We start from the raw sequence: 72,089 nt of genomic DNA, 5'->3' as shown, positions 1-72,089 counted from the left end.
GGTCAGGTTGCAGATTTCAGCAAGCTGTAAACAGCAGCAGACAACACAGCTAGACAACACAACAACATGTCATGCCCCTAGAAACTGTCTAGCTGCACGTACAGTCTTTTCTTAAGTATCTGAAATAAGGCCAGCACTGCAGTAGGGCAGCAATAACTGCTTCTGGTAACACTTACCTCTGCTGAGCACAGAGTCATACTGGTCGTCTTACCTGAAGGGCGAATCAGTAGTTCTCCCACTTGAATAAAACATTATTATTCAAATGGGAGAATAAACTGAATAACTGATTTTTTTTTCAGTGCATCTCCTGTTCAAAGCCTAGTTTCCTTTGTTGTTGTTGTTGTTCTTTTTTATTTCTTGCTGATTTCACACCAATTATTTCCCCTATGTAGGTAATAAAGCACACTTGAAAGTTAAAGCCCATTTCTATTGAGTGTGAATTTGTACCACCACAATAGCCTTTTCTGAATAATTTCCTGTATAGACAGGCTCACTGCTATAATAGGTTACAGGTTAAAAAATAAAAATAAAAATAAATAAAATAAAAAATAAAAATAAAAGTATTTTCTTAGTATTTCATCAGATCACAGTTAAACCAACTCATCCTATTTCCCATAGGCACACAGGAAAGTAGTCTCCAAGTGTCACAGCCTACTTTCTTGAACAAGATACAGCTTAAGAAAAGGGCTGTAGCTAGAACACTGAAGACACCTGAAATGTTGAACAGAAGCCACAGGGCTGTGATATTTGGTGCCTTCAGCACTGATGGTGGCAGCTGTTCTCCACCTCCCACCATTCTCTGATCCACTACTTTCATGAGCAAAACCTGAACCAAGCAGAAGGTATGGCTTTGTTTACCTTATATTTGATCTGCCATCTGAATGAACTTTTCTTCCCACATGCTGTCATAGTGAATTAGCAGTTCATCTGTAAGTCCTCTCTCACTTGCACTCTGATAAGTTGGAACAAAACATACTATGAAGAGCCCCAAAGGATCAAATTAGTGGAGAGTAGATTAAATGTGCAATGTTATCTATTTCTGTAAAATTCACAAGGGAAGAAATGCATCTGTGGGATATTAGGAAATGTTGCACTAATTGACATTTTAACCTGCCTGTGACATTTCCTTTTAAGCCATCCTCTAAGTCACAATGTGCTTAGTCAGTACCTGTAGCAATGTATTGTTATTGTCACTATACTTCAAATACTTCATCTGGAGCATGCTACAAGTAAAATTATTGCATCTGCTTTTTATTTTATTTTATTTTTTTCTGTATTATTTCATATTTTTTTCTAAGTCTCTAGTTTCCTTTAAAAAAAAAAAAAAAAAAAAAAAAAAAAAAAAAGTTGTGGTAATTATTCTAAGTGGAAACTTAAAAATGCTAGGGTTTAATTTTATACTTCTCAAAGCTGATTGTGGCATTTAAACCTAAAATAATTAAAGTGCTGAATGGAAGAAAAGGAAAAATTTGATGAGTAGTAGAAATGATTTCTAGATAATTGGTACATTTTTTTAAATAACTGGCATATTTCTGAATAATATGCACTCTGTATGTTCTGGTTCAAAGCCCAGAGAAGTCATTTGAAATTCTCTTTTTAATTTTCTGCTTTTCTTCTCCAAGAGTCTCTTCCAAAATATTTAGTAGTATTCATTCTCAGGGAGAAGGTATCTGGTCAATGGTCTGGTGTTTTTAAAGACCCCTGTGTTTCTGAAAGTTAAACATTTGTGTTCTGCTAAGTTTACTATACAATTTCTTCAGACAAATGGTTTTCTGAGTTTCTGAGCTCCAGCACATCTGCAATATCCAGCTGGAAAACTCCACCCAAAGTGCAGTGGCTGGTGAAACACAAGAATGGTAAGGTAGTTAAATGGAAAATAACCTAAAAATATATTTATATGCCTCTACACTGCTTCTATCATTGGACGTGTATATCTGCAATACAGGGTGTAAGTCTGTAAACCTCACCCCAGTATGAAATTACTCACTATACATGAAGTGTGGAGAAGCAGCATAAGAGGTAGCAAATATGAAGAAGATCTCAGGAGAAAGTCCATTTTATTAGAAATAATTTAATAGAGACACTAAAAATCAAGAAGAGATTAAAAAAATATAACTAGATTTTCATGCTTGGTATTTTTATAATATAAAGATGTAAGAAACTCCAGTAAAATGCTACAATTTATAATGGAGAAAGAGAAATATTTTTATTTATTTATGCATTGTTTAGTGTTAGATGTCTGTCAAAGACCCATAGCTGCTTCAGCATGTTGGGGTGGGGAAAGGATTAGCTAATGAGTCTGGTTACGAGAGCTTTCCATCATACTTGTGAAATTATGTTAATAAAGGGATATAAAACTTGTGTTTCAGGGCATAAGGCAACTGTGAATTTCTGTGAAAAGAACAGTTACCTTAATGGGAAGTTTTTTGTGTAACTCTTTATTACCCAGTGTCATGCTCCTTCCTATAAAGCACATGGCATGAGCTGGTTCCTGGGCCAGAATTCTGATGGATGGCTGCACTGGGATGTTTTATAGGGAATGATGACCCTACACCACTAAGAACCTCACACCAGGGCAAGGTAATCCTGAGGATGTATCATCTCATCAGTTCTCTAAAATAAGGAGACGGGAAACTGAAGCACAGAGACTGGGTAGCTCTTTGAAAACGACCCAAGTACCTTTCACAAAGTTGTGGAAGGCTGTCTTAAAGCTCAGGTCCCCGGGGAATGTGAATTTGGGATACAGGAAGTTTCCAGCTTCCTTAAAGTAGCCCAGGGATCTGACCCTAGGGTTCTCAAGAGCTGCACTAATATCTCAGTTGATGGAATATCTGCTTCCCATTGTTAATTAAAAAGGCAGTTTTTCACGTTGTAGAGTCTCACCAAAATTAAGATGGGGCAATGCAAAGGGTATGAATACTGAACACAGGCTGCTTTTCTCCTTTGGTTACATTTTCTTTACTCAGTAGAAATCTTTATTTCCTTTCATACCATATGTAGATGCCTAGAAGGTTTACTATTTCCTTATTCTGAACCAAAAACACAACTAAAAGCCTCACTTGGGATTGTTTTCCACCTTTGGTCATCTGTCAATCACTCTAATCCTTAGGCTTGTCCTTCAAACTCTTATAAATAAATCAGAGGTATGGAAAGGTGAAAAGAAAATTGCTTGGACTATGTTTAAAAAGTGCTTACTGATACACTTGACTAGTGGCATTTCAGCTCAGAGTTTTCTTTTCTCTCATTTCTCCATCTTGTGGTGTTTTCCTAACAGCTATCTAGGAACTATATGACTCACCAGTCAAGAACAGAAACTTTTGAAAGTTTAAGTGAAATATAAAGTGTCTAATGGCAGACACATGACTTTTAAATAATTTCCGCCAAGGTATGAAAAGAATTTAAAATACTGGGACATGCACACACACAAGTAAAAAAAAAAAAAAAAAAAAAAAAAAAAAAAAAAAAAAAAAACAACAGACAAACAACAAGATTTATGCTTTGTACCGGAAGTGGAGCAGAGAGATTTTTGTCAGATTGGACCATAGAGATTACAAATCTGAATACATGACTAAAAATATATGTACAGATGGGAGGGCATTAGAATCCATGTTGCTTTTTTCAGAACAGATGGAGACGATGTTGTATTGCAACTAATATTTGGGGAAAATACTAAGCTGTGCAACTCCCAAATTAAAGTGTAAGTACAACAAAGCAGGCGGTATTTTTTGTGACAGTAATCAGATGCTTTTAAAGACAATATGTTAATAAAAATAAATAAATATATATATAAAAAGCAGCTGAACCACATAAATAGTTCTGTTGCTTTCTCACAGGTGCTCAAGCTTTAGCAAAACTTAATCACCAGTTTCCTCCTTTGTAATTAATAAGACAGTCTAATCAACTTTTTCCTTTTCAAAAATGCTATTCTCTGACTCAGAGTTTTCCTACCAACATTATGGGGTAATTTTAGGGCATTCAGTGTGATATACTTACATTAAGACAGGGAAAAAAGGGGGGAGTAAAAGAAGATTAAAAAACGAAAAGAGCTCAAAAATAATAATTTGGCAGAATATCAAGAAAAACTTCTTGATAATGAACTCTGATGATTAGAAAATAATCACTCAGTGGAAGAAGTGGAGATGGTATCCCTTGGGACTAATTCACCGAGAGGCTGAGAAATAAACAATGTAATAGGTTAGTGATCCCTCTGACTTCTGTGACTCAGCAGTTGCAATTTCAAACTGAGCTTCAGTGCAGGGTTCTGTAGAAGTATTTGAACTCCCTAAAGATTTTATAATGAGTTTTCAAAGAAACCAAGGATAGCAGAATAGGGCACAGATTTGTTTTTCTTTAAATCAATGAAAAAGCCCCTTTGACCCAAGGCCACCAATTTAAAATGGGTGAGTCCTCCTTAAGTGTTTGCTGCTCGAGGGTAAAAGTGTCTCATCAATACACTGTGATCAGGTATCTCAAGTTGCTTTTCTAATTGTCTTCTTAAGAACGTTATCTCAGATTTACAAACTACTTAAGACAATTGAATACAATGGGGAAATCTGACAAAATTAGTCAAGCATTCCCAAGACTCCTGTCAAATCAAACTGATATAATTTCTGTTCTTTTCTTAGTGGAAAAGAACATCTCTCTCCTCAACCTGGTGATTCTGGTGATTCTGACCATCTAGTGTAATTACAGCTTTTTTTTTTTTTTTTTTTTTTCTCTCTCCCAATAACAGTGCTTAGCTGCTTAGCACTGAACCACTACAAGATAAAAGACACAGCTTAAGGAAGTAGCAGTCCATGCAATTTCTTTGCTTTCTTTTATCCTGCTCTGTAAGAGAGGTCAAGATGTATTCAATATTTCTTCAGTAATTCCAGAGTTTTGGTGTTGTGACATAGACAGTTGGTATGAGATGTGCTCTGTCAAAACTTACAGCATTTGAATTGTATTCAGGCAGCTCACTGAGTAATGCAAGATGAGAAAGAATGTAAGACAATGACAGACATAGTTCGGAACATACTTACTGAATCTGATAGCTCCCCAGCCATTTTTATCTGGGGAGTAGCAGAGTTAATGAATAACTAAGTTATATTATATTATAAACATGATTCTTCTCTCTTATAGCCTTTTGGTCTTTGTAGATACAGTACCTGCTAGTTTCACATTGAATATATTTCCAGTCTTGAAGGGTTTATACTATACAAACTTCAAAGGTTTCTACCATATTCTCCATTTAAATTTTTGCCTCTGGAAGAAAAAAAAAAAAAAAAAAAAAAAAAAAAAAAAGATGAACTGCACAAGGTGGAGGTTTGGTTGCTGTTGTAGCTAGTGGGAACCTGGTTTTCTTCCTCTGGGTAAGGCAGGGCAACCCAGCCCATGCAGGTTCTTCACCTAGCTGCCAAATCAGCCAACAGATAGTGCCATAACATCAACTCCCTTCCTGGCTGTGATTGTGAATCTGTTCCCTGCCACACAATGGGTATAAAAGTTTCATTTTAGTGTTTGCCCTTCACCAAACCATGGCTGTTATCTCAATAACTTCTCAGAACACTGAGCTCGATCAACTGTGCTCTGAATACAGATATAGGCAAAATACTTTGGAAGTGTAAACTAAATGCCTTGTTCTTCTGTATTCTGTAGTTTGTGTGGTATGGGCACCAAGATAAGATATCTTCATTACCCAACGCTAGATAAAGGCTCATTCATTAATCAAATACACTGAATTGTGAAGTTTGTGTGATCCAACAATCACTATACATCACAGAGAATTTTTCAGAATAAAATGAAGAATGATAGTGCCAAAATGGAGGAAAAAAATTCAAATAAGCAATGGTAAAAGAAGCATCTTACCAGTAACTAAACAACATACCAAATAAAAGGTAATATATATGTGTGTTAATTATGCATGGAAAAGTTTTTCTGTTTTACAAGTGCTTTTTAGCTAAATAGAATCATTAGATATTTAATATGTTGTCATAATTGACACCAGTTTAAATGTATTTGTGCTTGAAAATAATGAATATACTTGGTAGCTCTGTTCATACGTCTATTTTGGAAGTGACTGTATTGATTGGTCAGCTTAGTCATATGCTGGGAATGTCTCTAAAATACAATAATACATTATGTACAATAATCTAAAAATGTACAAAAATAAATTATATGACTCCAAAGAAAACATTTTCATTTTATTCTCATTTCCATACTGCTATTTTCAATCAGGTGGAGAACAACTCAAATAAAATCGACAAAGGACAGGTTTTCACTTATTACCTTTCAATTTCCATCCTTTATAAGTGCATTTCGCTCTGTAAATCTCTGAAGCATTTTAAAAGCAGTGTAACAGACAGTTGTTAACAGTTCAATGCAAAACATTAAACACAATTATTTGAATGTTTAAGAAAACCTCTAAGTCTTCCTCTCCACTAGCAAGAAAATACAACAAATCCAATAAAACAGAATGAAGAAATTCCATGAAGAGGGTCTTTACATATATTTTTTTTTTAATTTGACCAGTCCCATTTTATCAATCAGTCTACTCATATGCCTAAAGCCAGGTACTAAGGTAAATACCCTGCAAAATGGAGCTTTCAGAGAAGAGCCAGAAGGACAGATTTGTATATCCACACTCCAAGGTTGAGTAGCACAAGCCTACACCTCTCCAAAAGAAATGACAAGGAAAGCCCCATCAACCCATTCTCTTTTTCATGAAAAGCTTGATGACTTCCTCAAATATCACTGTATATATATTTTTAAAAACTTACTGTACAAGGAGGCCAAATAATTAATTCCCTTTTTGGGGGAAAAACATTTATGCCATATAAGAGCTGCATTTTCTACCACTTCTTGCCATCACCAGCTCTTCCAGCTGTGCTCTGCTGGGATCTTACCTAAGGGACCTACCATAGATTTTAACACTGTTTAAAGTCATTAGCGCTGTCCCTTGTAAATTAGGGTATTTCCGATGGTGCTACATCAGTGTGGCAAGCAAAATTTTTACTTTCCATCTATCGCCATGTTCCTTCTGTTCCTTCCAGGAAGAAATTGTGCCTGTGTTGAATCTGTTTTTCTCCTTTGATTGTTTTTTGTTTGGTTTGGTTGGTTGGTTGGTTCTCTACCTAAAATTTTGTGCAGTGTACTTCTCCTGTTTTGTTTCTTTGTCTGTTTGTTTCCCTGCAACACCATCTTAGTACTCAAGAAATGATTTGGACTGAAAAGGAAAAAGGAAGAGCATACCCCAACCAGTCTTCTATTAAAACGAGATCTACAAACCATTGCTCTCAGCTCTGGCGCTATATATCCTATAACACGTTAGCCAAAGCTGTGTCTCCTTTGCCTGCATTGCCACCAAACAAGCTTGAATTGTCTGCAATATTACTGAAAATTTCTTGTCCTCCCGGGTGGCTCAGACTCCTCAGAAGCAGTCTTTCTGATTTTGATGCTGCCATTTTCTCTTTCAGCCTGTCTCACTACCCTTTAATTGCCCCTTTTAAAAGCTAACTAAAACTACTGAGGCAAATTCCTTTGTATAAAACCTGCAGAATAAATGAGCCCATATAAACTGAGTTTGTCACAAAATTGAAATTTTCCCCTTCACTTTACAGTACTTTCCTAAAATGGCTCTTCTAGCTTCTCTCTTTCCCATCTTGCTCCCTTGCAACTCCTCAACATGATAGAAATAATTTCATACAACAGACCCAGCATCACTTTCCATCTGTAGCCTCAGTTCTGCTGTTTCAAAGCCAGTCTTCTCTTCCAGCCCTTCCTGCAGTCAGGGTGAGAAAAGTTAGTTCTGCAGCTGCTGAAAATGGTTATTTGCCAATTTTGGGGTACAAAGAGATACACAACAACAAAGTCTCTCTCACCAGTTTTCCCTTCCCTGTGGAGTTTCACATCTGAGACTTTTCACAAAGAAAAATTTTCCCAAGCAAGGTTCCTTTCTTCTTTAATGTCATTTTTTCCTTCTGTATTTATATCTGAAATGACTGGCTGATCAAAATTGCCTGAAGCTCTCGGTGGCCTGTTCAGCTGAGCATACTGCCAGGTATTGAAACTCCTGTGACTTTATTTAATAAAATAAAATTAAAACTGATGACAAAGGTTTCAGACTTGGCTGGCAGTGATAAACTGGGACTCTGTGGTCCATGTAACAGTAGTTCGTCTCTTCCCAGCAACCTACAAGTAGTACCAGCGATTACCATCTGTAGCAATAGTCCATGTACCCCTTATTGAAAGGAGGAAAGGGTGTGTGGCTTATTACAGTAGGTGAAAATATTCTTATCTTTCTCTTATGCTTGAGTGAGACAAAAACTAGGCACTACAGAAGTATCACCCAAGCCCTGAAATGCCTTTTTAATATTTTTCAGCTCCTATAACTGCAGGTGATGGATTGCTGGTTATGCCCAAACCCAGCTTGACTCCCTGCATGTTTTAACCTTTTTCAGACTGATCAGGGAAGCATTTGGCTGGGATGAGGTTCCAGTCCTACAGGCAATGGGATACTTGAAACACCAAGAAGTTTATAAACTTTTATTGGCCTTATGGTAGAAATTGTACATTTGTGCATATATAGGTTATCCCAGAGCAATGATCTTGGAAGAATTTTGTTTAATAAAAATTATCTAATGAACAGAATATACTTGAAGAGGTTGACAGTGAAATTAAACTAAGAAATGCAAATGGACCTTAAGGTCTGTGCAGCAGCAAGTTACTTGCACATACAAGATGAAAATCTGGTAAACTATATATGGGGTGTCCATCTACACATGGAACATACAAAAGACTGTCAGATGATCACAAGAGATTTTAACTTTCCTAAATGAGTATTCATCCCTGAAAAAGGCATATTTATAGCTGTCTTAACTAAACAGACATAGAAGAGGGTGGTTTTTGTTTTGTTTTGTTCTTTGTTTGTTTGCTTTTGTTTGTTTGTTTGTTTTTCCATGATGGGATATTCATTTTCATTTGGCTAAGTAATGATGCTACATTTTTTTTGAACCTATGCTTTGTTAATGACCAGTTAATTAGAATAAATAAATAAATAGATTTTTAATTTCAAGAAACTGGTGGAAAAAATGGGAAAATCTGTAAGACAGGAAAAAAAAAATATTGAGCATTTAATGAAAATAACCTGTTAGAACTGTATCTAATGTAGAGAAGAAAGGATTAAGATGCACTGTAACAGTTTATAAGTATGTAAAAAGTAGCTGCAAAATGGGAAGACATGCACTGGTTCTCTATATACATAATAAAACAAGTTTTACTCCCCCCTTTGGGCATTCAGATGTTAAGGTACACTTGCCACTAGCAGCAGTTTTGATGCACTGGATCTGTGCCACCCTGACAGGTTTATGAAACCATCAGAACCAGAAAGTTTTGTGGAACAGAATGAACAAATCTGTTGGGTCAAATAACTGCTCAGGTCTCATTCATCCTGTCTTGACGTGCCTTCTCCTTGAAGACCCATTGTCATACAACGCTTTCTGATGTACCACTCAGATTCTACTTTTTCAGATTCCTCGATTCTTGTATAAAAATAGGCAGGTTTGTTCTCAGGGCCTTAGAGAAAACTAGGGTAACTAGGAAAACTAGGGTAACAATAAGGCCTAAGATGGAGATCAGCAGTTGGGTTTGTACAGCAGTTCTCCTGTGGAGTCTGAAAGTTGTCCACACCTCGATTCAGCATCTGCTCTTAAAGAACCAAGAGCAAAATCTAAGAATAAAATGTTAATTAATGACCATTGAGCAGAAGGTATTGGAATTTCTTCTGCTAACAGATTACTAAAATTGAGTAGCAATAAAATAAATAAATAAATAAATAAATAAATAGAATTCGTTTTGTTTTTGTTTTGGGTTTGTTTTGACAGATCTTTACACTGAGATGATGAAATATGATATAAAATTAGTTCTTCGGTATGCCACTAGATGGCAAACTAATAGTGTGATAAACATCAGACATTATCACATAAATCTCTGCTTAGGCATATTGTAAAAAATGCAGGCTATCTGTATGCAAATAAAGAGTGGCTTAATGTGGTGCATACTAACAGCAAACAAAGAATATTTCAGCTTTTATGTTTCAAATTAATTTGTGACTTCCCAATGTTGGACAATGCAGATCTTGTTGGAATCACAGAGGTCTCTACAGCAAATGTTTCACACAGCTTTCCTTCTCCTGCCTACAGCACAGTCATGTACCCCAGGGTAGAGCAGGATGAAATGTCAGACAGCTCCATGGTGGGCTTCATCTGGAAACAAGGGAGGCAGTTCAAATAAAATTATCCCAAGGCTGTTGAAAAGGCACTGTGACATGGTACAGAGAGGTAAGGAAGTACCCAGAGGAATGCTGTCAGTCTCTTTCATATAATCATATAATCATATAATCATATAATGGCTTGGGTTGGAAAGGACCTTAAAGCCCACCCACTTTCAACTCACTGCCATGGGCAGGGACATCTTCCATCAGAACAAGTTGCCCAAAGCCCCATCCAGCCTGGCCTTCAACACCTCCAGGGATGGGGCATCCACAGCTTCTCTGGGCAGCCTGTTCCAGTGCCACCCTCACAGTAAAGAATTTCTTCCTAATATCTAATCTAAATCTTCCCTCTTTTAGTTTAAAGCCATTACTGCTTGTCCCATCACTACACTCCCTACAAATAGTCCCTCCCCCGCTTTCCCGTAAGTCCCCTTAAGGCACTGGAAGGGTGCTGCAAGGTCTCCCTGGAGAATTCTCTTCTGCAGGCTGTACAACCCCAACTCCCTCAGCCTGTCTTCACAGGGGAGGTGTTCCAGCCCTCTGGTCATTCTCATGGCCCTCCCCTCCATTCACTCCAATGGGTCCATGTCCTTTTGGCTCTGGGAGCCCCAGAACTGAATGCAGTACCCCAGGTGGGGTCTCATGAGAGCAGAGGAGAGGGGAAGAACCACCTCCCTCAACCTGCTGGCCACACTGTTTTTGATGCAGCATGTATCCCATGCATCCATTTTGTAGGGGACTCATCAATAATATAAGCATCAAGATCTTCACGGAATTTGAGCATCCAACACAGCGTTGACTCAGAATAAACATTCATCCTTTAGATAGCATCCTGCATGTACAAACATTTATTTCCAATATAACAGCCCAGGGAGCTATGAAACTGTGGGGAAGCTGCAAGGGTAAAGCTGTTATTTAACATTTCATTTCCTTTCCACCATACTCCAGCAACCACTTTCAACAAAATCCACTGGAGAGTTATTTAAGCTGGGTAAAAAGTCTTTTGCAGTAACTCCAGGAAGATATCTTCTCTGTCCCTCTGGTCAGGACCATGGCACACCAGGTCCAGAGGGGCAGCTGTCCCACATGCCTTTGGGAGCAGTGGCAGCTATGCAGACAGGCATAGCAGGTTTCTCAGGCTGCTGCTCTTAAAGCTACTGCTGCTGGTACAGCTGCATCCTGGGGAGGTCTGCAGGGGCAGAGCAATTGGGAACACTCCACTGAAGACAAGGGAAAGGCATCAAAATGGCTCCCAACAGCTCCTTGTCATTGCACCCATAGCTGAAATTTTGTCAGCTCAGGGTGTAGTTTCTAACAGCTGGTTTTCCAGCTCAGATCAGCTCTAAATTACATATTAAGCACAGGGAATGCAAAATTCTCAATAAACAAACTAGAAACTATGGAATATTGGGAACAGAAAATGTGCTCACTCAAGCCCAAATGCTGGTTGCATAGTGACTCAAGGATGAAACAGAAGTGGATGCTTGGAGAGAAGCAAGTTGCTTGACTTGCTGGTATATATGAGATTCTTTGCAGGTAGTTTATATCAGGAGGAGAAGATGACAATGGAAACATATTTCCTTGGACATAAGTGATGATTTTCAAACTATGGATAAATTTGGAAAGCTCATGCCACAGTTTCCAGCCTGTTTTTTCCATAACTGCCAGGCCCAAATATCTCCCAAATGCTCGTAGGGCCATAGTTATGAACAAACACATTTGGACCCTCTGCTTGATGCTGATACACAGAGTGGTTACTCCTCAACTCTTATTTTAATTATAAGCTCTCACAGGAACCCCAGTGCCAATATATCCCACCATCTGTCTGAACCTCTGAATAATGTTGTTTCTAGGTGCTAATTTTCATTATTTCAGCTATCACTGAACTTAACCAAGCCCTCTCTTTGCATAAGAGGTTTTCAGTGGGGCTCCTGTTTGTCTTGGACAAAAGAAATCTACCTAGCATTCAGAAAGTGCCCTCTGGATTTCTCCATAATTACAGAATCCGAAATATTCTATTGTTGTTGTTAATATTGTTATTATTAGTCTTGGAAGTGGTTATTTCTGTTTCCCTTTTATTCACATCTGGAGGATCAAGGCAGAACTAATAGACATGTACACAAGTTTTCGGGTATACACTTCCTTTTGTAATGGAAAAAAAAAAAACATTTTTACATTTTTTTGGGGCTGCTGGAGAACTGCTCAGAAGTAAGCCACATCATTTGCTTGCATTGCATTTTTTTCTGCTTAGCCTGTGTATTTGAGTATTAATTTATACTGCAAAACAAATGCCTTTGTATGAACTAGACCCTCTATTGCATTTAGAAAGTACCTAAAGAGTTGAACTAGGAGATACTGGGGATAGCAGGCTGTTGAAGGCAGCTTCCACTGCCTATTTTATCTAAGCCTAAAGTCTGGAAAGCTGAGAGGCATGGGGGTACCTTGGGTCACAGGCAGAGGTTAGGTCAACCTCCTCCTCCAGTCAGAAGATGCAGTGGCAGTCTTTCCTCTCTCCATTTTGCTCCCAGTCTCAGCCCTTGTTTTTCTCCTGCCCCTTCATTTTCAGTAACAGAAGCAATCTAGACCCTGCCAGGCTCTTGTACCCCATCCCTGAGGCAGTAAAATCATTATTTTAGATATTTTTCAGGAGTAATTCAAATTGTCACATACACACAAATACCAGACTACATTAGTGAGCTTCAGTTACATTTCTGAAAGCAATTTGATTATAACAACTTTAAAAGACAGGACAGCCTGCAGTTAGCAGAGGGGTTTTCCTAGTAATTACATTAACCTTTAGTTGAATGTTATTCAACACATCATGATGTTATTTTTATGGTCCCCTACCAATGTATCCCTCTGCAGGATTTTGAACCTGTCTTGGTCAGTGGAAAATTCCATGTCCTTGCATAAATCCTACAAGTGCCTTGCTTTGGTTGAGTGCCATCCTGCATTGTGCCTGGTGAGGATTTACAAACAATGGCCTTCCTGGCTGGAAGGAATCCAGCCCTGTTAGTAGCATTTTCAGTCATTCTGTCTCTGTGCAATGAATGAAGAATGAAAAATGCAGCTATTCACAGAAGCAGTTTTGTGAGATAGTAATGGCTCAAGTACTAATGTAACACAATTTGTCACACGCTATCCTCTGTGCATTGTTATTTTCAATGGAGTTTTCTTGTCTTCATGTTTTCCAAGCTCAAAATTATATATAGGACTCAACAGAGCTCTAGAAATGTACAGAGAAAATAGGTCCATGACTAGCACAAAACAATCAAGCTGGATAAATATGCAAACATTCCTCATAAAAATTCAATGAAGATATTAGCTGCACAAATACACAGAAGTTCATGAAAGGTGGTCTGGCACTACAGATTCTTCTTTTACTCATTTAATCTGCTTAAGTTTATTCCATATAACTGTAACTTACAATATAGTAAAAACACTAACTTTGTTCATGTAATAGGAGAAACTTCATGCAATTATGAAAACAGAGTAAGACCTTGGAACAAGCTGCATGGATAAAACATGAGAAAACTAACCTTTTTTTTTTTTTTTTTTTTTTTAATGAAAAGTCTACTTTTGCCCCATTTTCCTTCAGAGATCTTAAATTGTTGGCCCTCATGGAGGTCTGTGGGTAAGGAGAAAGAAACTATCACCTGAAATAGACATGTAAGGATGGAAGTAACCCTTGGTGGCTCAGGTCACCCTGGTATGGGGACATTCTTTGATGTATCTTTGTTTCAGTTTCCAGCCAGCTAACTGGGCATATGTCTTTCTTTCTCCCAGCCTGCTTTTTATGTTCAGATCATGATATTATTTGGGCAGTAGGTTAGCTTGCTGTAGACCTCTGGGTCTGCATTTGGCAGGACTTCCAGTCTCAAAAGTACAGCCTGTAGATGCTTACATGCCCAAGAATCACATCACTGAAGAACATCAAAATAATGAGCAAGTGGACTAGGCAGTTCTGGAATGCTCAGCTCTCCTATATTCAACTACACTACGGTTCATGAACTGTGATCAGCATGATTAGATGTGAATAATTAGATGAACTGCACCTTAGAAGTACTTAATCATGTTTTAATGACTATAAAAGGATAATTAACTCACTTATAGTTATCTTTATCATGGATATGTACACTGAATAACATGAGTCCCATGCAGGATGTCCTAACTTCCAGTAACTTCTGGAACCCAGCTACCCCTGGAATGTAGGAAGACTTGCAACCCAATACAGAAATTTCAAGTTATTCAATGTCTTTTCAAAATATTTTTGTCATTAATGAGTTACAAACTCATAGTCTTCTCTTTCAAACTTGTAATGAGCTCAATACTCAACAAATTTAAAGCTTAAATATGTCAGTTTCCACTCCTCCCATGTAGACACACTCCCTGAGATGGGAAGGACCTTATTCTGCCACACTTTTGAAGAAAAGGTCATTTTGTGCTTTAATGGTGACATGATACAGGAGTGGAAAGCTGTAGGGGTTTCCCACACTGCAGTACATCTGGAACATAGGATGACAGCTTCCATCTAGAACAATTCCTATCTCCCACCTTCCTCCAAAAGGATTATTTTCTTCACCAGATTGGATACATACAAAGTTCTCTGAGGTTAATTTCAGCTCCAAAGGAAAGTCCTTCCAGAGCAAACCCAGGGAGTTAAACTTCTACAGAGGTCAAATCAAAATGTCTAATGGCTGTTCCTTTTGAGTCTCTAAACAGGGCTTGTCCAGACCATAGATGAAGTGTAAGGAAACTGGCTTCATGAGTCTTAAGGTGGTTACTTCATGTCTGTGAAAAAGTTCTTTGAAATACGAGCAGTCTTTGTGCTATTTATCAGCATTGTGACTATCACACCAGAGCTTTGGACCTCTTAAGCACTAAACTTACCTGTTGTCAAGGATGAGTTCCATCCATAGTTGTGAACAGACCCAGTACAAGCAGTAACTGCTTGAATAAGAACCCCTAAGTATTCCATTCATAAAGAAATGTTATTCACTATGGTGAACCATAATGACTTCATCCTGAATTTCCAGAAATGCTTAACCATTTTAAAAAGGTCTTGGTGAATATTGCATATTTCTTAATTGCATGTTTCTTAATACAATACTGAATCCTTGTAAAATGTTAAAATGATCCCACATTGGCTGAAAAGTAGATAAGATAGTTAAAGTATCCCCATTTCTCAACAATGTTTTCTTAGGAGAATGGACTTTAATTCACAGCACTTAGAATAAAATCTGGAAACTTCAAAGCAAATAAAAACTAGGTAGTCCCAGGTAAAGCTAAGCTTCAATAGGACATTTGGCTCTCCAGAATTAGCTATTTAATGTTCTTACAGAATTTGGGAGAGTAGTCTATCTTTATTTTCTATCTTTGTATGAAAATGGAAAATCACCCAAAGCTATATCACAGAAAGCTTTCAAAAGGCCATAATGTTTGCGGAATTTCTATGCAACAATTTAAGATATATGCTATTATATCAATATTCATTGCAAAGCTGGAGACATGGTCTTTTGGTATCCTTTTCAATTCTACAGAAGTTTTATCATGACTGTAAGGAATATTGGACTTCTTAGTCTATACATAATACCATGCATAAATAACATCAAAGCTAGAAAGGGCACCCATAGGATAAATTTTGGCTTGACAGGATAACAGCAAAGTTCTTTTCAGATAATCCTGGCCAATAATAATAAATCTTCACATAAAGTTAATACAAGGCCTTTTCTTGTCCTTCCCTTCGTCTTTTATAGAAGCAACAAAATATCAAGTTCTAACTCTCCTAACACTTCCTGGGCTAAAAGGAGGTCTAACATAAATGCTTCACTCTTCTTCATACTCTATTATTATTTGCATTTGTATTTTTATATTTCAAAATAGTTTAGAAGTTGGTTGAACATATTCAACCAAAGCTGTATACATAAAAAAATAAATAAATAAAATAAATTAGTCAGTTCATTACTCAGAAAATTTTTATCAGGATCATAAAAATACATGCCATTATCCCACTAAACACCTATCATTTTTTGATGCTTAAGTCATAACGGAGAACACTAAAATCCTACAACCTTGTTTAAAATACAACTTCACTACTTTCTCTATTTAATCTTCAAAGATTCAAATCTGTTATTCAAAATCCAATCACCATCTGAATGACTACCAAAGACAAAGATTCTTTAAAATTTTCCAAACCTTCTAACAGATCAACATTAGGTGGCAAATTCTTTTTTTTTTTTTTTTCCCTGAAAAAGTGAACTACAGTACTAAAACAGGTGCCTTGAAATAAATTATGGGAACTCTTAATGCTCATGGAAAGAAATGCTTATTTGATTGTCAGTAGATTTTTAAACACTCACTGACTTCCTGTTGAATACATCATGCAACCTTCATATATTTGTGATGGGTCTCCACTTCTTTTGTTTGGTGTAACATTGTTCGCGTGCAAGCACATCTGACTGCAAGATTAGAGACTTAAATTCAGTCTTGCAACTCCTTGCAGTTTCAGTTCCAAATCTGCCTGGCTGCCTTGGAGCATAGGAAAGCCAAAACTACTACTGGTTCTGTCTGGTCACACCAATGTATCTGTAGCCTCATCTATGTGGAAAACACATTAAAAATAATAATAATAATCTGTAAAAAGCAAAACTTGAGTGATTTTTTTTTTCCCCTCAGGATAGATATTACTCAGTATTATCATCTCCAGTCTCTACTAAAAATAAAGATTAAATTTTGTTGTGCTTAGCTAGATACTTGATATTAGTATATTTCTCAGATTAAACCAGAAGTCTTTGTAAGTACAAGGGCAACCTGGGTGCAACATACCTTCTTAGATTTTCAACAAAACCAAAACTTACAATTGGAAACTGAACATTTTCAAAGAATGCTAAAATTTGTGAAGATTTTGATTATTTTTTACAGTTTTAGGAGAGAAAAAAATATTTTCCAGCCAAAATTAATAATAATAGTAATAATAATAATAATAATAATAATAATTGTAGAATTCATAAAGGAACAAAGAAAATCCAGAAAGAAAAGAAGAAGAAAAAAAAAAAAGCAGGGATCAAATTTGAAGAGGTCCTTAATTACCACTAAGTAATTAGTTAAAACAGTCATTTTGCTGTTTCATGCTGAGTCTTACTTATAGCCCAGTCCTTGATAAGAAATACCAAAGTTCTCCCACTTTTGTCCACTTCTGCTAGCAATCACATGTTTATGTGTGTTGTCACTGTTGATAGTGACCAAGGCAGGCATTGCACATATCCTGATGTGATAGAAAAGAAGGAAGGTATCATGAAGACCCCAGAGGACCCCAGGGACAGCACAGCAAGAAATATGGCCATGGGGAGAAGGGCTGAAGAGTTTCTATGTAGATTCCCAGTGGTGGAAACATAACCAGTGCAGCTGCCAAGTTACAGCAGCCCACACAAGCACATACTAAATGGATCCCACTCTTTCCATTCTACTGCAAACAATTATTTGTTTTCTCTTTATCTGTATTTTTATCTCCACCCTAGCACTCATTCATTTCTTTATAGAAAGACAATACTTGGATAGGATTCAGATTGAAGCTTTCCTTTTTTTTTCATTTTTTTTTTTTTTTTCCTAGACAAAGCCTTTTTATAATTGTGCAGGCATTACACAAGATCACTTTTTTCTACATTTTTACTCAAGTCAAATCTCTTTTTCTTGTATAATTAGGCATTATAAATAATTCATCTTGTATAATATCTGAACTTCAGACAAAGTCTGAGAGTACAACTCTCCAGCACCCAAAAGAAGGAGCAGGCTGCTACCATCACTAGTGGAAAATCAGACCACAATTAGATTCTAAATGCTTATGCCAGATTAATTAAAATTTGTGGAATTTACTTATCCCCATCAGTGACATATTTTTTTACCTTTTTTATTTTTAAAATCCCATAAGGCTAAATTTTTCTCCATAGTAATTAGTCTCTGAAAATCCAAATCAGTTATAGAAACCCCCATTACACTACACACTGTGGTCACACCAAAAAGAAAGAGCCAAACTTGCCCCAGCAAGCTCAGTTAACCAAAAGAAACAATAGCATACAAAACAGTAGATGAGGCTAGAAGTACCAAAAAGCCAAGTAATTGTCCTACAGCCCTGCTTTTCTCTGTATTACCATTAAGATCAACTGAACTGCTCCTGAAAAGGCACACACACATAACACATTCACCAAACTGCACTGTGACAGTGACCACCATTTGATAATCTTTGGTAGTGGTGAAAGATGAGGGTGGTTTACTCTGCATTGATACAGCATATGTACCATCACCTTTACTTGCTTTTGCTCCGGGCCATACAGGTTGAGGTAAACAAAATTCTCTCCTGTTCAGATTCTGTCCTTTCATCTGGGAAGTTTTGCATTGAGGAGTAACTGGTAAACAATTCTTTCAGCTTGGAAATTTTGTGGAAATTAGATACTTGGTGGAAGTTTTGTACTGTACACACCCACTCATCTTCTGTTTTCTCTACAGCTGAGTGGCTTTAGATAAATAATCAATACTGTTCTGAAGCTACTGAGTTAGATGGTCACTCTTCTATTTTCTCTGCAGCTAAGAGGCTTTAGATAAATAATCAACACTTGTCTGAAGCTACTGAGTAAGATGGTCAGTCAGATAGAAGCAGGTAAACAGAGATTAACCATTTTTTAATTTGGATGATTTGAAGTTTGCAGATTTTCACTGCTGCGGTGGTTTTACCCTGCTGGGCAACTAAACCATACCACTCTCTCAATCCCTCTCCTCAAAGGAAAAGGGAAGAAAATACAATGGAAAAGGCTTAAGTGACTTAACAGGTATCATCACAGGCAAAACAGACTCAGCAGAGGGAGATTAATGTAATTTATTGCCTATCACTAGAAGACTAGAGCAGTGAGAAATTAAAAGCAAACTAAAAACACCTTCCTCCTATCCACCCTCCTCTACCTCCTCCCCCCAAGCAGTGCAGAGGAATAGGTAATGGGGGCTGCAGTCAGTCCCTAAGGCTTCATCTGTGCCGCTCCTTCACAGACACTCTCTGCCCCTGCTCCAGGTGGGGTCCCTCCCATGGGATGCTGTCCTTCCTGAACTGAGCCTGCGGGGACTGCCCACAGGCAGCAGCTCTTCAAGAACTGCTCCCACATGGCTCCATACCACAGGGTCCATCCCCCGAGCAAACTGCTCCAGCACGGGTCTCCCACAGGTGGGGGGCAGCTCCCCCCAGACCCCCAGCTCCTGCATGGGCTCCTCTCCACGGGCTGCAGCTCCGGCCCGGGGCCTGCTCCTGTGGGGGCTCTCCATGGGCCACAGCCTCCTCCAGGCCACATCCACCTGCTCCACCAGGGGCTCCTCCATGGGCTGCAGTGTGGAGATCTGCTCCATGTGGGACCCATGGGCTGCAGGGGGACAGCCTGCTCCACCAGGGGCCTCTCCACAGACTGCAGGGGAACTGCTGCTGCGTGCCTGAAGCACCTCTTGCCTTCCTTCTGCACTGACCTTGGAGGCGGCAAGGCTGCTTCTCTTGCATTTTCTCACTCCCAGCTGCTGTTGTGCAGCAGATTTGTTTGGTTTTCTTTCTTTGATCCACTCTCCCAGAGGTCCAACCAGCATCACTCATCTCCAGACAGCAGGAGGTCCCTTTCGGATCTGGCTGGAGCTAGCTGTGATCTGACATGGGGCAACCTCTGGGCTCTGATCACGGAGGCCACCCTTGCAGCCCAGCCTGCTACCAAAACCTTACTACATAAACCCAATACAACTGCCCACCTCTGAATAGTTTGAAACTGAGTTTACTCCATCATACATGTACATGATTACATTCCTGGTTTGGGTGTTCAGTATGGAAAGATATAGTAAACATCCACGTTGAGTTTACGTGATCTTGCTGCCTCTATCTGATGGTAGCAAAGGAGACAAAATTGTCTAAAATATGTCATTATGACAAAGATGCATCCCAGCAATAAGTCCTTTTTTTTTTTTTTTTCTGGTCATATAGCAAAAAACAAAAACCACCTCTGTGCCTCTGTGTGACCCCCTACTCTGAGGCTGCTGTTCAGTTGCTTGGAATGCAACACTAGCTTAACAGCCAAAGTTTCAGTGAAGGGTAGCACTCAGCAACTACATTTTTTGAAACAACACTGTTGTTTTTTGTTTGTTTGTTTGTTTGTGTTGTGTTTTTTGTTTGTTTTCAGGCAGGAAACCAAATGTTTTTCTATAACATGAAATACAGCGGTCTTTTTATTTTTTCTTTTTTTTATTACCATTTTCTTCTAATGGCTTTGCTCAGCCATATTTTTAGAATATCCCTGGTCTTTTTTAAAGTTATCTGTTTATTAAATGGAATGGGAATGTCTCAGAAGTATTGAAGTTCAAAAGACAGATTAGAAGAAGCACCAGGTTCTCAAACTGAGTTTTCAGTTCATTATAAACTCCATAGCCTTAAGATACTTTCAACAATTTCACTTAAAAGACATTTTGAGGAAATAAGAATTATTTTATTGTTAAAAACACCTAATTCCGTTTCTCCAACTAGGTGATAGCATGTCTCTTCATGTAGTTATTAAATTAATGCCACAAGGAACTGTTGGATATGCAGAAAATAACAACTTACTTTTGAAAAAAGCCATTTTTCCTGGAAAACCATCTAGTCCTGAAGGTATCAAAAGATGAAGAATCCACCATTTCCTATGGCAGATTGATCCCAATGGTCATCAAAAATATATATCTGACAATGAAGATTCTTACAGAGTACAGATAGAAACTTTTTCCCCACAAGGACGTCATTGGAACAGGTTACCCAGGGTGCTTGTGCTCTCTGTTCTTAGAGATTTTCAAGACCTGACAAGATAAAAACCTCAGCAAGCTGGTCAGAGCTCAGAGGTGACCCTGCTTTGAGAAGAAATTTGAATTAGTGACCTCCTGAGGTCCCTTCTAGCCTGAATTATCATGCAATCTTCCAACACTATAATCCTAACATTAATTTGCCTGTCTCCAGATTCCAGGCACTAGTCTTAATTAGGCTCTTCTGAGCTGACAGGCTTAGCTCTGCTGAATTATCTCTGCTGGAACTCTCACTCGCTTTCCCCCAAGGAACTAGAAAACAAGGTGCAACAGAGCTTTTAGTTTCCCTTCTCTGAGGCTTGAGGATCTGGCAAATCCATACCCAAGGAGTTTTCTACTCCTGGCTCTGCAGCTGAGATCTCCAGGCTCCTAAAATTCCTGTTGCTGAGCCTTCAGAAAAGCTCTAACTTGCATCAGTGAACAGCCCAGAGTCTAAGATGTTGTCCATTCTTTGTTCCCCACCAGGCACACTACCAGAAATCCTTTTGACTTTAAAAAAAAAAAAAAAAAAAAAAAAAAAAAAAAAAAAAGAAAAAAGACAATTTCCAGCTATCCCTATGCTCAACTGCAAGGAACTAATTTCAAAAATATTTGATTGTATTGTTTTGTTATTAAAGAAGATATCAAAGCTAAATAAGTCACAGAATTAAAAATAAAAGACTCTTCAGGACATGATAGGAAATCATGCCAACCCATGAAGTGCTTTCTTCTTATAGTAGAAATGGTAAGTTTTGTAATCAAAATGGCATAATTATTTCCATGGAATTATAATTATTCACGGGGAGTATAATTATATAAATTTCAGGTCCTTTTGTTAAGGATTACAACAGAATTCAAAACAAGAGTGTTTTTTTTTGTTTGTTTGTTTTTTTATTAGGAAGCTAGAAAATGATAATAGGAAAAGGGGAGAATATGAAGAAATGTTAGTATATTCTCTTTTTTATGGAGCAGAGATTCTTTACTGTTTTGGGGCAATTAGTCTAAGTAAGTTTAAATAAACGTTTAACAATATTTTTAAGAAGACAAGACGGCTGAAAAAGAAGGCTAGACAAAAAGTCTGTTCATTGTCATTATTCATGCTACCTGTGAAGTATATGACTTGTAGTGATCAAGCTCTTTAATCATTTGAACATGATTCACTTGAATGAAAATACTCAGTCATTTGAACTTCGGGGTGTATAATAATTACTTTCATATTGGAGGGTTTGAGATTAATTTGAAGAGAGAAATTGTTTCCATTCACATTTTTTATGTAGTTTGCCTTTAGTCTTGAAATAAGATATCCAAGATATCTCCCAACATAGTCAGAAAGCTTCACTCAAGAACTGTGAGAAAAAATGTGATTTTACTGAAAATGCATACTATAGTTAATACTTTGAACTACTTCATTTATTGCTCAGTTAATTTCTGCAGTTTCTGCTGACAATTCAATAAAGCATTCCATGCAGTAATTGCAAGGCAGATTTTCAGTATTAAGTTTTACATTCCAGTCATGGAGAAACAAGTAGAAACTGTTCTACATTATCCAGGATGAGATCAAAAGTGCCATAGAAACAGGACACACATAGATTTGCCAGAAAGCATGTTTTTTACTGGATCAAAAAGTGATCAGGAAAACCCCTAAGTTATGTAAGCATGAATCAGAATTAGTTCACTTCCTAATTCCCACACCATTTCAGTGGTTTGACCCAAAAAAAAAAAAAAAGCTTGTCACCCATCGAAGACATTTTAACCCCAAGATCATAGTTCTGATGTCACCCCTGTGCTTACCTGACCATAAATATCTTCTTTCAATAAGCAGTGAGTTTCTCCTAGGTCAGAATGACATTTCTTCTTCCTGTTCTTCACTTGTAGGTTTACAACATGCAAAAGACAAGAAAAAGATCTGAGGGGAAAGAGTTGGAATATGACTATTATCTAGGGGCAAGATTCTGACCTTAGTCTTTCACCGTCTGTTCAAATGCTTTCCAGGATACAGCAGACAAACCCGATTTCATATAGGAAATGCTAATCATTGTCAAACCAGACAGAAAATATAACAATTTTTGCTTTTGGTCAGTGAGTTACCATGGATATCCCTGGAAAACTTTGTGCTTCGTAGCGCAATAATACTACACCATTGACACCACAATTCAATTAGGAAATGATATCAGAAGAAAGAGTAAGTACCTTGGGCATGCCATCTGACCACTATACCCTACACCATCTCCTCCCCACCAAATAAAATAAAATAAAATAAATATTAATAGCTTGCCCTTAATTGCTTAAAGATTAATATGGTAAAAAGATCAATATTGTAAACAAGAAAATAATCTTCACTGTGTAGAGAATCAGAACACTGTTTGGCCACGTTAATTTGTAAAGGGTTGGACTTTAGATAAGTTATAAAACAAACAAAAAAGACAGTGGTTAAACCAGGAACAAGAATGATGTGTTTCATTTCTCCTTCCGTTATATATTCCTAAATGTCAACTTTAGCATTTCCTCTTGTTCTAGAACTGAAAGCTACAGAATCTTGAATTCTTTTTGCTCCCTTTCTCCTGATGAGAGAAGTACCTTGCTTATCAAAATTTCAGAGTTTCTACAAAATCCTACTTTTTCAGTCTATTCCATCAGTATTGTTAAGACATGAGAGATGGTTTTGGCAGCAATATTAAAAAAAAAAAAAAAAAAAAAAAAAAAAAAAAAACACATAGCTTTATACATGGGGAAATCAAAGCTGTGCAGTGCAAAAGTGTAAAAGATTTTGAACTTGGAACTCAGCATAGAGTTTATATATATATATATATATTTATATATTTATATATAAATAAATTTTTATATATATATAAATAAATAAATAAATAAAAGTAAAAAGATAGTCCAAAACAGGTTTAAGAACTGATATTCAAGGAAATGTGGTCCAAAAAGGAGAGACAGGTTAGCACAAGTAATGAGAAGTTAAATCTATGAGGGAATTAAGATGGTGGAGGTCATTATTTCCGAAGTTCAGACAAACGATTCGGTGAGTTAGCACCCCTGGTGAACAAATTTCTTTGGTAGGTGGTTCTGCTCTTCCCTGTGTCTCTGGTATTGTGATGATCAGTGCAAAGGCCGCATGGCTACTCAGCTATTGAGACGTGCTCAGTCTTCCCCTCCTCCAAACTGGGAGCAAGGCAGAGGACAAGGCAGGGCCAAGATGGTCTATTTTCATAGACTCAGGATTGCCAGAGGAAAAACAGCAGAGTAATGTCTGTCAGTGATCTTACGCAGCCCTTTCTTCACAAAAAATATTGTGTAATTATGACAGCAAAAATGAAGGCTACAGCAAGTCAAACCATTCTACATGATCACATACTTCTCATCTTGTTACAACCAGTACAGAAACACCTTTTTTGCTTGACTGCAAGAATTAAGTTCTATCTCCTTGAATTTACACCATATGAACTCCCTGAAACCAATGTGGTTTCTGAGTCATCTTACGTTCTAATTGCTCTCAATCAAGAGGTAGTAGACAAGCAGAGCTAGACTGATTCATTACTCAAATTTGAGGAATGTCTGAATTAGAGCAACCAATAAAATGCTTAACTCTAATGACTGTTATTTACTCTCCTCACTCTCACCAATCATGGGAGCAGGAATAAAATCTGAATACTAGTTCTCAGCTTATATGAATCATGCATTCTTACAATGTTCAGACTTTTTTTTTTCTCTACCTGTCTCTTTGGCATGCTAGTGTAAAAACAGCTGTTTGGAAAGGAAGGGGAGGAAAGGGAGTAGAAAAGCCTTACTTTTCAAACCCGAAGATTTCATTTTCCCTACCCACAAGTTGGACTCTGAAACCTTTATTCACCCTGAATGGTCTTAAGTAGTCATAGCTATTTCAGTGAGTCTTCAAGAAGAAATCCCTGTGTCTGCTTAGGTTTCTGAAACTGGCCCAGCATGGAAAATTCTTGTGTGGAAACTAAGTCAGTAGGCTGGATCTCATCATGTATCAATAAGCCTGGCAATTCATTTATGATTTTACAGATGTTTCCCAGTTGTGTCATACATACCATTTAAACATTGATTTACAGCTTCAACTCAAAATTAAGTCTATGGATACAAATCAAGATCTTCACCTAAATGGTTTTTATTTTCAGTATGGATTTTGAAGATGCCAAACTGTTTGTCCAGAAAGCACAGATTTAGGAAAAACACATTATTTAAATACTACCATTATTTAAAATGGTGTGGTCTAAATTTAATATATATATATATATATATATTTCAGATCCTTAATCATAACAAAGGGTCATATGCATTACCTAGGAATCACCCTTAGAACTATCAGACAGAAAAACTTTAGGTATCTTTAACAAGTTTATTTTAAGCCCATTCTTGGATTGCAAGAGCTGGAGATATTAAGTATAGATGATGGAGTTTTACATATGTTTCAATAACAATTTCATTTTAGTCATTTAAACTATATCTATACTTGCAGTTAAGGTTGATCTTATGGCCACAAGCCTCCTATGTTTTAAACTTGTGCCCAAACACACATTTATTTCAACATTAGAATTTTCACTGAGTTCCAAAGAATTCAATACATTACTGCCACTTACCCCTTATTCAGCATTTTCGCAGGATATCTTGAGTCTACTCATTAAGTATGTGGCCTTAGCAGAAAATTTCATCCAGAGGCAAACATACAGTTCTCCATTTTTGTCTTTCAGATTGGTCACTTTCATTTTTCCACCCAATTATTGGAAAGAAAATACATCACTCTCATTTTTCTTAATAAAGGATTTGTCAATATTTGGCTAAATTTGTATAAAGTCTCACTCCTTTTACTAAAGTATTTTTGGAATAATTTTCCATTTTCAGTTGTAAAACAATTTTATTCCTACTAGACGTAATCAGTTTCCCAAGACGATTACAACGTTTGTTCAGACAGGGAAATTTGGAGTGTACTGTTTGCATCTATACTTCCAAAAGTATAGTGTATATTGCACGTACACTACATTTTTAGTTCTTCATTTACTTCTTTCTCTGAACTTATCATGAGAAAATCAAAATTTTCTCATGATCTCACAGGTCTGTGAGATAGATTGTAAGAAATAAAAGCTATTTAATCTTAGAATTTTGCACTTTTACCCTTTCCACGAGATTTATTTCTTATATGATAATAAAGTAACCCAACCTTCCAACCAAAAATAAAACCCAAAGACATAAGAGATCGAGATCGTTAGTTTTATAGGGGAAGTGCTTAGAGTCATTGTGGATAACTGCCAGATGCATGTAGAAGTCTGCAAAAAGGCAAGAAAAAAATGTAGGAGGCAGACACTATAATGTAAATAGGGAAAGAGCAGTGAGATGTGAGGCAGAAAACTGCACTGCTTTGTGATCCCCATCTCCCATTTCAGAAAAATACTGACATTGTTCAACAAGGTTTTCTACCTACAGACAAGGACATAAGCTTTTGTCAGTGTCAGATAGGTTTGCAATTTCTTCCTATTCAATAAAATAAAGTACATAATACAATGGCAATGTTAGGTAATAACCCAGATCGGTGAGGAATTCTGGTGTCTCACATCACAAAAACAAAGTGTTAGAGTTTGAATATCACAACATCAAATATCACAGAATATCTACTGCTATTCTGAAGCAAAATTTGCAGTGGGGGAAAAAAAAAAAAAAAAAAAAAAAAAAAAGTGACTCAAGGTAAATAATTCTTTGGCAAAATATTCTGGCTAAATTTGCTTGGAGCACATCTATGTCAGCCAAGAGAAAGAAAACACTTCAACCACCAGGTCAAATGTTACCTTAGAACAAATACAGACACGCTTAGGGAAAATAAATAAATAAATAAATATTGAGAGAGAGAGAGAAAATAGTCTTTTGCGCAACAGGTAACTTCTTAAGATTTTACTGGGTGTGTAGGACCAAAAGAAGGTCAGCCAATTGACCAAACATGGTGCAACAGCAAAAAAAATTCCCACTATCATGCTAAAAGAAACCTAGTACTTATTGTTTTAATCAGTGAGGAAATTAAAATTATTGGATTATCAGAATTAAAAATAGAAAACCTTTTAAAGAAAAATTTACACATATTATAGGTATATTTCTAGATCCAAAAATGATAAAGTTTAATAACACCCCCAAACGGAAAGGGGCCAGATTGTTTTTTCATTGTTTGGAATTTTAAAACTGGAAAACAATCTTGCTGTGATAAGCCATGTCCATCAAGGAGGGGAAAAAAAATCCAGAGCACCTCCATGATGGGAAAAGAAGAAAGAAATCATAGATTGTATCAGAAAAACACAGGAGAAGTTACCTTCACTTTGTGTTGTGTAACTTCTGTTCTGCTTCTCTCTTCCTATCAACAATACCGTTTTCTGCTTTATATTCTTCATATATCACCTTTATTAATAAATTCTTTTTAAAGTAATCATTAATTACTGATTAGTCATGTTTGCATAAGATCTCTTCAATGAATCTCTTGCTTGCTAATTTCTCTTTCTTCGTAATTGCCATGATTTATAAAAATTTTGATTACCTGCTTCTTGTACATTTGTTTCCTCATAATTAGAAATTTACCTTAATGCAAAACTTGTCTCAACCATAATGTGACAATATGCCCCATCCTACCTCAAGTAACCATGAGAGACAACAAATATGATTTCTTCAGTTGAAATGATTTATGGATGTGGATATCTTTCATCTGGAAGTTGTCATAACACTGCACATTAGGCTGGCAGTTCTGAGATATCAGTGTAACAATCTTTCAACTACGTCAAAACCAAACTGTAAACTGAACCTTAATTAAGAACTAGCTAAAAATTTCCATTTACTTTTGGAATTTTTGAAATTAAAAATTCAGCACTTGTTCAAATATTTACATTCTATTTAAAGCATATTTGTAAAAAGTATAAAATTTAAAAGAAAAATCTTCGTTATGAGTTTACAGACAGTTTTGTTTCTGAAATTCAGCATGTTCATTTTAGAAGTATACTTTAATATTCCAGGGTTCTTCTAAACCATTCTAAAAAAACTAATTAAAAGTTTTAAAACTAAGTTTTATAAGTGCATAGGTTTAAAGGGCAAAGGAAAAGAAAATTCAGATTAATTTTTCTGCTATCAGAACATTTAATGATATTCAGATACTCTTTAACTCTGGAAGAAAAAATGTCTCTCCAAATGTTTTAAAGTGCTAGTGAGAGCAGAAACCCAAATGCAAAAACATTCTGAAGTCCTAAATAACACTCACAGAGAACAAAATAACTAACTTCTTGCTTATATTAGCTTGTTGGAATGCAAAGTCAGTAAGTCTTCTTCCAGGAGAAAATTGTCATTTATGGAGCAAAATTTGATGATTAAACCTATATATTAGACACCAGCCTAAGCTATCATTTCATTACAGTTCCCCTAAAAAAAATTAAAAAAAAATAAAATTAAAAAAAAAAAAAAAACAGGTTTGTCAGCATTCCAGTACAAGAGCTCCACAGAGAAAACAATCAAGGCACTGACTCATGTGGCACCTCCACACATGACAGTATTTAAACAGACAAGAAACAGACAAGTTCATGAACTTATGAGACCACAGGAAGAAAAAACAAACAAACAAACAAACAATGTACTCATCAAAAAAGACCTATTGAGAAGTGAACATAAATCAACCTACTGATTCTGTGTCTGACCACTCTTGTCTGACTTCATCTGTACTTCTATCTTCTTTACATCTGTCTGATTAGGTGTTCCACAAGGGCAATAGAAAAGGAAACACGTGAAGCTTAACTACATTAAAATATCATGTCATATTGAATTTAACACTGGAGCAGTGCAAGATATATTTAATATTACTTTATAACAGTTTTAAAATTGGACTGTTTCAAAGGATGAGTTAATGCAAAGTTATTATCTATCTTCAAGAGGAAGAAAGTGCACTTACTTTTCAAAAATTATTTCCTCAAGATAGATCTCTGAAGTGATTTAGGTGCATGCAGTCCTTTAGTAAGATTCTCTTCCAAATCTGCTAAGGACTTTGAAAATCTTCCCCTAACATTTAGCAAACAGAATTTGAACAACCTTTCTTACTGCATTCTTCTTTAGGTCAGATTTTTTAACCTCTGCAGTCACCTCCTTGCCTTACAAGGGCTTCAGAGTTAAGAGCAGCCAGACTCCACTCTCTGGCCACATGTGTAGTCAGTCAAGAAAATCTTCAGGTCTAAGAGTCCAAGAAACAAGTCCCTTCTCCGTATTGTCCTCCCACATAAAAAAATAAATAAATAAATAAATAAATAAATGAAAAATTTGTTGTCTGCTGTCTGTAGAGACCAAGTCACAATTACAAACTCTAGGTTGTTCTTCCTCAACCTTTCCCTGCCTCTTTGCTACTCTTGTCTTCTGAGAAAGTCTGTAGGAAGAACAAGATGTAAATGACATTTTAATTGCTGTCTCTCACTATAAAATTTCACAGGGGAAGCAGCAGAAATGATAGTGACTATGACAAACTAATAAGGGTGAGGATACAAGCTGCTGGCATTTCAGCTAGGGAATCTGTGAAAAATCTGTTTTATTCTGATACCATCAGCAATAAGAGATTACTTTTCCTTTAGCTCTGCTTAGAAATAGCCTAAGACTTCCTGCTGCCAAATCTTTAAGCTACAGCTTGAAAAAAATCACATAGCTAGTGAGCCAACTTCTCTCCTAAGGCAAACGGCACACATTAACCTCAATGAGGTTTTGCATGTGAGAATTAAAGTTGTGTTTTTACAGTGGAAAATTCCACTAACCTTGCATATTCAAAAGTGATTGTGCAGGCATAGTAATGGCATAACAGTGGGGGGAATGTTAAACAGATAAGGGGATGGAGAAGGTCCCACTGTTCCAAAATAAGGAGGATGGCTAAGGAAAACAAGACAAGCAGTTGCAGAATCAGCAAAATCAAAACATCACAGGCCCCTCCAGTCATGAGACAAGAAGAAAAAAAAAGGGGGGGGGGGGGGGCGGGGAAAGGAGAAATTTAAGGTTGGTCAAATAAATGTGTACATATATGGTATGGTAGTAACAAGCATCGAGTAGGTTGTTAACCTGTAGTACTCAGCCAGTGAGGAAACAAGGGAGGAATCACACGTCGGGTAATAGGAGATATAAGGTTATGATACACTTCTGGTGCACATTCCTGCTTGCAGGACTCCTGCCATTGCAATCACAGATAAAAATGCTGCTTCACTGAGATCCCCTCCTGAGCCTGTGTTATTGGCTGCAGATTGTTTCTCACGTGCACAGCTAGGCTAACGGAGAGGGAAATGCAGGTTCTCTTACCAAATTCTTAATAACTCTGTGGCACGGCTGATGCACACACTCTTGAAAGGCCTGTGGCCTCCAAGGGTTTTATAACTTTATCCTACAAGGTTCAAATCACCCCCATCCCCAAATCTGGTAAACATTCATTAAAATAAGAGTGAAGAGTGACAGCATGTCCTCCAGGATTTACTGGTCTTCTTGCTTCCAGCAACAGGTTTACCCTCCTTAAGGAAGGGTATGGCTTTTTGGCTTTTCACCCCCTTTAGAGGAGATGAAGAAAAGATTCTATTCATTTTGCTTTATTGTATCACATCTTTGATCATTTTATATTTTGTAATTAAACAAATGGATTGCAACAGACATAACATTTGATATCTTCTCAGGAGTTTGAAATGTTTTCCATGTATTGATTTTTATTAACAACTGTCCTCTAACCATCATCAGGAGATGGTTAGAGGACAGTTGTTAATAAAAATCCAGTCTTAACTACTCAGATAATAAGAAAGGCTCAGCAAGGCAATTTCTTGGAAATATTTAGGATCTACTTCACTTTATAACAATCTGTGAGAAGCAGTTCTGTGTGACAAATCTGTAAAAATTTCTTGCGATTGAATTTTCTTTTTCCCTACTTATATTTTTATTTATTATAATCACTATTGAAAATCTTTGTTAAAAAATACAAATCATTGCTTACAATTTTTACACTAAGTATTTATACACCCCTTGATTCATACTGGAGTTATTCTCAATAACTTTCTGATTAACTGTAAGAAAAGCTTTATAGTGGCGGTTCACAACACAACTGACCAGACACAACTGTTTCGAGTGATGAAGACACGACAGAACAAAAATCTTTGGAAACAAGCAAACAGTCAAACAACAACAAGAACAACAACAGAGCAAAGCAAACCATAATTAAATAAATAAATAATGACCCTCCTTTCAAGGGGAAAGCTCTAGGAGGTAATGAAACTCCCCAAACAACACAAGTCTGCAATGGCTCTATCATATTCTACATTTTTTTGTCTGTGATTGATTTCTTGAAGTATAGCACAGTGAAAGTGTTGGTTGTGTCCAAAATCACTGGTGGTAATTCATTCTGACCCAGCCATAAATAACATCTGCATGCAGAAGAGTGAAGAAAACAGAGAAAAGTGGGGGGAGGCCCTGCTGCAGCTGTAGCTACAATGGTGCCAGCAAAGGGAGAAGGACTGGGTAGGGATGGTGAGGAGGTGCCCCACATTTGAGACTGCAGGGAGCCATGCAGTGCCAGCAGAGGTCTAGAAGGAAGCAGGGCTGGCTTCAGAACCCACCTCCCTGTGGACCTAGCACGGCCCCTGGCCCAGGTCCACCCGCTGGACACATCACCCTGCACCTCCCCAGCAAAAACCTCCTGGTGGCCATCCAGCCAACACACCCCGCAAGCTCTCTTGCCTCTGATAGGCAAGTAGGCACCTCAGAGGGACCAGTGGTCATGGCTGTGCATTTCAGATGTGACCCTGCTGTGTTATGGGTAAATGTGCTGGCAGAAGGCAGTGAAAGAAGCTGTGTCTCCCACAAGAGGACAAGGTTTGTAAAGGTCAGACAAAAAGAAATTGAAACCATGTTGGGGAATGCTGTGAGATGAAAAAAAAAAAAAAAAAAAAAAAAAAGCAAAACTTTGCCTTTTGGCAGGGGACTAAGTCCCAGCATAAAAATCCTCATACTCTCAAAAACTACCATCTGAACCTGTAAAAAATCTCTTATTTGCCATAAAAGAGAGCATAAAAATAGGCCCAAGGCAAAAAATAAAAACATTTAAAAATATAAAAAAATCTAAAAATCACAGTCCACAAGAACAGATGTTCCACAATAAACTCTGCAAGTCTTGACAAAGAAATGTTGGAAGATGATGCAAGAATTGGAATGAATTATCAGCTTTGCAAGAGACTGCAGATGCCATTTCAACATGCAGAGAAAAGACAATAAGACTGATGAAGTCTCCCTAAGGTCAGAGATTAATGGACAAGAGATGAAATTGGAAATAACAGAGGAATATGCCAATGTGTTGAAAGTACATGAAGCATGTATTCATTTAACATGTCCAAGCCAGCATAGCACAAGGACCAGTCATTTCAACACCAAAAGATCAGTGAAAAAAATCAGGTCTTAAGAAGTGTGACTCATTAACATGCCACAGAAAAAGGAAGCGCCCTGTAATTGTCTTAGTCTGGATGACAAGGTCTTATTTCCATCAAAGACAAGAGCCAGAGAAGCGTAGTGGACCAGCCAGACTAGGAAAGAGCTTGAAGATGTCTTGTAGAAGGCTGCAAAGGTCTCACAGGAATAGATCTGGAAAGGTCCTGTCTATGCCCCTGAGAAAGTATCCCGCAGCCTAAAGCCACAAGGAAAGCTGCAAAGATTCCTGCTTTCATAAGCAGGAACACAGCATGGAGGGAGACATACTCTTTTAAGTGAATTGCTATCACATTTTTTACATTATCACGTATCCTTCATTGACAAAATAAAAATAAAATAAAATTAAAATAAGATACAATAAATACAATAAAAACATAAGGTTGGGCCCCTAAGTACTCTGATTTATACCTGCTAGTTACTTCAGGCAGCCCAAAAAGTTACATGCTTATAGTATCTCCCCCTGTTCTCCACGAACATCCAGGCATAAATGGTATGGCAAAAGTGGTTCCAAAACTATTTCAAAGGAAGGCATCCACTACCTGATAAACTCAGCAGGACTGAACAAGTCAAAACCAGAGGCAGAGGAATAACTACTTTCTGGCTCCTGATTGAGCTCAGATTTGATTTAAATGTCACGTTGTTCAAACCATTCAGGAAGATGGTTCAGGAATGTTTGAAGGTATTATTACAGGCCTTTGAGACAAAATGTGCAGTGCCCTTGGAAGTTACTCACCCCAGGAAGTCAAGAAGCAGCTGAGCAATGTCATCACACATTTTGGACACAAGCACCTAAATTCCGCCTAGTCACTTACTGGAATTAAGTCTGATCAAATACACAGAAAAGGAACATTTTCAGCTTTCAACAAAGACAGAAATGCTGGGACAGATGATCAATGTCCATGCTTTTTCCATGCCTGATACATCAGCTTGGGTCTGATGGGTGGGTTAAGAAAACAATAGATCATACTTGTTTTCATTCAGCACCTCCTTTGGGAAACACTGTCTGCATCTCAGATGAATAGCAAATGCAGTCTGTGGAAATTCCTCAGCCCTGTATCTATTTCCCTGCTGTTCAGACCGGGGACCTGACAGAAACAAAGCTTTGGAAGGTGGAAAGGAAAATGTTGACTTTCCTGTCCTCAATTTCATCCAAGGTCAGCCCAGAGCTGGAAGTGTACCAAACCTAAGATCTTGAAAGGTCTCCCACATCCAAGTGTTTTGACAGTTACTGTCTGTGTCTCAGACTATGGTCTGAGTTGGTTCAACTCCAGGTGTTTCACCAAAAACCACAAGTTTTCTCTGTATTTGTATTCTAAACAGCCCAATGTGCTAAAGTTTACATAGATGACATTTTGATCTGACTATGTATTTATATAGCAAAAAGCATGACAGATGGCTCTGAACAACTTAGGAAAAAGCTCTGGCTGATGGTTTAATGCTAAATAAACAAAACAAGAAGTTAAGTTCATACAGGTGAAAGAGGAGAGGAAAAGTTAATAAATGAAGATGTGCATAGAGGGGCTGTTGTCCCAAGAACACTGGAAGGAAAAAAGTTTCCCTGGAATGTTGAAGTACCTCAGGAAAATGCATCTAGTTGGGCTGCCTCAGTCAACAGCCTGCAAGGGCTACAGGAAGAAAATATCCTAAGAGCATGGGAAGTCATGGCCAAATGCTTGAGACATGTTACAGACTCCAGCAAGAGATGAACATCAAGATACTCACACGGAAAAGAAGGGACTGCTTGAGTCAGGTGTGTAGAGACCTTGTATGTTTATTATGGGAAGCATAACCACAAGCAAGGCTCAGGATGACAGTAACAAGTCACACAGCTTATAGGCTGGAGCTGGCTCATGTCCTGCTGCTCTGGAACCTGAGCACACTGCATCCTGCAGCATCCTGCAGTACAGCACTTAGGTACGGCAGGCAGTGCCAGCACTGCTTTTTAAACAGAACAGCCCTAAAGTGCATAACAGTGTGACACTGGTAAAATATTATCCTCATTTTGAACATGGACTGTAGATGTCACTGTGCTATAGGAAGACATGCATTAGCAGTAATTACCCAATGCAGTACTATTAGGACACCAGTTTATACAATCCATCCATCTGAATTTCCAGACTGCAGAGGGGCACTCTTCGTTCCTCCCATGGAAAGCGGGCCGCTGCCCAGCTGAGCCTGCAAAAGCAGCAGAGCCAGCAGGAGAGCAAACCAGACAGAGGCAGACTTCAGACACACTGCAGGGGCTGGGAACCCGCCTTCCCTTTTGGCAGTTAAGCAGCAATGCTGCTGGTTAGTATCTAAAGCTCTCGACTAAAACATGTTGCTGCTGGGGATTTAATTAATAGATATACTATAAACAGTGCACTCTACTGGATGCCTCAGAGAACTTACTGTCCAAGCAGCCTGATTTCCCCTAACTCTGACACCAAACAGATCAGGAAAGAAAAGATGGATTTGTGTTCTGGAGCACAGATCTAACATAAGTCTCCTCTGCATTCAGATTGATACATAACAGCAGCTCAAAGCTTTCATACATTCAGGTGCCAGCAGCAATGAAGTCACAGTCAGCCAGGTCTGGGGTGCTGTCTCTATGCATACAGCATCCCACAAGGTTTCCAGTCTGTATTGGAGCTTCCTGCAGCACTATAATTGCTCTTAGTAGGCTGTCCCAGGTCTGCCTTCAGGCCCTACAGAACTCCAGAGTTGGGTATCCAGGGAGGGCATGCACAGGAATTCCTCAAGCCAGAATCACTGTGTGCCCACTTGGTATATCTCTGGCATTGCTAGAAGCTGTGGGACAGTTTGCAGCCTTGACACTCATCACTGACACATGCTGCTGCTGCACTCTTGTCCTGGATGGAAAAGGGTAACCAGCTTGTGCCTGAACAATTGGTCATGTAGCTTTTGCCCCATGAACTTCTGGTGCTGGCACATGAACCCCATTTTCCTCTGGACTCCTGCTGTGCTGGGAAAACACAGTGTGGTAAAACTTCCCTCATCGCAGATCTTTTTAATGTCCTCCTCTTCTCCCACGTCTGTGTAGAAAACAGATGCCTTATTCCCCACTGTTCTTAATGTCATGCAGGACATCCAGGGCAACATCTCTAACAGCTGTGACGCTGCTGCTGTTTTTCAGTTCCTAATAACAGCTGGGTTCAGATGAGCCTGTCTGTATTTACTTCAGAACAGGAAAGTACAGATGCCAGGAAGGCCAGTGGATTTAGCTGGACATGTTGGGTGGCAGAGCTGTCAGGTGCATGCTGCAATGCATTCCTTGGGTGGAAGGTCCCAGGGCTGAAATATGGAAGAGAAGAAAAGGTAGAATGGAGTAATGGTAGTTGATGTTGGACTTGATTTCCACTGGGAACTTGTTCAGCTGAATGTGTTCAAGCACTGTATGATGACGCTTGGGCATTGTGAGTCCAGTTCTTCTCTTGTGGATGTCAATTTGGAAAAATGCATCTTAATTTTGTTTTGTACTTGTGTGACAAGACAACAAGAACTGGAGCGTCAAGATCTTGTTTGTCCTAAATCAACATTGTCAGTTTTTAACCTATATTGGTTTTCACCCACTTCCTGCCCTGTGCCAGCCCAACAGCAGTAGCCCAAAACACAGAAGGAAACACATAACAGAAGCAAAATAAACCTGTCCTGCTAATCTGCTGTTGGTACTCAGCCTGACTGAAACTAGCAGTATGTCTGTGTTAGTGTGCTACAGCCATTCCTGTGGCTGTATGTAGTTACAGCGCAAACAAAAGGCATTAGTATTATAGGTGTGGTACCAACCTGCTTTTATGGACACTGTGTTTCGTGTTTTAGTCACATACAGAGACCTGTAGGCATTTTTAATGTAGATTTGGTATGAGGATATTGGGAAAGCAGGAAAAAGAAACTTTTCTACGGAAATAGAGCTTTCGGGATTTTTTTTTTTTTTTTTTTGACAACTCTACCAGTACATTTGTATCTGTTTCTTAATGGCACTGCATTGGCTGACAGTAATCTTGAATAGTTCGTTAACAGTTTTCTGTCCTGCTATTGACTTGTCATAGTGTAATTGTAGTACTGAATGTGTGGTCTCCAAAGGGTCCCACTGTGGAGAGAAAAAAACAGAAGTGTCACCCATCCATCTTGATAGTAATTGTGAGCAGAAGGCTGCACAGAGTCACACAGTCTGGGTTTGTTTCCTCTGACTCACGGCTGCCTCTGGGAACTCTGAGCAAAGGCAGCTGCTGAGCAGTCTTTTAAGCTGCTTGGTTGCAGGTTGCTGATAATTGCCATCAGAGAGCCAAGGGATACAGAGCTTTTATGCAGAGTTCATATACAATATGTTTAGTGGCCCAAGGGGGAGATTTCTGCCCAGTGATTTTCTCTGCACATCTGCTCACTTACCTCTTTTCTGCATTCTTTTTTGCATACTTATTGTTGTTGCCAAGTCCTATTTCTCCTGAAAAAAAAAAAAAAAAAAAAAAAAAAAAAAGGAATTGGAAATCTCAAGAATGTTGCAGAACCAGATCACTCTTTGATGCTGTGTCATTCAAGGAGAGAGAAAAAAAGAAAAATCAAAGGTAAAGCAATTTCTGATCCCAGATTCAGGAGTACTATGAAGACTGATAGCTCTGTACAGATAACAGTGTAAGGTGGGCTAGGGCTATTTGGAAACCTGGCATGGTGTCAGGCAACCCTCCATCCTTCTGAGACAGAACAGAAAACGTAGGGGTCATTCTTCTAACATAAGACCTGCTGTTTCACCACTGGTAAGATATTTGCTAGGAAACAGCTATGCTAACTAAAATACCAAGGGGTGGCAGGAGGGATAACCCCTGACAATGTCTTTTTCATTTCTCATATTATTACAAAGTTAATTCAATTTCCTCAATTAAATTTTTACTGACAAATTTTGCATTAAACATTATGGGTATAAAAGATAAACATATGCTACCCATGCAGCTCTAATCTTGGCTTCATTTTTAAGAAAAAAATTATCTCTGTGACAATGCAATCACTGTAAACTTTAATTGAGATATACCAAAGTACTGCTTGTTGGTCACATGTTGCCATTATACAATAACCTTTTACTCCTCCACAGGGATGTTTTAACTATGTTGACTAAAACAATACAGATTATAAGCTAAAATTTAAAGGCACTTCACACAAGTATTTCAATGAAAGGACATAAAATAAGATGCCCTTAGCTCCAAGAATATCGCATTCCCTTTTGCATGCTTAAAGGCACAGGAAAATTCAGCCCCAGAAAACTCCACCACAGAAGAATGTTTCAGCATGCTCAGAAATACAAGATGTGGCATTGGCAGTCTTAATTGCACACACAGATGAGTACCAGAGCACAGCACGCAGCTAAGTCAGTGTTGCCACCCAGGATATGTTAAATGGCATGTGAGAGTTAACCCAGGATATGTTAACTGGCGTGTGAGAGTGAGTTTACATCAGGTCACCATGGAGCACCTCAGTTCACAACTGAGGCAAACGAGATGGGACTTGCAGGAGTTTTTCTAGTTTCAGCTCATGGTGGGAAGGGAATCCAAGGATTTTCCACTGTGTCACTGGCAAAACAGACCCAAGAAGGCCTTGGATCATCCCTGAGAACACCACCTTGGGCATGCAGAGAGCAGAACAAGGGTTTGTCAGAACCCCTGAGGAAAGAGACTGGTTTGCCAGGTCAGACCCAAACATCCTCCAACTCCATGATGAGACATGGAGATATGAGTTGTAAAATGAGATGGGATCTATGGCTATGACATCATATCTAAAGCATAACGACAGACCAGAAGAGATTAAGTCATATAAAGAGAATGCCTCACTCAGTTATAAAAAACATCACTCAGATGTTAGACACAAAATAAGTTACCATATTAAATATACATTCTTGTGGGTTGAAGGACATTGATTTGGATCCAACCACAGGCAGCTGATCCTAGAGATGGGGCTCCTTTAAATCAACATTTCAATGACCTTTGCTAAGCTACAGTACCACAGAAGGCTGTACATATTCTTCCGACTAGCATTGCAAATGGCTAAACAATTTTAATGTTGATTTTCCCTCTAGTAAAGCAGTCAGTTTTAGATCCAAAAAAATAAACCTGACCTTTTCTTTCACACACTGGTAAGTAAAGAGATGATCTCCAGAGGGCTTCCTCCTAGCACTTGTATTTTTAAGCCCTGTCATGTGTAAGAGTTTGTTGCAGGCTTAAAGAAATTAAAGGGTGATATGTGCTGTCTTCCATCAATCCCTAGTAGTATTGTCAAGAAATTCAGAAATTCTGTTTTCAAACTGGAGCCTGAAAAATTAAATACTAAATTTCCATACTGACCTGCACTGTAACTGCCTCATATTAGAAGGGAACACTTATAAAATGACATCCAGCTGCCAGTGCCTTACATTTGCCTTCAGAAACCCTAAATCTCCAAAGTCATATTTGATGACAATTTGTTTTTAAATATTTATCTATTTGGAGTGCAAGTCTATCAGTTGTATCATCACACAGTATGATCAAGGCTGCTCAAGCTGAATCACATTAGATTTAAGTGATGTAGGCAATGCACAAAGCTTCACCAAAGGGTACAGCAGTATTAGCACATAGCAAGATAATTCATCTTCAATATAGATTTTATAATTGTGCATCACAACATGAAACTAATGGTTATTACTGCTGGTGTGACAACAGAAAATTTTAATAGAAAAGACACAGCCTCTGGATACCTGTAGAATAACAAATCCCAATAACAAACCAGTGACAAGTTACTTAAAAAGCTACTAAGCTTCATCAATGATTAGACATAGCTGTGTTCTTCTGTTACACACTTTAAGGTCTATACTCATCCTGAAAGCCTTTGTCTCCCAGGACTAGAATGACTTTGGTCTATAACTGACAAGTTCTGGCAGCTTGCACATCATGGAGATCACAGTGCTTTCCCTGGGACAGACAAGATCTGTATGCAGCCAGGGGACAACCTGGGTACCTCTGCATGTGGTAGTTCAAAAGAGTTGTCTCCTGGGGCAGCAAGTGAGGTCAAATCAGCAAACCTGCCTTGCATTCACCTAGTAAGCAGGCTGAAAATGAGGTATCACATGCTGCCTCTTCAGATGCTCTCTTTTACTTGAAAGCAGGAACATTTCTTTCCAAAACTGAGCAGATTGCATTCATAAAAGTGCACAGGATACTGCTGCTGCTTCAAGAATTCAAAAATTAGACTGTCCAGCTAAGATACATGAGACATACATGAGGCATCATTCAATTTTCTTCTTCCTTTTGGGGCCTGCTCTGTACCACTTCCATAGAGGCTGCTAATCTTGCAAGCTTAGATATATAAGTTGCCATTGCTCAAAAACAAAACAAAACAAAACAAAACAACAACAACAACAAAAAAAAAAAACAGACAAGCTAAGGGCTGACTGTTCTTGGAGCCAGCAGGAGCAAGTAGTACCAATCACTGGTGCTGTCAGTCTGTCAGCTGAGCACTGCCTCTGGAAGGAAAACAGTTCACAGGAAAATCATGTTGCTTCAGGGAAAGTTTTCTGTTAAAAATCTATTTTTCTTTTAAGCAAATATAAACTCTTCATGACCTTCACAACTCATTGTCAGTTGGACAACTAGAAAATAATCTGCAAGTTAGCTGAGCAGAAATTGCCTATGTTGTGGCTGTATACTGGTGACCAGAGTGACCAGATATTGTGGAGAGGTAATTAGCAGGGTTACTTGACTTTTTGGATGTGTAACTACTACAAGTGACGTTTGAACTGGGAAACTTCTCCTTTGTCATACTTAACAAAAACACCAGTGGCTGAAGACCACTTTGGCTTCCCAAAGATGGTACAGAAATAGCCCTCCCCCAAGCCTTTGTCATTGCAGTCTCATTTTCCATTTAAAAGCACACTATAGGTTTAGAAATTGAAGTTCATTTTCCATTGTCTTGTACTCTCCTCTGCAAGATTTTCTCAAATCCCAGCCATGCTTTTCCAGAAACAAGTGATGTGGATTCTGTATTTCTGCATTGCACAATAAGATTTCAGGCATCATTTTCTGAAGGGTAGTGATCTCAGCTGGCATGAGTTTAGCCTTTTTCCTGTACACATGAAAGAAAAAGCCAGCATTAGTGACCAAGATTTTGAGTGATGCTCACCAAACTGAGCTCCCACAGACACCTCAATAAAACCTTTTGAAAGTGTGGCATGGCCAAAGTCTCTCTTCAGCAAATCCTGCTTGCCATCACCTGGAATCACATATTAAACATTGCTAACAAGTATGTCTTATATGACAAGATCTCCATTTGGTAAGAGGAAAGTTAATACATGAGACAAAGGTCAAACATTTAAAATCCAACTCGGTCAGAGTGAGACTCCTTCTATTCTTGTATCTGGTATCTGAGATGTCAGCTTAAGAAATGCTTATTAAAAACAAAGCACTTACACAATGTTTCTTTCATGATAACACCTCCCTTTCTAGTAGTTTCAAGTTGTGAGATGGAGTTTACATTTGGATCAGGATACTTAACAGGCATTGTTGAGACTCTTAGTCAGGAATTTGTCATTAGTAAGTCATTTATGTTTGTAATTTCTTGTTGACTTCCTATTACAATGAGTTGTTTAACTATACCTTAGATATGTTAAAAAATATTCACCTATATCATTAACACAGAACCCCATTGTCCACATTAAAAGGAACATAAAACTTCTTAAAACAGAATTGTTATCTTATATTGCAATTTTTGGTAATGTTTTCCTACTTTTTATGATACTGATAAAACTGACTGTGTTTTATAGTGCTAAAATGGGAGAGGTGGCAGTGATTGTGTGATTTCTTTCAGGTAGCTCTCCTTTATGCTTGATATATCACACTAGCATGTTTGTGTCTTTCTGTTTGGAAAGTATTCATAATGAGAGGCATCCATATGGAAGAGGGGCTTGTAGTAAACCGTGGGCAGCTGATGGTCAGGAAGGGAGCCTGCTGCAAAACCGGCAAAGAGCTTGGCAGGTCAGCACCCACTGCAGATGCAACATCACCATGAATTGGCTGAATTGCTCCTATAAATGCAGCACCACACAAAAGCACCTGACGTGCCTCCAGATCTGGCTTGGATCTGGAAGCAATTGGGTTGCTTTTATGTTCCACAGACTCTGATAAAGATCCTACAGAAGCTCAGTGGGTGCATGTGGGGCCAGCTCCAACTTCTCCACCCCATGAACTTTTCAGTGAACTTTTACCAGTTCCTCGTCCTATCTGGTCCAGGCAGCCGATGTGATTCACAAGGACACTCAGGGCTGGGACACCCAAGCACCAGGTGATTCAGCACAGGGTGTGCATGTCCATATGTCCACATGTCAGGGTGATTCCCTGTACCCAGGGCTGCCCACAGCAGTGACCCCTCACAGTCTATGGCATGGAGTAACAATATTCAGTGACATATCATGGCTCTGGTCAAGCTGCTGCAAGCCCCACCTGGGCTGGCTCCATAGAAGTCACTCAAGGACTTTCCTGTACACACACAAGCTGGATTTCAACATTTCCGTTGAGCAGAAGATCCCTAATACCCACACTGTAAATAGCTGGCTATACATGCTCCAGACAGAAAGGCTACTTGACTTCAAATAATTTGAAAAGACCCAGAAACAGAAATTTTGATTTAGGACTTGGGCCTTCTGCCACTTGCCTTTGGCATGGGCTTTGGTTTGTTCTGTAGACATCAACTGGACCTGAAGAATCAAGACAATTTTGAAAAAAACATGCTTCAGAAGTGGTAAGACTGTAAAATAGCTCTTGATAGCAGTTTCCGTGGCGTGCACTCAACATTGTCTCATTGATCACATATCTAAGTTGTGATAGTTAAAAACATTTATTTGGAAGACCTATAATTTGCTTACAATAAGCACAATACCAGCTTATATGATAACCTTATGTAACAAAACAACTAATTTTTGATTCAGGCTCAAGTACAGGCTGTGAAAACCTTGATCTGAATCAACCCAGCCTGCAGACAGAACTTCCAGTTTGCAGAGCCCTGCTCTTTTCTGGTTTTGCAGCATGTGTGTTTTATTGCTATTTCAAATGCTTTTAGTTAAATACTGAGAACACTGAGAGACTTTTCTTCCCTCTGGCACATTACACATAGTGGTTAAGTCTGCTAAGAAGAATGTATACATGCTGTGATCAATCAAAATAAGTGGCAGAAGAAGGGGTGAGCATGCAAAATAACATACACAAAACATTCATGACCAGTTATACTAATTAATTTATTTCATGAATTAGAATAAGAAGCAAGACACACACACACACACAAAAAAAAAAAAAAAAATAGCCTGAAGAACAAGTGATTAGTTACAATCCTGTTTTCTAGAGTTAAACATTTATGTAAGAAGAAGGTGATCAGAACTCCAGTTCAGCAACCACTCTTGTAGGAGACCACAGTTCCCTGAGATAATTAAAAATAAGTTGTTATTTTATTTGGGGGATTGAAAAAGAATGCCAGGTGCAACAAGGGTCCAGTCATGTTCATCAGTGTATGTGTGTCTCTCATCTTGGTGCTTAATTACCTGACACAGATCTGGAAGATGTCTCAGCACTTCATCTGGGGACCCAACAGAGCTAGGTGTAGGAGACTGCTACCCAGACCAGCTCACTCCCAGCAATGTACAGCTTGGGCATATACTGACTTCTTGTGGTCTTTAACTGCTAACAGCATAAGAGCTTGTCCATGACATAGATGAATATTAGCCCCGTTCCAGGAGAATGGCATACAGGCAAGGCATGGCCTTCGATTGAGAGGGAGCTGGGGACTAAGATGAGACCAGAACAGAGATTTCCTATTCCAGAAACATTTTCAGCTCTGAGAACAGCTCTGGACTTGACCTGTCACGTTGTCATTCTTTCTTCTCAATTTGGTTTTACATCACTGCTTGAGTCTATTCTAAAATTCCAATGACAGAAGAATTAAAATAATCTACTGGATTTTCATATCCTATATGTCTTTGGGTAGAAGGAAAGTTAATGAAAGTACCAGACACGTCTTATTCAGCAAAGTGACTGCTGAAAATGACTACATCATAAAGGCCCATGCCAGGGTTTGTAAACCACATTGGAAATAAGTAGCAGTAGATCCACTTAGGATGTGTTTCTTCAGCATGCTTGGTCACTATCCCAGACCATTACCTCTCCATGAGACATAGAAATTTGTCTTGACAGTCCTCCTACAAGTATACCTATCAGTAAGTAATAAAACTTTTTAATTTAAGGATTGCAGCACTGACTCAATGGAAACCACAGACCCATTTGGTTTGACTCATAAGTAGTGCCAGAGTGCAGGAAGGAACAGAGGACAACTCGGTAAGAAACTGGAAGTCCAATTTATCTCTGCTGATCAAATATAGCTTGTCTCTAGAAGAGACAGGGTTGCCTCATGAGTTCATGGGGAACTGCTAAAAAGCCCAGTAATAAGCGTGGGTATTTTCAGTATTTTTTTTACACACAAATGAGTAGGCCAGGAACACCATAGGCTGCCTGGTAAAATATTACTTTTTTTTTTTTTTTTTTCAGTGGCGGTAAAGAGCATGAAATCTCAAGGCCAAATTTGTCAATAAAACTTTCTTCTGCATTCAGTGCAGTGATTTATTGCCTTCTTATGCAACATATTTCCCTTAATCCTGGTTCATGTGCCGTACATGACAGGCATACGCTTTGTTGGGTAAAAAACTCTCTGGGTGGCTGGGCCCAAAGACATGTGGTGAATGAAGTTAAATACAGATGGAGGCTGGTCACTACTGGTGTCCCTAGGTCTCAGTACTGGGGCCAGTTGTCTTCAATATCATCATCAGTGACCTGAATGAGGGTATTGAGTGCACCCTCAGTAAGTTCATAGATGACACCAAAGTAGGCACAAGTATTGCTCACAGTTAGGAGGGCTCTGCAGAAGGATCTGCACAGTCTGAACTGATGGGCTGAGGCCAACTGTGTGCAGTTCAACATGGCTAAGTGTCGGGTCCTGCTCCTGGGGCACAACAACCCCATGAAACACTAGAGGCTGGGGGAAGAGTGACTGGAAAGCTGCCTGAAAGAAATGGATCTGGAGATATTGGTTGATAGCCAGCTGAATGTGAGCAAAGAAAGCCAGCAAGTGTTCCCAACTGGCCAAGAAGGCCAACAGCATCCTGGCTTGTATCAGACATAATGTGGCCAGCAGGACCAGGCAAGTGATTGTCCTCCTGTACTCAGCTCTGGTGAGGCCACACCTTGAGTACTGTGTTCAGCTTTGGGCCCCTCACTATAAGAAGGACATCAAGGCTCTGGAGCATGTCCAAAGAAGTGCTATGAAGTTGGTGAAAGGCATAGAACACAAGTCCTTTGAGGAGTGGCTGAGGGAGGGGGTTTAGGGGAGGCCTTAATCACTCTCTGCCATCACTTCAAAGGAGGTAGTAGTGGGGTGGGGGGTCACTCTCTTCTCCCAAGCAACAAGGGATAGGACAAGAGGAAATAGTGTCAATTGAGCCTTTTGATGTTAGTTTAGATACTGGGGAAAAAACTTCCAATGAGTGAGTTGTGAAGCATTGAAACAGGCTGCTCAGAGAAGTAGTTGAGTCACCATCCCTGGAAGTATTCAAAAGATGTGTAGATGTGGTGCTTAGGGATATGGTTTAGTGGTAGACTTGGTGGTGCAAGGTTAATGGTTGGACCTGATGATCTCAGATGTCTTTTCCAACTTAAATGATTCTATGATTCTGTATTTTAGTTTTAATGAGGATTTAAGTAAATAGATCTGGAATTCTCAATTCACATGGTATTAAAAGCACCTCTTCATCTTTTGCAAATAAGGTTTTTAAGATAGTTTGTGTTCCAATTATAGGTCATCTTGTAATGTCCAAATCCAAATCTGAAGTCTGCTGATAGTTTTCAAATAGTTGATCATAATGGTCACATCCTAGATTTGAAAAAGTTCACAGAAAACCTATTACCATCACAAAAGTAATTAGAGCATTCTTCACATCTCTATGTTTGGTAGCAATATTTTTGGTGGAAACAGTTTCCTGGACAACACATAAATACGAATTGTACTTGTATCTTTGCTTTGAGCTCAGATCACTGCATGTTACCAGCACAACAGTTTACAGCTGTTATCCATCCCGGTGTGGTCAAAACAATTCTAATAGAATCTATGCTGAGAATAACATTGATTACCAGTAAATAACCAAGTTATTTTTATTTTGGTGCTAAATAAGGAAATTATAGCACATTTAGTATTTCAGACTGAGCAGGCAAAGTAGCTAAATTTGGATCCAAAACAGGATCCAAAGAGACTTACGTTAACATCATCAACTTTTGGTATTTCAATGTGATAATGAAACAATCCTCGTTTCCAATAGATTTGGGTCAGGTTGATTGTTTCATTTTTCACATGTCATGTAGATTTGAATCTATCAGCATAAATATACAGCTTATAAGACTACTTACCTCTTACATGGTCAATCATATATTCTTTGGTCTTTTTCTTATATTAATTCATTATATATTATTAAGCCTTGTAAAGAAATAATTTGTAATCGAATTAGCAGAATAGAAAGAGTGTAAAATAAATAAATAAATAAATAAATAAAAACACTTGGAAAGTGTCCATTTTAATATGCTAATTCTGCCAAATGAGCTGATAATAAGATTTAACTGGATTTGAAAGTTAAGAGAGACTTGGCTCAGAGGAACATGAAGGTTAGCTCCATGCAGTCATTTAGCTGTTTAAAGAGAGCCAGTATTTGAAATTTTGTCTGTACTTTTGTGATAAAACCGTTCTCTAATTTCCATCTGTGGGTAAAAGGGAATAAAAATTAAAACTTAAACAAAAATAGCCTGATGGTTAATTTACATTAGCTTTGGATGCTGAAATTGAGCCACACATTCCCAAGGTTTATTAGCTCAGAAGCTTATGTATTAGGGCCTTCCAGAAAAATGATATGATGACCTACAAGCAATGAGAGTGTATTCAGACTGTTCAACTTCAAATCCTTTTATTTTATGCTGCAGTGTGTGGACAGAGGGACACAGCAAAATTAAATCAAAGGGGTCAGGGAGAACTGCCTTGTTGCCTCTTTCACTGATTTTGCAGTAACTGCTTCTACCTGTATTAACTGCAAAATAGATTGCACAAATGGTTGAAAATGGAAGTGACTGCCCATAAAAAAAGATGTAACTAAGAAAAGCAGGCAAACAAAACCCTGATACAATCAGTAGCTTTCTCAGGCCATCACGTTTGTCTGCTTGATGGATGATCAAGCCTTGTTTGCAGCTTCTAATGCCTGTTTCATATTTATCGTTCATAAATCAGAATGTCTTGGCAAATTCAAATGCATCTGTGATTCTTTTGAGACAGATGAAGAAAATTGGTTTTTGTGTTTGTTTGTTTAGAACCACCTTATTATAAGACACTGTATACATATATATCTTAGTATATATGTCTCGCTGTTTTTCTATGATTGCCTCTTTATATGCCTGCATTTTTTCTCTATACCTGTGACACCTGTGTTAAGCATTTCTATAATAAACTTCAAATCAATGTATTAAAACAAAGATCTCTAGGCCCAGTACATCCAGACATATAACTTAGATGAACTGAAAATTTTTATTAAGGTTGGGGATAGAGATTTTGGGAAGCCATTTAGTCGTTGCTTTTGCTGTCCAGATGCTCCTTAAAGTGAGATTTTGTCTGACTTTGGGGTATTTTTTTTTAACAGCCTGAGCCAGTTAAATGGGTCTGGAAATTCATATTTGCTTTGGAGTCTTCCGAGGGCAATTAGCTGGAAGGAGGCCTCCAACAGAGGTTGGGTGCTGTTCCACAAAAATTTCATGCTCCTCACATTGTGAAAGAAAACTTATACTTCCTTTAACAGTCAAAATCTAGTTAGGATAGCAAGAATCAGCTCTCTGTCTTGAAACTATGGGTAAGTTGCTGTAATTTCTTTGTAAGGCTTTAGTATCTTACAGAAGGAGGACTAGGTTTTCTGCCTTTCATTTTCTCCTGACCTTCCTTGGCTCTAATTAGAGCAATGGTTTAAGTAGGTATCACCGAGCAGAAACATCTCCTCCTAATGTGAATGACAATTCAATAGATCTGGATGTCAAGGTCAGAGAAGAAAGAGTTAGCAGTCCTGGGAGCTGCTGAATAGTTGGCTTCTGTCACATTTCAGGTGCTACATAATGTTCCTGCCCAGTTCCACAGGTGAGCCAGGTGTGCACAGAAGGAAAAGAAACCTGAACTACAGCAGTCAACAGCCTGAGGTGTGGAAAGGAGCCCATGCAGCAGCTGTGGTATCTCTCCAGGAGGCTTGCAGAGCCCTGATACTTTCTTCAAGCCCCATGTCCTGACATGGCCCAGCCCAGGGATTGCAGCTACTGCATGGCCTGAGTCCCACAGAGCAAAGATGAGCAAGCTTAGCACCTTACCTCCCATTCCTCCAACCAGCTGACTGGATCCAAAGCCAAGCAGGTCATGGGGAACATATATCTATCCTCAATTCAAGGATAAGGTTTTGCTGCTCACCTGTTTGCCAGCAATTCAGGCCCATATTCCCTGGTGTGAGCTGGAGTGGGGGATGTGAACCAGGTGTTTCCTTCTCCCAGCTGTGGCAAAGAGGATGCAAACTCCTGTGAGAGAGGAAGAAGGTGGCCAATGGGGCAGTAACATTGTAAAATTCTTCTGCTAGGCCTGCCAGAAACATAAATACTGCTTTATAACTATTTTTTCCGGCTCCAGAAAATATATCCAGCAGCCAAGATTGTAGGCATGTACCAGACATGACCTTGATCCCAAGTGTCACTGCAGCACAGACCTCCTTAACGTTTTCTTGGGTGAGACATGGCTACGCTTCTGGATAGGACATATTACCCAGACACTATGGGACAAAAGACAGGACAGGGCCAAAGGAGTGAGCAAAAAGCCTCTCTGTTTCCTTTGAGCTTCTAGCCCAGAGAAGGTGCAAGGTCAATGTATTTCTCACCTTCCTGTAATATGTACTGAATTTAAAAAAAGAAAGGCCACAGAAAGGTGACTTACAAATAGAGTTTAATAATCAACATTTTGGGCATAGACAAATTTTGCAATTACAGTAAACCTTAAATCCAGTTAATGTATTTGCCGCTCAAGATGGACCATGTTCAGTTGTAGACAGAGGTAGAAAATGTTCTATGCATAAGTCTAACATGACTAGGAACTCTATCTGATTGACTGTGCTGACCTACTTTTCATGAGCACCTGATCTCATATAGCCATGCTGGCTGTCTCAAAACTGATAGTACAACACGTGAACATGTCTTCCTGGCCAATTTAGAGTGGTGAACTAAAGCTTTTTTTTTTTTTTTTTTTTGGCTCTAGTGTTTTCTTCTTTGTGTTTTACTTGAATTCATTACAGTCATAGAGTGATTTTTCCTTCATTTTTAGTATCTGGTATTGGTCAGATTTGCTAGCTTAGTACTTGCTGAACGTAAAAAAACCTTCAGCATGAAACATTAAAATAATGTTGTAACTCTTTCAGCCTGAAATTGTAGCTAGATTAGTATCACTGCCAATAATTTACAAAATGCACATACTTGTTCACTATACTATAAAACCACTTCCTCTCTCAATTAAGCCTTTTTAATATTATTTGATGGATACTGAAATTGCTGTCACTTATTTACATCTTCTTACAAAATAGGCTTTGGTATTCTACAGATCTTCATATAAAAGATGAAACTGAATTTGACATTTTTCTTTCCATTTTTCATTTCCTCCTTCTAATAGGTTATTTCTGTATGTTTCTTCCTCACTGAAACACAGCCCTATCCCTCTTTTTTTTTACGAGCAGCATGCAACGTGTTACATGCGCTAATGAATTGGCATTTATAAAGCAGAATGTATACCGTATCTAAGACGACTGCTGTGAAAATGCCTGAGTTGCTGCACTCTCTAAATAGAGCACAATTATGGCATACGGTTGGAGTGCTTTTATCTGTACTGCCACTGCTGGAAATTTAACTGTGTATGTGACCTGAATATTTAGAGCTCAATGGAAAATTCCATAAATGCAGTGTAGCTTCAGAGCTCCTAGCAGCTGTTACAAGTATTATAACCATTATACACTATTGCCAAATGATACATATGAAGACCCTCTTCCATCTTGGATGTATTCTGTCATTTGTATTGATGCAGTATTTTAAAGTCTCTTTGAAAAAATGTAGAGACTCTAGGCTAGCATAATAATTCCGTGTTAGTTTTTCCTGTCTGTGTTACTCACACTTGTTCCTGTCTGTATGCAGTTAATGTTCAAACCTGAAAATGCAGGAAGAAACTATATCATATGTAGACCACACTTACTGCGTGCTTTTTGTTTGCTCAGTTTGATATACATGCTAAAAGTCACTACCTGGCTGAGCAAACACAGAAAGAGAGGGAGCAGCTCTTCACATGCTAAGATTTCTTATAGTGGGATGGAGCATAGGTGCAATATTTCCATGGATGCTTCACAGAATCACACAGAATCACAGAATGGCTTCCTTTCACTCTAGCTTGCTACGGCAGTACACTAAAACCTCAGAGCACTGTTGAATTGTGAACTGCAGAAACACAAAGTATGAGACTTTATAAGGGCAAAAGAGAGAGCTTGCAAAGCATTATGTTTGAAAGAGCACAGTAATTTAACCACAGTTACACATGGTGCAGGCTACTTTCCTAACCACTGATTCTTCCTGCTTCCTACTTACAGTCCAGCTCCTCTTGCTTTTATGCTGCTGAAACATGCTAAAAGACTCTTTAGGGAAGAGGGGTGAAAACATGGTTCACCTAGCTTCCATTCACAACCTGCTGCTATAGCACTGCATCAGCTGTATAAAGGGACAGGAAAGGAAAGGGGGTGTTAGTTGGCATCCAGCTGGGTGTCCGTGAGTGCCAGGCCCAACCTCAGTAACATAAAGGTATCAAAGTTCAGGCAGAAGTAATGGCAGCTTACGTGTATAAAACCAAACTGAGTGGCAAAGTAATTCCTCTGTGGGGGGATCTGCAAAGGTTACAAATCCCATCCCTTAGCCCCCAGCTGGGCAGGAGCACCACTGTCCATATCAGTCCTGACTGTCTTTGTCTACCCCATTTTCCTGGTCTTCCTTCACTATCTCTTGAGGCAACTTGTTCCAGCACTTCCCTGTACTTGCTCTTACAAAATGTTTTTTTACACCTAATGTCTATCCTGAATCTTTCCTGATGCAGTGTAATACCTATCACTACTTGTCATAAAGCAGCAGAAACAGGACAGATTTTTCCCTTCCTTACTGCAGTACTGCATGTTGCTCCTCATTGTAACCCCTTGTTAGTATTGGTAAGAATCACTTCCTCAGTCTATGCAATGGCAAGATTGGATGTGAGGCTCTGTTTGTAAAGATGGGAGACAGAGAAAGAAAGAAGAACTAACCACCTGTCTAAATCAGGGTAATGGCAATCTACCCTTATGAATTGCACAGCAGTCAGTATACTGGGATAAGTAGAAGTAGAGCTGCAATTAATACTCATTCCTATGGGAATGCTGCAACTCGTGTATTTCCACAAGGAAACAGTCCTTAAACACTACTGAGCATCAGGAACATATTTATGGGAAACCTTTCTGAGGCTCAGTCTTAGTGAGGGTATTTGTGCAGGCCAGATATGTTACATGCACCTGCAACTGAACTTGTAGGAAGATCCTTCTCAATCAAATCCCATTAAAATAATAAGAGTTTAAGACAAATTTATGTTTAAAATAGATGATGAAAATTGTATTATTTATTGGTTTACAATTTATTACCATGGCCATTTCAGATTGCAATGTGTTTGCATCAGATTGTCATAACATTGAAGCCTCAGCTTTATTTTCTTCATCCCTAGCTTCTTTTTGGTAATGAAAGGAATCAGAACAGGTTAATGTCATTGACCATCTCTGTTGTTACAATAATTTGCATTTTCTCCAGCTCTAAACCAAATTCTCTAATTGACCACAAATGTCAAGTCCCATTTCAAGGATCAGAGTTGAGACAAAGGCAGCACTCAGAGCACACCATCCCTCTACTCCCATGTCAATAATGCAGTCATGTCTGAGCACCTTGACGAAATGTGGTGATTCAGCCAAAGGTAAAGTTGACCTCCAGAATTCACATTAGCAGAAGATAGACATTTTCTGAGTCCTAAATGAGAAAAAGATGTTTGAGGATATGGCAAGGAATGTTTAACCTAAACAATCTGGGGAAAAATATATATATATTTGGTTTTTAATATAGCAAAGATTCTCTAGCACAGAAGACCAAAAATATCCCTGAACCCCTAGGTCTGATCTGTAATTTCTGTCATATTATCAGTAGCCTTCTCAGTTCTGTGATTTATATAGTCATTAAAGTAAAACAACTTGTACCACTTGCTGAAGCTGCATATAATTAAAATGTAATGGAAATACCTTCATGCAGCAATGTACTTATTGCCATCCCCCCTTCAAGAAAGGACAGTGTGTTCATGTACCAATGGGATAAGCAATCACCAGCTGTACACAGAACAGGGATTGCGAGCACGGCAAGGATTTGCTTCCTCCTGTTACTCACACCACCCCAGAGTGCAACAGAAAAGGAGCCCAAGTGCACTGTGGTTGTGCACACCCAGAGAAACCTTCAGTGACATAAGCAAAGATGGTAATTCCATGTCCACTGGATCCCTGGGCACATGGAAGCCTCTCAAGGAACACATGGGCGGCTGGAAATCTGTCCTGCCCTTCCTTGGTCTCAGGGTGCAGGGGACCTGGGCCTGAGAAGGAGATGTAATGCCAGCCCTAGCCTTGGGTTCTTGAAAATCTCAGTGGCATCTGAGACGTTATTTATACTCACTGAGATTGTAATTTAAAGGTACAGATCTCTTCTAATCCAAAACAATTAGTGTCATCTGTCATTTTCTTATTTCAAATTTGCAGTAGTAAAGTCACCTCTTATACAACTTAAATGAGTTTTCTAAATTTCAGTATTACTACTTTTACATAATAACATGTTTGAGGCTAACTCTATTTGTTAACTTAGTTCTTAAAAAAAAAAAAAAAAGTTCAGTATTTTCCATGTCAGGCATATCATTGTCTTTTTATCACACTATTTTCAGTCTTTATACTCTCTTGAGAAATGTAACACAAATACTACTTTTTTTAGCACAAAGAATGTTAACATTCCCAGCTTTTTCCCCAAATTAATATTTTGGTTTTGTCTTGCTTATATGACCTAAAATTTTTCCAGTAGTGTAGCCTGCTTCCATCTATTCTCCTGAGGGAACCCTACTAACTCCAGCCAGAGTAACTGGACATCATCACAGAATCAAAGCTGGAGAGACTCCAGAAACCTGAACCTCAGCAGTGGCAGTGTTAAAACGTTATCAGTCTCCTTCAGGAGGTCTGGACCACTCTTTTGCCAATTCTCCCAATTTAGTTGGAAATCACTTAAAAACCCAGATCCAGAATTGATGGGACTGACAACGAAGCATTTTAGAAAGAAAAAAATGTATTATAGGATTAATGGTTATGGAGAAAAATTTGGAAAAATGAAACTATAATGGACTGTCATACCACAATACAGAAAAAAAAAAAAAAAAATCCAAATATTATTGTGAAGTTTTTCTGATTTTAAAACAACCTGAAATTTTGCTCTTCTCTGACTCACGATATTTAACATAGGGGAAAAAAAATCCTAAAATTTGGAATGTTTTTGTGCTTAATTCCAATGCCTTTTAAAGGAAATGCAATTTATAGTTGTATTGGGATCAGAGCACATGGTGACTTCATTTGAGTGAAATTGGCTTTCATTTAAGAACAGAAATATAATGTTGTTGTGTGCCACGCTACTGGGACTAATCTGGGATTTCCACAGAACCCCTTGCTTGTCTTCTCCCTGATGTCTGTTGTAATTGTGACCTTACCACAGAGAAAATCATGTTACCTAAAACTATTATATCCCGCTTGATTGTTTGGGTGAGGTTTGAAGGGAGGATGAGTGACAAGAGCAGGAAGAGTCAAGGTACCTTGCAATGCAAAGTACATTACATATTGTTGATCCAACCCAGCCCAGCAGTGACTATGTGACCATGACAGGCATTTAATAGCCTACATGAAACAAGTCAGTGCCTCACACCTGTTGTTTCCTGCAGGTCCCAGTGATGCCAAGTGGTGACACAGGCCTGGGTGACTTGGAGCATTACCCAGGCTGGTGGCCAGGCTAGCAGCTGAGCCCCCTTGGACCAGTGGTGCTGGGCTTGACTCGGAGAGTGCAAGGAGGATGAAGCAACCATGTTCTTGCACTGTTTCCATAACCCCTCCAGCCTGCAGTGGCCTGCAGCCAGTTGGCCCAGCTGTGGATTAAGAGCCCAGCATTTTAGGGGACCCAGCAGAAATGCGTGACATAAAAGTGATTCCTGAACTAAGGAGCTTCCAGACAAAATATCTGCCCTGTACATTGAGAGCTTCATTCCTTAGGCCACCCACCTCGAGCTTTTTCCACACTTAAAATAATAAATGGTCATTTATAAAGATAAATATTCCATTTCATCTTTGTTTCCGGTTCCTTATTTCATATCTCAAAATCCTGTAAGAACTGTTATTGACCATGGAGGTTTTCCTGTATCTTGTGATTCTATTAATGTTACCTTGTGCAAAACAAAACAAGGAATTGAGACCCCAAAAAAATAAAAAATTTAAAATAAAAATAAAAATAACAACTCGGAAAATAATTCCCTGTTCTGTGTTTCATGTATGTGGTAGGAATAAACAGCAGATGTCAGCAGTGATCCAAAACTTAAAATATTCACAGGGATTTTAATCAGACCCCACTTTACGGTATTCTAATTGCATATGGCCAGAGTGTGAAGAAAATCATCAAAATATCTGTTTTCAAACACAGATATGTTTCTATGTAAAGAACTTAGCAAATTTTAATCACCACTCCAAGTTAGCAAGGGAACACAGGGAACACATCTGTCTGGGTAGGTGTCTGCCTTATCTTCATGCTAAAAGATAACCAGATCTATGAGCTTCCCTTAGATTTAAGGTTGTTTTGTTTTGGGTTGGGTTTGGTTTTTAGATAGGCTTCAGAAGACCTAGTAGTCTGGAAAAGGGCAAGTGCAAAGGTTCGAGAAAGACCTAACTAGCAATGCATAGTTGAGGCTGAAGGACAGAGGAGATACCAGAGTGCTCCTTGTGCAAATGCCAGGTGGAGGCTCTGGTTCAGGCTCAGTAGACTGCACATCTGCTGAACAAAATCTACAAACTATTGAAGATTTTCTTGGGAATTAGGCTTAAATAATTTAGCAGTACTAATACACACAAGACATGTGCACCTGTGTGATGAACTAAATGAAGATTTCGAATTGGAGAATAGTGTCCTCCCTGTTTGGCCACCACTACTTGGAGGTTAAAGGATTCCTTCTGGAGGACACGCAGCATACACCAACACACTGCCTCCCAAGCTGAAGACTTTTTCACCTTTCAAAGAAGAAGGCAAAAAAGAAAACCTTAAAATGTTCCACAGATTACATGGATATTTTCTACCAGCACAAAACACAGTGAAATCCTTCAGGGTTTTGACCAATGTAACAGTTAATAAAAATGCAAGAACATACTCCTTATATTAGAGCCCAAGACTGCTTTGGTGGGATGTCTCAAATCCTGCCGTAACTTGATGCCTGCTACAAGTGATCACTGGTGAGATTACTCCAAAGAGAAATCTTTGAGTCCCAAAACAGAAGCAAGTTTTATACCAACAGTATATGGTCCTGAGGCTGAAGAACAGCTATCACATATAGGATTTTATCATCTTTTTTTTTTTTTCCTTTCTTCAAATGTTCTGAAGCTTCTTCCATCAAAAACAAAAAATGGGAGGCTTACTGGTTTTATTTCCTACAGCTATAGCTTGGTATCCAAGGATCATATGTTCTTTAACTGTTGGTAAATGGAAAAGGAGCAGAAGTGTACCCATGGTGAATTATGCAGTAAAAATGGCTTGTCTTGTTAAAAACATATTTGTACTGGTTACAAAGCCAAACTTACATCCGTTTATATTATCAACTTAATGGACTCAGATGATTGCTTCAAAGCTGAGAGCAAAGTCTCAGCCTGAACAAACTGGCAAGATGCCCAGAGCCAACTTCAATTTTTAGCCAACAACACTAGTTTACATCCAACTACCTCCCCTGTCATTCCCCAATCTTTGTTTCCTAAAATCATTTACTCTATATTAGTTTTGCAAAAAATAAGTGGGTTGTTTTTATTAACTAGTAAAACAAGTTACTTTGATTCATCTTCTCCCACTGGAACATACGAGGTCATCAATCTTAACTTCTCTGTCAGCACAGAGATGTCAAACAAAAATTAAGTGGTGGCAAAGCTGTTGGGGGAGAAAGTGGAAAAACAAACAAAAAAAAAACAACAAACAAACAAACAAACAAACAACAACAAAAGACAGATGAGACAGTGAATTCCCCTTCTCAAAAGAAGGGAAAAGAAATACACCTGTGCTACTAGTTGATGTTGTGTAGAAATTTCGTTTTTGACACAGAATCAGAGACACTATAACTATAATACCTGTGAAGAGTTGCATTCCTTTCATTAATTTAGAGGGAAAAATAGAAAAAAAAAAATCATTTTTTCATTTGAATTAACATCTCCACTTTTTATAATAGCAAAGACATTCAACCTTCAGACCATACACCTGAAACTAGTTATATTATTTTTTCTTTTCAGGTTACTCCAGTGAAGAATTACTGTATTCTCCTGCATTCACCTGTGAACTTGTCTCCCCAAGGTGTGTTCTCTCATTCTAAGTGGTGACTGACTCTTTTCCAAATAGAAGCACTGAAGACTGAATTTTCCACACATTTCAACACTTTCTTTATGCACACCAGATGCTCTTACAAAAAAGCCTGAGGGATAGGATGAGCTCTATACAAGACTCTGAAGATCAGGAAATTCTGGTGGCTCCACAAATAAAGTGAAGTCACATGATCTGTCTACCACAAATATCCCATATCTAGATTTTAGATGGAGACAGTATTAACACAAGAATTTCAGCTGTTCTGCATTACCACTCCAGCAATGACAGAATAAGAGCTGAATTGAAGTATATTGGCCCAATGGACACTGAAATTTTCTATACTTTTGAATCCTCACCAGCCAGAAAACACTTTTAATAGCTGATAGGTAACCTTTCAATCTTAGCACAGTGTAGCAAGGGTTGCTCCAAACTGAAGACAACATATACCTAACAACCTATGCACAAAGGTGAGTTTTATGTTTGATTGAATCTGGTATAAATATTAACAAGTGAGAGAGAGAGAGAATTTTAATAACAGAACACTGAAGATACATAGGATTCTGGGAACAACTAAGGACAACAAAACAACAATGCATTGCATGTACAAGTTCTTCCACCATAGTTTGGTATCTAAAGCCATTTCTTTTCTTCATCTATCAGTATCTCATCTACCCTATCTGGACAGGATTCCAGCCAATTTTCATCCAAGACTTACATCATTTATATACTGGGAGAAAAAAAAATTGAACTGTATCATCTGTCATGTTTGGTGGGCAGCTGAGGGCATTAAAAAAAAAAAAAAAAAAAAAAAAAAAAAAGAGAGAGAGAGAGAGAGAGGATGCTTATTTTCTTTGTGGTGATGACTTTGTAGTGTCTCAAGATTCTTTGTAGTGTCCCAGGTCAGTTTGGCTCCTCCACTGGTTTCACATGAAGGCAAGCAGCAGCTAGGAGGAAGACTATGTAGAACACTTCCTCTTGAAGCCCTTTCTTTTGAGACTTCCCAGGGAGGAGAGGACAGACTTGGGCAGGTAGTGCCCACAGGGATCCTGCAAACACCAGCACCCTTAACCGTGTCATACGCTGCTAATAGTTCTCAGAGAACGCTGAATACCTAGGTGTGTTAAAAGAATGCCTACAGGACATGATGGATGCATTCCCATACAATACATAAAACCACAGTCATATAGATAAGTAACAGGATAATATGAAAAATACAGGGCATCAAAAGTGAAGGTTTGACACATCTATATGGTACAATATATATGCACACATATTCATCTGTGTTAAGAGCTAAGTAAAAAATGACTGACTTCAAACAGTATTTCTGATGCTTTCCAATAACAACATTACCTAGGGAGAACTTTAAATTCCTATGGAATAGAATAAGGGGAATCCCCTAATTTACTGAGTGAAAATTTTTATTAAATTTCCATTTTACTGCTTACTGATTTTTTTCTGGGCTACTAAAAATTACTTTTCAATATACAGTAAGTACAGATGTACACAAGTATTCTGGGTAACTTCTAAAGCAACTTTCAATAAACAAAATTTGTGAATGCAGAGCTGTAATTTGTGTGCAAACAAGTGAGACTGGTCAAAAATTTTCAACCAGTTCTATAAACAAGGCCCTTCATGAAATGCTGAATAAGTTTGAAGTGGGTGGTTCTCTCAACAATACTATCATACCACTTCTTAGAAATTGCTCACTGACCATTCAGTAGCTCCTTTGTGTGCCTTTTATTCGTATTTGTGATCCCATCTGTCACAAGACCTTCCACATCCTCAAATATTACCCCTTATTAGACCACTCTAGTCTAAAAACAGATACAATATTTATGTCACATTAAATATAGGCCACATGGCAGACTGAGAGTAAAAAAGAGAATGCAGGCATGCTCAGTCACAGAGACATGACTTCATACTGAGAATGATGCTACCTCCATCCTTTTGCAGGACATACAAAATTTTCTTGATTGTCACTTTATGTAAGTATTTTATCAGAAAAATACATTTACAGGATTGTGCCATCCAGCCTGGATATAGACACAGGCACCTTTTTGGATTTTTCAGGATATTTGTCTGCTTCTAAATATCAGCAGTGAAAAGCAGAATTTAGCTCATTCATCTTTTCAGAGACATTAAGTGCTAAAGAGAACAGTGTTTTCTATCTGGTAAAGACTTCTATCATATCACACTCTTTGTCATAGTATTATCACATATACTTCATTTTAATAACAGATCACTGCAAAGGTATGAGCAGCTCTTTACTGTTTTATTTTATCCTTACTAGCTTTTCACTGATTCACTGCCTTATCTAAAGACAGATTGATTCATTTTGCTCCCAACCATTGCTATGGAAAATATCAGAATATTACCTGAGAGCTTCATATACATTCAAGAAATTATTTTCACATCCTCCCTGTGGCAGCTGTTATTGTCCCTATCTATGTATTTGGAGAATTAATGCATTAAATGACTGAAATCAGATTTACTCTAAATGCCTGTCCAGATTCCTATTTTTAGGAAAATGAGGATGAGAATATTACACCTTCCACTCTAAGCACAGCTTTTGCAATAATCCCAAGTCAAGCATTTGTGATACAGGTTCCCCCCTCTATGATACATGTTGTGTTCCCCTTTTTTATTTCTCTCCTTCTGGGGCCATGAAGAGACATCCTTTACTTCAAGATGTCACTGATTCAACAAAATTTGTTCAGATCCTCTCTGCCTTTCCACTCCTCTTATGATTTCTACCCTTTGGTCAGTAGGAAATAGGGGATTGAACTAATTATGACCCAGGAGAGAGCCAACTAAGAATCTGAACTCAAACATCTCACTCCTTTTGAGGTCATTATATAAAGAAACTACTGCCATCTCCATCAATACTTGCAATTACTGAATGTTTGAAGGAAGCTTGTTTTTGTCAGGCAAGGTAAGCCTGAAAATTTACTTGTGCATGGGCTTACTTCATTTCTGGAACTCAACTCCCCTCAGAAAAAAGAAGTAGGTGCCAAATTACTCTGCACAGAAAATTATGGTCAGGAAGAGGACCCTGGATGACCAGAGATCCAAATCACTTGGAGGCTTCAGATGAAGCTATGTGCCCCTAAAATGAGTGAAGAATCTGAACCATGCTCTGCACATAGACAAGAGTCACACTTTTCTCAGTTACAACCTTAATTTGACTTAATCACACAGCATGAAGAATATTCACATTGCTTTTAATTAAAGGCTTGTCTATAATTATATTTCCTCTAAATTTTTAAATGTTTATTTGTTTAGTTATGTTATCCGTAAATATCTAAAGATACCTTTCTGGTCATTTTTCTATTAAACAATATCTTCAACATCTTCAATGAAAGTATCACATGAATGGAAACTACACAATCTGTTTCATGATAAATTCCAGAATTATTTTTTGTGGAAATGAGCTATAAAGTATTAAAAATGAACATTGATTCAGTTCAGAAACAAACAAACAAACAAAACAAAACAAAAAAAAAAGGTTTCTTGAACTGACTCAGCAAAACTACACTCTACTAGTGTAGCAAGTAGAAGTAGAAGTATCCTGGAGAAAATCTTTGGGTAATTTTTATCTTCAGATCTTCAGTGAGAAAATTTCAGTGCGAAAAGAACATGTTTTTTTAAGGAATCGTTTTCCCAAAAAATTTGCAGACACTTCTAATTCTGAGCATCAGTGATCTCCATGCAAGTCTCCATGCATGTGATCAGAAAAGAACATCATAGTCTTTTTTTGATGACAGTAGGGCACATTTTCTGCCCTATTGATGTATATCTTATGATATTACTTTTGTTTTGTTTTGTTTTGTTTTGTTTTGTTTTGTTTTGTTTTGTTTTGATAGACTTAATATTCTCCTTAGGTGTCCCCACCTCATTACCTCACAGTCCTCTCTTCCTCCTGGTCCCTCATTTCCTCTCCATCCTGTTTCACTCCACATCTTCTAGGACATCTTTATGCAGGCCATCTTTGTGCAGGCCATCTTCCAGACCATCTTTTGGGCCTTACTAGCACAGCAGATTCAGCTGTGATGGTCTAGGGAGATCCAGTTGTGATGCTAGGACAAGCCCTCCACATTTTTCCAGATGCTTGCTTTGCTCACCCACAAATAACAGGAGCAGTTTTAATCCCAGGAGCTGTCTGCATCCTAGAGGATTCTTCTTTCACACCAGTGGTGCTCTGTCAGCAGATCTCAGAGGCAATCAGGAATAGCTGCAGGCTTATGTGCTTGACCACTCTTGAAACATGTTGATGTTCTTTTTCTTTTCTCACACAGCTCTGTGCAGGGAGCTTGACTATGCCACACACACACACACACACACACACACACACACACACACTCATGGCACCCAGCTCTGGTGGGACCACTACCCCTATACTGCTATACATCAACACCAAAACCTGAAAATCACGGTACATGGGTTATTACAGTTTGGCTTATCAAGTGGACCTACCTTAGTCCAGTTGTTAACATGTCCAAGTTCTCCTTCTTACTTCTTACAAAAGCATACTTCTGTTTCTCATTAAAAAAAATAATAACTAAATAATTCACTTTTCTCCATAGCAGATCAGTAATCCATGGCATGCCAGCATCTGAATCAGTACACCTTTCTGATGAAGTAAATACACAGGCCCAACACTGCTCAGGGCTTTAGATGAAAATCCAGCCTTGGTCAGAAACCCCACTTGTCTTTCCTTTCTCCCATTTCTCCTGTTCCAATGCATGCAGCAAGACACCAGCAGCCTGGAAGCTATTGAGTCCTTCCCTATGAGCCCAATGTCCCCATCACAACTCACCATCCCCGTCTTTATCATGACAGGCAGCCAGTTGCCACCATTTGTCCAAAAACTGTGAAACAATTGGTGAAGACCAATGAGAGAGCTCACAGCTCTCAACACACTGCCTTTTCCCTGCCTTAGGGCATGGGGGGCAGAGGCGACAACCCAGCTACTTTTGTATAATTACTAACAACTTGACTTGCTGTTTTCCTGCTCCTTTACACCTCACAGCCATGCAAACATGACGCAGAAGTGGGCCTCAGAAAAGCTGTAAGACTTTATAACTCAGCTATTGTGTTTCTTCTGATATTGCTTCAGATTCTTATATCACATCCTGCTGAAGTAAGCAAAACTACAACCCAGTTACTGCTGCAGCTGAGATCTATCCCACGTCAATAATGTATCTAGTGCCTTAGTGCTTAGATCTAGGGGGAATTCAACATTATGATATATATAATATATATATACAGTAAGTAACCAGATAGAGAAAACACAGTTTAGTATATCTGCTTTCCCAAGAATAAGAGCTACATGTATTTTTAAATATAGTGAGGATATAAGCAAAATCTCAAGGGGACACTGCTTCCAGCTGTGTTCACACTTTGCTTGACTGATGATTTTAATATTTTTATGCTTCTAATTTTTACATGTTTGTTTTGGGGCATTCAGGAGGGGAGGGATTTGTAGCCATTTAAAAACACTTTGAAAAGCAAGAATACTGGCCTGGAAATTCTTGGAAAGAGCTCATCTGTGCCATGTAGAAAGGAACAGCTTTGATGTATTCGAGGAAGTGCTCCTGCTGAGCTGGCATTTTACGGTTTGTTTCTGTCTAAGCTGAACTGCTCACACAGATTCATTAGCAAAGGAAACGTCTGTTCTTTGCCAGATCACACGTCTCTATGCCAAGCTAGTTTAGCCAGGCACCACTGGTTCCTGTATGTAGCATGTGCATCACCTCTTCAGCATGGTCACAATATAAATGCCAGCAGTAAAGAAATACTGGGAATGGTTCTACCTTTTAAAATGATAACTTGAACGTATGGAAACAGTTGCCAGAGTTGTACAAAATTCCAAAGATTTTCAACAATAAAGTTTGATAAATATGTACGAAAACCCATGTTTGACAAAACACTGAGAAAAAATCTATTTCTGCATCCAACACATATGTGTTTTGGTCAGATGCAAAGCTGTGTCTGTGCTAAATGAAGGCTATTTCTGATGTAAAATAAACAGCTCCCTATCCATTCTTCTGTGACACCTCCGACTGCCATCCACCATCTTCAGTACATTCACCAGTAGCACTTGACTGCTGTTCCTGGGAATTTCTCTTCCTCTGAAGAACTTCCCTCTCTTCCCCCACATTTGGGCAAGGGAGATGATCCTGGTGAGGCCATCTTCACACACCTGAGATTCTCCTATTTTGTGAAAGTTTCATACTGTAGCTGAACCCAAAAAGGGAGAAACCAAACCTCCACTTAGCAACCCTGTTTCTTAAATTTAATACTTATCTTCAGGGTCCAAATCTCCTGGTAGTGACTATACTAGCTACATATGATATTTCCTATATATAAAGCAATAGCTTATTTTCTAATACTTTTACCAAACCAATGCTTTTAGTATTTTTTTTAACAATGAGATGCGAGCATGTCAATAGAAAGAAGGGAACATGTCCCTGAAAACATCACTGGTGTTACAGAAGAATTACAATACCTTGGTCTTTAAAAGGTGTATCTTGTGGGAATTAAAAGTGAGAGTAGGATCCCCAGTTGGAGTGGTGGGGAACTTACAGAGAGACACAACATCCCCTCTGTGTGAGTCAGAGCCCCAGAGATACTGCCTTCCTGCATACATAGAGAAAAGCTCTTCAGCAAGTTACCACAACCACAAAACTGCTGTAACTGTTCCTTGGTGTGGTTCCTTGGTTCCTATTGTTTGGTTCCTCTGAGCTGTTCAAACTAATACATTTTACATCACCATTGGAACAGAATAACAACATTTTGGAGGAAGAATATCAAGTATTGAATATTATCTGATTCTGGAAGGTAGTAGAACCCTTTCGTTATAAAACTCCAGTAGGTACAATGGGCTTCTACAGTATTCATACTACACTGAATTTAGATATCTTAATATTTATTAATATAATTTCTTAATATGGTTTGCCCAGGATAGTCTAATAAAATCATCTCAGTTCACTATGTTTGTGGTTTTTTTTTTTTTGTTTTCCAGCTCCAGAATTATAACTGGATGAGATTGTTTTTGAACAGGTGCAGAAGTCCATGCTAAGTTTCTTCCCAGATCAGGGAAACCAAACTCATCCAAAATTAATTTTCTGTCTGATCTTCGAAGACTAAAGTGCATTTCTTGGTCTAGTGTTTATTTGCAAAATGATGTTAAATTATCCTGTTAAAAGTGTGCATAACATAAATGCACGCTTCAGTATCTTGGTGATACAGGACTGTTTGATGTAGGGGCAAGGTGAAACTTAGCCAAGCGTTAGAGACATGTGAGGAGCTGATGCCTCCCTCTAAACCTGTGATTTACCAAAGTAGATGAGGGCAAAAAGGACACATGACTGTGTAAGTCAGCACTTAGCATGACAGGAACGCTCTGACTCCCAGCACCATTTCTGCATTCTGCATTAAACAAATAGCAGCTAAAATAAAGAAACAAGTCATGGGAAAGGAGGCTTCCATGGCTTCCATTGGCAAGTCCCAGAGTAGGGAAGATCTCCAATGTGCCCTTGCTCTGCCTTTTGGTCACCCCCATCACTGTTGTGGACTCAGTGATCCCAAACCTCCCCCTCTGCTCTTTGCAGACAGGAGCTACAGCACATCCCTGAGAATTTAACCAGTTTGCTTCCTGGGAAGCCTGTGAGCCTTACCAGAGATATGGCTCCACCCAGGGAAACAAGTGTGAGATCTAGAGTAAGAGTGGCCATCAACATTCAGCCCATGGTGCCTAAAGACCGCAGAGGGCCTCTACACTTGACTTCTTTTCCAAACTTATGGGTGACTGAGGTTTTCCAAAAATTGTTTTTGCTTTAAACAAAAACTGCATTTTGCTTTAAACATTCCTAAGGAGACTTCAAGGCAATCATCTTTCAAGAGTCATCTTTCAGAACAATCCAGGCTTGAATGTCTCTCCCCCAGCAACTATAGAAAGAAAGAGACCAAGGAGTCTTTATGTGGCAACACAGTACTGTACTATTTGTTCAATTAATTGCTTTACATGGAGATAGATTCAAGATAATATCCTCAGCAATATTTACAAGGTCTTCTAGAGGCAGATCTGTTTGCTCTTCGCATGTTTTGAGCCAAATGTGGGTGCATTTAATGCAAACTGCACAGGCCTAATAGCTATTAGCTAGAGCCATTAAAAGTTCTCACTTGACTCAGACCATGAGCAGGGCAAGGGAACTTCTGCCTGCAGACAGCCATCATACCATCCACTTATACTTATTTCTCTGACTGTGAAGAAGTCATGGGCTTCACAACTTACATTAATAGAAATTTGGAAAATATATCCATTATATGAACAAAGGAAGCTTTATAAGCTCTTCAGGCTGGAGGGCTAAACATACTTACTGAATTACTATTTTCTCAATCAGGTTATACAGATTTTCTAAAAATAGGCCCATTGCAAATTTTGGAACTTTAAGAATTTATTTAAACTACAAAACTTAGTGTATTTAACTAGCTTAAGAATTAAGGAGCATAATCAAAGACAGCTTCACCAAAGAGCAAATCACTTTTTTAAAAAATATAAATAGAAAACTTGAAAGAGCTGACATAATTTAAAAACAGATTGGACTTGAGACTTTAAAATCTTATTTTGCTTTCTTTTTCATTACTCTAAGGAGCTGCCCTACTGAGAAAGTAGATGGAAACTGACATAACAATGAATACTTTCACTTGCTCTCTCTTTTTCACATATAAACAGAGAGAGAGAGAAGGTCCATGAGAATAGAATTTGAATAAACAGATTTGCCTGGCAATTACACTTCTTTTTTACTTACTTAGGTTATCAATTCTTCTAAGAAGCAAAAATAATGCTCTGTTTGGCTCCTTAACATGTCAAGAAATTTTGATTAAACTTAAATTGAATAAAAATTAAGATGGAAGTTGGCTTTTAACTGACAATTAAAATTATCTTTAGCTCTTGAATAATAACTAGTTATATAGAAGGATCTAGACAAGATTTTAAGTAATTTGAAGCATTTAAAATGCAACCAACATGCATAACTCTTCAATAATGATACTGATCTGCATTTGCTAAAGCTTATTCTTCCTCTTCCTGTGGCCATCCCAATGCCTATTCTCTTTGCATCAAGGCACATGACTCCAAAAGATAAAAGAAAAGAAAACTAATGGTCATCCAAGTACATGTAAGTGAATATGGGGGTAGATTTTCAAAAATTCCTTATCATTTCCTCAGCAGAAATTGTTTGTCAGCTGGCACTTTTAATCCAAATGTATGAATCTGTGTAGAGGTACTGAAAGCAGTAAATTCTTCTTTTATATAATTTGAAGTAAGATACTTTATAACTTACACCAATGTTCAGCAGAAGTTGTCACAGCCGTAGCCCCCACAGGAAATTGATTACGAGGTCTCAGTCTTGATTGTCATAAGGACTCTTTATTAGTAATTCTTTGGCACTTTAAATTACTGTATTGTGTCTTGAAATGCTGTCTCTGTGACTTATCTTCTGTGAAGGTGGTAGCTTTCATTTTCTCATTCATTTCTGTTTTGTTTTGTTTTGTTTTCAACAAAATCAGGTGATTGAAGTTTTATTCATTGCAATATCCACGCAGAAAATTTTGAACACATTTGATAAGTAGTAAAGAAATAGTTTTGTCTCTAATTAATTATTTATTTTTTATATGGAAGCACTTTATAAGATTCAACTCTTCTACTATTAATAGTAAGTGGCTTACACCTAGCTGAAATCTCTTTGAAGTGAATGTGATTTATATTTTTCTCTGCTAATCCAGACATCAAGAAAATCAAATTTTTCAAATAATCACTGACAAAATAAGTTCTTAAAAACAGTGGTGGTAAAATATTTTTTAAACAACAAAATAGCAAGTTATAGAAAATTAAAAAACTTAAACTAATTTTAAACTAATTTTACCAAGTATATTGCAAACAATAAAGAGTTTGAATAACTCTGCAAAGAAAAAAAAATCTACCTTGTGTAAAATTAATGCATATGGAGAGTTAGGTTTTAAATATTCTTTTTCTTATGCAACATGTAATGTACCACTTTAGTATAATGAGTACTTCAAGTACTGTGTGCAGTTCCGGGCATTACAGTACAAAAAGGATGTGAAACTGTTGGAGAGTGTCCAGAATAAGGCTATGAAGATGGTGAAGGGCCTAGAGGGGAACCTACACACGAGGCGCGGCTGAGGTCACTTGGCCTGTTCAGCCTGGAAAAGAGGAGGCTGAGGGGAGACCTCATTGTGCTCTACAGCTTCCTCATGAGGGGGAATGTAGGGGCAGGCACCAACTTATTCTCTTTAGTGACCAGCGATAGCACCCAAGGGAATGGAGTCAAGCTGCGACAGGGGAGGTTCAGGCTCACACCAACAGGGTTGTCACACACTGGAACTGGCTCCCCAGGGACACAGCCATGATACCAAGCCTGTTTGAATTTAAGAAGCGTTTGGACTGTGCACTTAGTCATATCATCTGAATTTTTGGATAGACCTGTGTGGTGCCAGGAGTTGGACTTTGTGATCCTTATAGGTCCCTTCCAACTTAGGATATTCTATGATTCTGTGAGAAATCTGAACTTCTTTAAGTATCTTTTGTTCCTTTGATGTCAGTTTCAAATTTCTTTTGCATACCAGACATATTCTTAATGTTTTTTGTTTTGTTTTGTTTTTTAAATATGTGGCAGTTTTGTTTGTCTTATTTGTACTGTAACTTTTCTGATTCAAGAAAATGATGTATGTGTTTACATGATCTTCCAAATCAAGAGATACGTTTGGGCTGCACACTAGAATCTGAACTGCATTGAATGTTTAGTTTTTGTCAGACTCCTTGACTGAATGGGCTTTTTCTACTCCAGAATCCTGAAGGTTCTTTTAATTTCAGTGATTAGGAATAATAATAATAAAGTTATGTTTTGACTATTTAACTATCATTCTACTTTTGAATATCATTACTTCAACACTGACAAGTAAAATAGGTGTCAGGTCATTTCATATTTCACAATAAAATAAAGCCTGAATAACCCTAGCCAAAAAACTATGGCTGATTAATTTTACAGGCCTGTCTCTGGATTTTAAAAGCCCATATCAGCCATTAATTGTTACTATTTTGATGGTCTCATTGATCAACAACTGTAAGCTAATGACAACCACAAGTTAGGGCAGTTATTCAAATTGATGAAGTCATGTTCTTTTGAACCTGTTTGCATTTTGTTCTTTAGAAAGCCAAGGCAGACTGATCACAATAAAATATCATGCCAGGCTCAACTCTGCAAAAGCATAACTTAAAACAATGTTAAATTGTCACAAAATGTGATTATTTTTATTTCCTCTTTGGTAGACTGGAGACTCAAACATGTTAGTGGTTTCTTCATGTTGGCCATGGAGTAGCCTGTGGCAATTCAAGAAGACTAGATGTTTGCATTGTTCTGTATCATTTAATTCCAAAGTTATTTAACCCTTCCTTGACATTGCTGTAACACCTTGGTCAATTTTGAAACAAAGCAATTGTTTCAAAATAGAAAGTTGAAATCTTTCAGTCTTAAAATTTTCAGAATAAAGGTTTTACAAATTTTCAGGGTACTTTTAGGCTCAAACATTTTGCGAACTTATGGTTAGCTTACGCCCATCTCATATGGCATTTTCTAATTATTCTGAATCAAATACTGACTTCTCTGTGAGCTCAGAAGATTACAAGCTGCTGCTTTCCACGAGTGAAAATGGCTAATATGTCACTCTAGTGGTCATATCTATCCGTCCCTCTTCCTGTGTTTTATCCTTTAAGACATATTCCCAGAGCTGTCCAAGACAGAGAAGAACATAGACATACCATGCTGTTGAAAATTGATTTTTTAAAAGAAAAAATGAAAAGCGTACCAAACCAATAATGGTTTTGGGTCTTATTTTCTTACATTTGTTATGGGTTTCAGTCCAGGCAGAAATTGTCAGTCTTAGCTCCCATTAGCATCAACCTATCCATAATTCCATATAACAATAGTAATTATAATAATAATAATTAATATCCATAATAATGTCCACTATCAACCTGTTATCTAAGTGTTTTTAACCTCATGCAGTTATAAAAATCCACACTGGATTTTTCCATGATGGATAACAACCTCAGACCAATACTTTACATGCCTACATGTAATTTTCATGATTCAGATGTTATTGAGTGAATGATATTAAGGAGGAACTGGACTTTTTGTAAGTCTCTTAGGTTTGGGGGAAAAAAAAAAAAAAAAGAAAAAAAAAGAAAAAGAGCTTGGACAGTGCTCTGTCTTAAGACAGAGTTATTACTTTACAGAGTTAACCAAACAAAACCCTCTGCAAAAAAAAAAAAAATATATATATATATATATATATATATATACATAGTTCACATATACTGAAGAAATACTTCCTAATGTTTGGCAGTCATATGTTCCAAATTTGTGTGACAAAATTTGACTAGGACTTTGCAGAAATTTTTTACCACCTGAACACCCCTGTATTTGTGGGCACAGCAACAGTGAACAGGGAAAGATCACATCATTGAAGGTCATGAACATTTGTAAACAGAATATGACCTGAGAGTACACTGACAGCCTTAAGCCTTGCATTTTTCTATCCTTCAAGTGTTTAACCTCACAACCTTAGATTTCTGTTAAGGGATGCTGGGGGAGAGGAAGGTAATGTATTTTTCAGTATTAATTAGAAAGTCACCAGACAAAATACCGTACATCAGGTGTTTACATGGAAAATTTCCCTTATGTGTGTCCATCAGTTAATTAGCCCAATTATATATAAGGCATGGCAAATGATTTCAATTTTAATCATAAAGTCCTGCTGAGATTCCATTTCAATTCGTAAAGAAATGCTTTTAACTTAGAGAGTTCAGTACTGCATTTACCCCAAAAATAAGGCACTCAAACTTTATTTTTGCTTACACTTGGTAAGATACTGTTATAATTAAAGCTAACTATTAACAGTTAAAAAATAAACTATGTTGATATTGCTAAAATTTTAAAATACCATATATATATAATGTCATATATATATACATATATGAAGTAGGATAATGCTCTGATACTGTTCAGAAATTCATACAGTTCATTCTGACTTATTATCTTCTCCAGTTCCTCCCAGTGATAAATATCCCGGTGATACAGTGAACACTTGTTTAAACTGAAACAGAAATGTTACATTTTTTATTTTACTTCAGGATTTTTTTCTGATTTTGTATGTATTTCACAAGTCTAATTTAAAACACACAAACAAACAAAGAATCAAAAACATATCTCATAAGTCATTGCAGATGATATGATAAGTAGATGAGGCAGATAAAAGCAGAAACACCTTAGTCATGACCTTGTGTCGCGTTAAGGGGTGTAGCTGATTAACCTTTACGGGCCCGGTCAGATTCCGGATACTGAACCAGTCGGACATTCACCAAAAACACATTAACCATCTGGGGGTCCAGTCAGACATTCACCAAAAACGCATTAACCGTCTGGGGGTCCGTTCAGACATTCACCAAAAACGCATTAACCATCTGGGGGTCCGTTCAGACATTCACCAAAAATGCATTAACCGCCTGGGGGTCTGGTTAGATTCAGAATACTGAACTATCACGGATAACCACCCTCACCCTCGTTGCACTCAATGAGAGTTATCACAATGCAATCAAGTATGGTTTATTACAGCAACAGATAATTAGGTTCTTTTGGATTGCCGGCGATAGTGACTGTCTGCAAAAGCGAGCTAGCATGCATAAAATACACAGGTGTTATAGGTGTTATAGATGTTATAGATGTTACAGGTGTTTATAGGTGTTACAGATGTTACAGGTGTTACAGATGTTATAGGTGTTACAGATGTTACAGGTGTTATAGATGTTATAGATGTTGCAGGTGTTACAGGTGCGCAGCCTAGAAATAAACGCGTTAAAAAGGATCAAAGACTCTATAGAGATTTATAAGCAAGTATTTAGATCTCACCCAAAGGCGTCCCAATGGGGGGGGAAGAGAGGCTCAGCCCGTCGACTGATCCCAGGAGTCAGGAGGTCCTAAGGATGTTGTCCTCGGGATGGTATCTCCCCTGACGGTGGTATCTTCCCTAGCATCCCCTTTTCTCTTGGGCCAATTTATATTATTTTCTATCTTTTAGGTGGAGCTTGAGTGGCTCTAGGTCAAGCATATCTTAGTTATGATTGGTGGTAAAGTTTTCCCCCGTCTCCGTTTAAAGTAATAGGCTCCGAGGAATTCAGAGCGCATGCTCAGTGAGGGGTGGTCGCACCTTGGAGGCGGGTAGCTTTTGGGATGGAGGTGTGTTTTGGTATTATAATGATATTATAATGAGCAAAAAGTACACTAGGGTACAGCATTTGTCAAAACATGACAGGTCTTTGGCTTAGGGTGGCAAAAAGTGCAGCTTTGTGCACAAGAACAATCGAGGCCCCATCTGATTACAGAGCCTAGCCGTGGTGTCCTCCACTCCAACTCTACGCTCCGTGCTGTTCCTTAGAGCTAGCACACCAAGTTTCCCCAGCGCGATAGGCATCTAAGGCTGGGAGCCTAGGGAACGCTCAGATAAAGCAGTTATGCCCTACCCTGAAAGCCTCTTCAATGCTGTACCTTTTCCTAAAATGTGAATGTTAGTTTTATTTTCCTAGTTACTTCAGGCATTTACACCACACCTTGATACTCATTCTTGCCAAAACATTTGCAATTTATGTGCAAATTCATCATCATTTTAGGGTGCTGGGGGCTAGGTTGTTCTGGTTTTTGCCATTATAAAATATCATCCACCAGAAAATGAGAATGTCTTTTTAGATACTGTTGCCTAATTTCCTCTGATTTACTTTCAATATTCATACAAACAGATAGAACTTCATTTCCTTTAGACTGCTAATTTCTGGAAGGTTGTTATAGTTACCTTGTCTTGATTTTAACATCGATAACTTTGTCTTTGTCTTATGGTTTTCCACCTTCTAGCTCAAGCATCGGTAATTCTGGTAGAGATTTTAACAGCTGCACTGTAAACCCTCAAAGCATGTGTGTTTTTTTTTAACCAGCATGCTGATCAAAAGCTGCCCCATCCTCCTAAGGAATGCTTAAATATGTTCCTTTTTTCAAGAGCATGAAGCAGTTTCTGGCAGGGCTCTGTCTCACGCACAGGGACATATGACTGAGGAAGATGTTCAGCTTTCTGCTACCAGTCATCTCTGTGCCTGATACTGCAGAGCTGAGCTGCTCCTGATGTAGCTGCTAGGATGGCTGCTTTGCAGCACAGCAAACTGAAATTGTGCCAAAGGCATGGAAGCCACCTGATGTTGGTGGCATCTCCAGCCATGCTCCCTGCAACTCACAGTCTTCAACAGGATGAAGACATTGCTGCCACCCCAGTGACTCCAACTCATGTGGACAAAAGTGCTCCTGCCTCTTCATTAGAGATAGCTGTCACATAGGACCTGCCCATTAACACTAGCTTGCCCAGAACAGATAACTGAGGTGTGGTGGCCAGCTCCAAAGCAACGGCCATCAGCAGCTCCCACCACCACCTCCACACACCAGGTTCTCCCCAACAGCAGCTTACTCGCTCCCTGGACAGGACATTTCCCATAAGCACACTACTGCTCTTCCAGCTGCATGGCAAAGGCCACAAAACCTGCCTTTAAATGACTAAAATAAAGAAACGCCACTTTTTCAGACCCTCAACTCAGACTGCTTTAGGTGTTTAAC

Source organism: Aythya fuligula, chromosome 1, assembly GCF_009819795.1.
Source record: "Aythya fuligula isolate bAytFul2 chromosome 1, bAytFul2.pri, whole genome shotgun sequence".
NCBI classification, from domain to species: Eukaryota; Metazoa; Chordata; class Aves; order Anseriformes; family Anatidae; genus Aythya; species Aythya fuligula.
This window is presented reverse-complemented; position numbering follows the sequence as displayed.